Below are 72089 nucleotides of genomic sequence, written 5' to 3'. Positions count from 1 at the left end.
CTGGAGCGAGGACCCTAACTAGGCCATTCCGTCCGCTGGACCATTCCCTTCTTTGAGAATGTGGCTGCACAAGAAGGACCCAGCAACCTTCAGCCTATTGATCCTTTTGATCAGTGAATCCACATCTAAGTAGGCTCCAACGAGCCATTAAGAAGGGCCACCACTAGCCTTGAGTCGGATTCAATCTAGACCATGTTAAAACCCGACTCCATGCATAGCAAAATGCCGTTGTAAACAGCCCTGAGCTCAGCTCTAGAGTTAGACCCGATACCATACCCCATCAAGAAAGTGAAACAGAACACCCTATGTTCTCGCCTGCAAATGCCCTCTCTGCCCGATTTACCCAGGTTGCCCAAGGTGGAACCATTAACATTCAGCTTGATGAAGCCACTTGCAGGCCTAGACCACTTGACAATTTGGGGCATGAAGGAGGGCGACGAAGGAACCTTAAAAATGAGCCTTCTAACCCAAGGAAGGAGCTGGTGGGATAAGCCGCTAACCGAGCAGACCTGCACCCACAGCCACCACTTAACCTTGGTAATCACCGAGGCAGCAGCTGGCTGCACACCCTCAAATCTGGCCCCATTCCTGGCCAGCCACAATTCCCATAAGATCAGACATGGAGCTAGGCCGCGAAGGCAGTGGACGTGCAAGGAGGGGGACAGGAGCCACCATTTCAGCACGTGCCCAAGAATAGACGAGGATGGAAAAATCTGCAATCCGAAGATAGACGAGAAGGCACTCCACACTCTGGACGCTAGCTCGTTGGACAGGAAAACATGCTGCAAGGATTCTATCGCTGGCCTGGAGTTTTGGACGAAGTGGCAGCAAGAGCAGCTTGAGGCGAGCTGAATACCTTTACTTATGATCTGCTCGTCCACCGACACCATGCCCCGGAGCTACCTCCAGACGAACAAGGAAATCTTGGGGGCAGAGTACAATGCCAGAACCATTTGGCCCACCCAACAAAGGACCCATGATCTCTGGCTATGGGCCACACTAATTTTATCGAGAACTTTCCAGATGGCTCCAACGGCCAGAAAGCAATGGCTAGAACATTTGCAATACTGAATCTACCCAGAAAAATCTGATCAATGACCCATTGAGGCAAGAAGTTAAAGACGGTGGGAGAGGACCGTCCGGCCGAGGAAGCTGCTGATTCGTAATTCCACAAGATCCGGGGGAATAGGCATCATGGTTAGGTTGACGAGTGGGCCGAGGCCCGTCCGGTTATCAAACCATAAGCTGCCTGTCCCTTGGCCCACTGAAGATTGAGCTGTTTAGGCCAGGAGGGGAAAGAGGCCCTAGATCGACTTCCACAAGGGGGAACAGGCAGACGCGGTGGGCGCTGCAGGGACGTTGGAAAGACTTGAGCCATACTTGGCTCTCATAGTTGAACACCACAGACTGGTCGCGGGCCCAAACTTGACTGCCCAAGCCATCTTAAGGCGCAGGGCCTTCACCACTTCTTTCAATTTCTGGAAGCCGATCCTTCCTTCTTCCTTAGGCCTGGAGAGAACATCCCAGCGCTTCTAGTGAAACTTACGCTTCCCATCAGCTTAGCCCCAGAAGAACTCGGCAAACTTCTTATCTAGCGCTTTAGGATCGACTTAGGAACCATAGAAGCCGCCATGGTGTGGATGGGAATGCTTACCAAGATGTGCTGAACTAGGATTTGCCTCCCAGCTAGGGAGAGGCATCTCGCTTTCCAGCCAGTGATGCAGCCCTCAACCTTCTCCACCATAGGCCTAAAAGGAGCACATTTGACTCTCCTGGTGATTAACAGGATACCCAAATACATAGGACATGACACTGAATGCGATATACCCAACAACCGCTCAATGGCCCTGGCCCTGGCGGTTGGGACTTTCACCGAGCAGAAGGAAGGCCAATTTACCCTTATTTAATTTTCGTACTTGCTTCACTATAAATGCCTTTGGTTAAAAGAACTATAGATCCTTCTAAGTTGCAAACATAGATTGTTGGTTTCTTTCTTTCTGACCAATCTTACAACATGCACTCAACATGGCTTTCTTAACTTTCTAAACTGGCTCTAGATATTGATTGTCTACTGTCTACTTCACCGGAACAGAATTAGTTTTCTCCCTACACCAACCCATCTAGACAAACCTATGTATTGGACCACATGAGTCACCCTCGAACGTGCATGGAACATCAGAGCCCTGAATCAGGTGGGCTCCACAATTCAGATGACCTGGCCTAAATCACAGGCTAGTCCACTCATAGGCAGGCCACATGTATGCAACTGGAGCATAAACTTCCTTAGATCATCCTTTGTTTCGTACTTGATTTGTACACATTGCACAACTGCTAGGTTGATTGGGTTGATTATTAAACTAAGTAATCTACAAATAGATAGAGTAGGTCTAGGTTTATATATATATATATATATATATATATATATATAGGAAAGTGGACACTTGCCACAAAATTCATTAAACAGGAGAATGTACAGCCAATTCAGGCGGGACCCAACAACAAAAAGAAATAGGGCCCACCTATCATAAACCCAAAAGCTATACACATTCGGAAGAGCCCCCAAAGGAAGGCGGACCTCCTATCATGAGGAAAGGAAAAAAACCGACAAAAAAAATGACAAAAAAATCTAAGAAATGCGCACCGAAGGTAAACCAGTCCTGTCAAGAACCAACTCCCTGCGGGAGAGAAAGGGGAGGGAAGAAACATCGTCGAAAATTCTGGAGAGCTGGTTGGCGCTAGCCCAACGGGCTAGGCTGTCGGCTACCTTGTTTGCCTCCCTCGAGCAATGCTTGATGGAGATGCAGGTTGAGGACCAGAGGGAGAGTAGGTCTAGGTCATTTACTTGAGTTGTAAAGGGCATTTGTTGCCTTTTCTTTATTTGTAGGCCTGCCTCTCCTTTTTTGCTAGTAGGCTCACCCATATAGTGTACAGCCCCGTTTTTGCAGATATATATGATATGATGGTTCGCTTTAAAAAAAAATTTAAAAAAAATTAATATTTATAATAATTATAATAATAACAATATTATTATTATTTTTTTTAAAAAAGGTAATCCACAAACAAACACTCTTCTAATGCACAACTCACGTCCCACACACAAGTGACCCATGTAGAGAGGTACATGTGGGCCCAAAAGAGCTGAATCAGGACATTTATATTCCTAGTCGCCTTTTCTTAAGAATGAGCCTAAATGTGTACGGAAGTTTTAGGTCCTCTAGTAGGATTCATAAGCAAACAACTTGAAGAGTATGCCCAAAGTGTAATGTGGGTAGATGCTTCAATGTAGTATCATAATTCCTAGAATCACTTGGAGATTTTAGCATCTATATATTAAATGATAAGAAAAGAAAATGAAAATAAAAAAAAAGAAGAAGAAGAAGAAGAAGGAAACTTCACCTCGTATCTTGCTAAGAACATTGGAGATCTCCTTTCAGTGCACACTAGTCCTTTCCAACTTTCAAGAGCTCAGTAATCCTCTTCTCATAGGGAGCAAACCCAGCTACTTCCCTAATGATGCTCCGAACGAAATGTGCTCTTTTGCTGGTTTTCTGAGTGGAAGAAAAAAGCATGGAGTTCATAACGCATATATACGGCAGAGTATGAAGGCAAGGTTTAAAGTACCATCAGAAACTAGTACATTTGCCCAACACGCACCAGGATCACTATTGTAAAGAAGAAAAAATATAGTAAATAAGAAAATACACACAAATTTACATGCTTCGGCTGCCAATGTAGCAATCCTACGTTCATAGGAGAAGAGAATGAGAGATATTATTATTCATGGTCACAATGAAGATTACAACAACAATATATAGTTACAATGGACGATTGATGCAAATTAGGGGTGCACATCGAACTGGTAGAACTGTGGAACCAGACCAGAACCAACCAAACGGTCCAGTTTGGTCCAGTTCTAGAGTGCACCGGTCCTGGTTCCAAAAATTAAAGAACCGTTTAGTTCGGTTCGGTTCCAGTTTGGAGTATATAGAACCGAACCGAACCGTGAATCCAAACCGTGGACCGAACTTGGAACCGAACTGTGGAACCGAACTTGGAACCGTGAGTTTACAATATATTTTAGTTGTATATTTGACTCATGATTTATGGTTTACAATGCATCATTTAATTGTTTTCCGGTTTCACCTAGAACCAGACCGAATTGAACCGTGTGCAACCCTAATGCAAATAATGGAGCAACCTATTTTAGCACCTACTGGTTAGGAAGGTCCCAAAGAAGGAAAAACTATAACAGTAGAGAATCAAACCAATCCCTAAATAGAAACAAATTCACCATAAATGTCTCTTCTCCACCAACAATCACTTACAAAATATCTTGGTGTATCGGCCCGGCATGAGACCAAAATAGCCCAACATGGGACAATATGTAACAGTATCAGTGGTGAATGATACTATTACGTAACATAACGATTTTCAAACCTCGACTAGGGGTGTAATACACAACCAATAAGATAACAATACTTGAAAAAAAAAAAAAATTTGATAATCAATCTCGCAGTTAAATACAAGAAAGAAAAAGTTAGAACAAAGGGAAAGAATTCCCAAAACAAATCAACCTATCGTCATACACCTGTTTTGTTCCGACAATTAATTGGGCCTAAGGAAAAGTAAAAGTGCTCTCTAATGCATCCCAAGTCACACGAAAGCATACAGTTAATTGGCCACAGCACCAAAATTTGTTGAAATCAATCAACCCTAACTATCAATTGACTGTTGAAAATCTGGCAAATTTGCTGCGTGCAACAGGCAGAAGTCTAATTTGGGTAATTTCGGAGCTAAGGCCAATCTACATGAGGTTGGATGTAGGGGTGTACATCGAGTCAAACCGAGTCGAGCTGGCCTTAGCTTGACTCCGCTCGAACATTGGCTGACCTCAGCTTGAACTCAGCTTGGTTCGGTCCTCGAGCCTGACTGGCCAGCTCGGCTCAATTCGGTCAACAGCTCGGGCCAAGTTCGAGCTAAGATCGAGCCGAGTTCGTCATTAAGGCATTTCCACAAACACCTAAACTGCAACTTCACAATCCCACAGTTTGTAAAACAGAGGCAAACATGAAAACAAAAAAATATAAAGAGAAAAAAGGTATTTGTTTGATGTACATACCTTGCTTGCCACTGGCCAAACCTTCCTTGCCACCAGCCACATTTGGTTGAGTCATTTTATCAAACAGTTGGTGAGCAACATCAATGGCAAAGTAACCGAGTCACCAAACTAGTTCGATCTGAGTCGAGTCGAGCTAGGGCCTGCCTGAACTCGGCTCGAACTCAGCTTTGAACCGAGCCTTTTTGAGTCGAGTCGAGCCAGCTAACTGAGCTAGCTCGGTTCGTGTACACCCCTTGTTGGATGCATGATTGGCTAAGATCACTTCCATGAAGTACTTCTAATGGATGGATCCATAAAAGCTTCTCACAGTACCAATGGTATGTATGCAAACACATGCCTCTCTGCGCATAAACCTACACATTGGAACACATGTAGACAACCAGGCCCAAAGACAGGACCCTCCACTCCAGGCAAGGCCCCATCTATGAAAAATGGGCTTAAAAAGGGAAGGACGAGTGATCCATGAACACATGGGACCACCTCATCAGGGGAATGGACTGATTTTTAAAGCCAGGTCAACAACATAATTCGATCACCAGATGAGCAACTTGGAGATCCCCACATATTCATGTACAGGTTCTAGCAGAGCAGTGTGCGTGGGATTAGCAAACTTCATGGAACCAAAACATCCCCAGCTAACCAACAAGAGCAAAACAAACTCAATCAGCCAAAATGATCCCAGATAGAAACAACTAAGCCTCCAAAGCAAATTTATTTAAAGCCAGCAAAATGTGAATTTTCACCCCATGGTCAGTATGGTTATTGGTTTCTCAATTGGTGTCCAACACAACATCATTATCCAGAAAAGAATACCTCAGATATAAAAGATTTTGTTTCCATTTCTAGAAAACTCAATAAACTCTCAGCAAGGAATTGCTGCCAATCTGCCACTAAAATATTGAATGCTAAGATGTTCAATCATCATTAGACATTCAAAATTCAAAAATCTGATGAAGCAAGAATTAAAGAAAACCAACATGAACAAACTTACACATAAAATGTACATCGCTTTTACGTTATGTACCCCTTCTCTGGCAGAAGGGCGAGGAGCCAATTCCCTTTTTGTGACGACACACCCTTTATTCGACCCAACAAACAGCCCACTGTTAGGCTGCGACGGAGCCATTGCCAGCTACCAACAGAGATATGCCTAATAGCTCAATTAACAACAGAAGATTTTAGTGGCAATCCAAGCAACACAACAGCTCCTTTTCCATCACATGTTACCATCAAAGCAGAATAAAATTATATGCACACACAAATACAAATAGGCATTATAAGATGATCAATAGAAGAAACATCATGTCATGCTCTGCCCACCAATGGTACAAGTGTGGCCTGCCTTTTAGTAACCTAAACCATTAATCAGATAGGACTCTGTCATGGGATAGACCATCTCCCTTATCAGATGATGCTAGCAAATGTGGTGGATTCCAAATGGACGATTACAACCAACGGTCCACATTAAATGGGGCTTAGTGGCACAGCTTGGGTAAACCGATAGTGGAAGTTTTTGATAAAAGACTTCAAATCCCCCACACGTCTAACACATGTGGAGGAGGTCACTTGAGTGTTGTGAGAGTCTCTCCTGAGACTCTTTCTCTTACTCTCCTGCTTCTCTACTTCTTCTCATTACTGTCCTCCTATTTCTCCGTTACTTTTTCTAATTACTCATCTCTTCTCCTGCTTATTCTTGAACTCTATTTCTTCTTATTGTAAAATTCTATAAATGAATTTATTGAGCAAGAGGATCACAAGATTTATGTGAACACTTCCATAAGAATGTGTGAACAGCTCTCTAAATTTCTTCAGTTTTTTGGGTTATTTATCGAGTGATTCAAACTGTTCGACTGGCGGCCCCAAGAAGGACATGCAATGAACCAAAAGCTCCTCCACTAAAGCATCTCCCATTTCATTAAGAGCTTTGGATAATAATCTAAGGGATCTTTTGGCAGCATGGATTGGGGGGATTGGAGGGTATACGGAATCTAGGGGTCGTTTGGTAATGTGGATTGGGGTAATTGGAATTCAGGGAATTGACAGTCCTCACTTTTCCTAAGTTTTGCAATCTCACCCTTTTGCTGAGATAACTAATTCTCACCTGTATTTTGCTCATTTTTAAAGGAAGAAGAATTGCACATGTAAAATAGATGTCATTAGGCTAGTCATCCATTTTAGACGCAGCCTGCTGCAAGCCCTTTTTAATTCAGGTCCATTTGTTGTCCTGAGGGCTTTTGGCACACCTACAATGTGACGCATGAAAAAAAAAAAAAACCAACTGATCATCCCGCGGGCACCTAGAACAACAGTAAAAGGTCCACCTATCTGATGCCTAGGACTGCACCATGAATGAAAAGACAGAAATGCACGTATGGCATTACGTGAACAGCACCCATTTTTTGTTTTGATAGGATTTTGTTTAGAAAGCTCAGAAACCTTATTTGGAAGCCCACTCAATGCGGAAGCTCATCAAACCAGGCTTAAAAGCACGAGCAAAGTGAAGCCTATGGCCAAATTTTGAACTGGCAGTTTGGGCATTGGCCATTTCCAGGTCTGGCAATGGGTTGGGTTCAGTCCAGGTCGGGGTCAGCCCAAGCCTGACCTATTTAATAAACTAGCCAAGAAATCTGGCCCTAATCCATTACCTTGTGACCCGATCTGACCCATTTAAAATTTGTTGAGCCTGAGCTAGACTCGACCCACTTAACTATAATCCGGTAGGGCTCATCTGACTCACCCCACCCAACTCAGGATACAGAGTACCTCACCTACTGTTTATTGCCACTTATGTCAAAAGGAGTGTGGTTCTTGATTACCTCTGCTACTGTCTATTTCAACTTGTGTCTAAGCAGCGTGGTTCTGGGTCCTCCTTTGGTTCTCATTGATCTTGCCTTGTTTGCATGCATTGGCTTTTAGATTCTCTCTTCATTTAGAATGGACTAAAACTATAGCATGGGTATTTTTGTTTTGAGTTATGGGTTGACACAGGAAGGGACGTGATGAGGTCAATCACAATCTTCCTTAGGGAATAACTACTTTGAATTCATGGAGCTCTTTGGACTCCTCATAGAGCTTCCTCGTATCCACGTGGGATAAAAATACAAATAATTTTTGATAAATTCAAAATAAATTGATTGATGATTAAAAAAAACGAAATTACAATCCTTTAAATAATGAGCTCAAACCTATACCGAGTTTTAGACTCAAACTCCAAATCAAACTCCCTAAAAATGTGACTTACTATAAATACTAAACTTACTAGTCACCATTCCTACTAGACTTCATGGTTTTTGGCTAAAAATAGTAAGTGTCCAATTTAGCATGACCATGTTGTTCTCCTAACTTTTCTAAGCCCTTTTTCATGTTGGGCACAAATCCTACAACTCAAAGAATCAAAAGTTATACGCCAACTAAATTAAAACTTATTATTTATAGTAAAAATGAAAATAAAATGGGCTTTTGATCGTCGATCTGATGGAATCTTGCAAATCCGGTGTGGGCAGTCCGACCTAGTGGGGTTGGTTGGGTAAAGTAGCTTCTCCTACCCTAAAATCATTTATGATATTTCCAAAAACTCATCCCAATTTGCAAGATACGACTGTTTTAAGGTTCTGACAATCCAAATCATTTTCACCTCCAAGCCTTCTGAGGTCCATCTTTGCGATGAAAGTGTCTATGACCCGCTCTAGATAATGGGTCGAGTTCGGTTGGGTCATTTGCCCCTGCCTATTGATGCACTGCATGGGCAGGTTGGGCTAAACCTGAGCCCAATCCATTTATTCAAATGGGCTAACTTTTTGGCCTGAGCCCAGCAACAACCCAATCCGACTTGGCCAAACCCAGCTTAGCAGGTTGGGCTAATTGAGCCATGGGTGGGCCCAACCTATTGCCAGCCCTAGCCATTTCTCTTAGTGCGAAAAAAAAAAAAAAAACAAACAAACAAACTCAGCCTTAATAGTGTTGTTGCTGATTTGGGAGAAAGCCCATAAAACGGGCTTAGACGGGCAAGTGAGCAAAATGCAGTTTAGGGCCAGGCCAGATTTTGCACGGGCAGTTTTGGGCACTGGCCAATTTGCTGAGTACAAATAAAAGCGCACCCTTAGATAGGGTTGGCAGTGGCTGGGTTGGGCTGGGGCCAATGGGCTGGCCCAAAATAATAAAAATCTAGGCAGTCAACCCTACCTTCAATACTCGGAGCAAAAGAAAAGACGCTGGACATAAAATATAGAATGATTTTGTCCGAGCTCATTGATTGCTTTCTGTCAAATGTTATATGCATGAGAAATGGATAACATGTTTGAAAAATAGTTTCTGAAATTTTATAAGTGCAGAAAAAGAAGGGAGCAACTGCCTTTTATTATTTTTGTTGTTGTTGTTGTTGTTATTTGTTCGAATGTTATTAGTTATTGTCCTGCAGGTAGGAGTGTCAATGGGCTGGGCTCGGGCATAAAAAAATAGAATTTTAAATAGTGGTGACCTAACTAGGCCCGGCCCATTGACAGCCTAGTCCAGAGGCTAGTTAGGGTTGGGCCGAGCACCATCCAAGCCCAGTCTGCATTATCCAACGTAGGGCCAAGCCCAGAGAGGGCTTCCATGGGCCAAAAAAGTCCAACTCACATGTTTTAGCTAAGCCCAAGCCCAAGCCTGAATCAGATAGAGAGATTGAAAAGCCAAACCCTAATTTAGTTTCCTCTTGATTTTGGTCTGGTTGGAGGAAACAAAATCCTAAAAAATGAAGAAATGAAAATTTCGGATTAGAAGGATTCGACATCAACAGGCCAGTTCCCATGACCATGATTATGAATGCAGGCCATGGGCCTCATATCCTCTGCTAGCATCAACAGCATGTAGCTCTCTCTCTCTCTCTCTCTCTCTCTCTCTCTCTCTCACACACACACACACACACACACACACACACACACATATTTAAAAAATAAAAATTACAAACCTGGGCTTTCGGACATCATTGTCCAAGCCTGGCCAGATTTTGGAACGGGCGCACAAAATTCTTACGACGGAGCCCTATCCTTGGGCCTGATACTCCAGCCCAAGCCTAGCCTAAGGCAGGCTAGGACCAAAACCCCAACAGGCCAACCTAGCCAATTGACACCCCGACCTACAATTGTTATCGAAATGCTAAAGAAATGAATAAGTGGAACCACATAACGTGTGTCATATGCAATCCACCTGCGTCGAGAAAAGGGTGTGCACTACATGCACATGCAGAGAGAGGGTGGGCTATCCTTGCATAAAGAAGAAAAAGATCCAATGCTACTCAAAATAAAATTAAAAAACAAGAAGCAGAAATACTATAGAAAACTTTTTTTTTTTTTTAAAGTTCATGGAAATCATGTTGCAAGATAATTGTAACTATACTGTATATACAAGTGCTTGACGTCATTTTCCTTTCAAATACCTTTGACATGGGGATTATGCAACATCACATCTGATAGACTTTAAGAACATTGTGTTGGAGGCCTTGCACAAAACCTTAGGATGTAACCTCCCGAAACAAACCAGAATTATGGAATAATAAAGCAATGAAATAAATCAAAGCATAAATCACACGACACCACCAGGGAATTATACGTGGAAAACCCTTAAAGAGGTAAAAACCACGGGACCTCGTCCAGATCAACAATCCACTATGAAGTAGAACGTTACAACCTTCTTCACTCACGCAGGAATAGATAAATAATAAGAGAAACAAAGAAAACGGAGAAATCTCACCGATTACGAGGACGTGGAAGCGCTGAGATATGGTAGATCACCTCTACGAGCATAGTCTCCCTTTTACAAGCTTTCTCTCTCTCTTTCTATCTCTCTTTCACACCTTTGATAGCCCTAAGTCCTCCTAGAAAACCTTTAGGAAACCTTAGAAAACCCTATAATGCCCTGGAATACACCCAATCCTGCATACACCCCTTTATATAAGAATAAGAAGAGGTATAATCAAAATAGGAAACAAAATCCACAGAATCTGCGTTTCGGCAATCGCATCTGCGTAACTCTTCGCTAATATCGAAGGGTCTCTCAATGACAGCCTTCGATATCATATAAGATCCTTCGATGATATCGAAACAGGACCAAAACTGTCCAGCGACCAGGGGTGAAAAATTCCTACAATTATCGATGTCATCGAAGCTCTCTCGATGATAACTTTCGATATCATTTAAAGTCCTTCAATGATATCGAAAGAGGACAAAAAATATCCAGCAACTAGCGGTGAAAAATCTGACAATTATCGATGATATCGAAACTGGTTCAATTTCATCGAACCGAGCAATGAGGAGAAAATCCCCATCAAATCTCTCCCTTTTCGACTCAGAAGGAATTCACCTTCTTCAAACCAGCCTGGTTTCTACAAACCTCAAGCTTACCCCTGAGTAAAGCCTTGGTTATCATGTTTGACCCATTATCATCCATGTGGACCTTCTCAAGTTATAACACCTTCTATTCCAAAGTATCCCTGATCCAATGATACCGAATCTCTATGTGCTTTAACTTAGAGTGTTGACTTAGATTCTTGCTCAAGTGTATAGCACTTTGACTATCGCAATAGACCACATGCTGCTCCTGCTTCAGGCTAAGTTCCTGTAGGAACCTCTTCATCTAAAGCATCTCTTTACATGCCTCTGTGACTGTAATGTACTCGGCCTCTATCGTCGACAATGTTACGACCTTCTGTAGCTTGCTCTGCCAAGAAACCGCTCCCCCTGCAAACGTGAACATGAACCTCGATGTAAACTTCCTGGAGTCTATGTCACCTGCCATATCTGCATCTGTGTAGCCCTCTAACATAGGTTTTCCGTCACCATAGCATAGGCTCAACCTGGATGAGCCTCTTAGATACCGCAGTATCCATTTCACCATGTCATAGGTGTGGTTCTTATGCAAGGATTTCATCTCCTCTTGCATAGCTTTCAACCACTCCTTATGCTCGTCGGCTAGGGCCTCAGAATAATCTTCTGGCTCTCCCCCATCAGTGAGCATAATGTACTCATGTGGCAAGTACCTCTTGGACGACTATCTGTCCTTAGATGACCTCCTCACCTGTGGCTCAACAGGTGGATCAAGTGGGGGCTACTCCCCTGGTCCATCTTCTAAAGGAACTCCCTCGTCCTTTACACCTTGTTGTACTCCCCCGTTATTAGGCACCACGGAAGGAATAATTGGATTCATGTCCTCTAGCTCACCTGAACTAGGCTGGTTCTTCTCTGGCTTACCAATGTCTTCTATACATTGAACTTCAAAGAAAACCACATCTCTGCACCTGACGAGCTTCTTCTTAATCGGATCCCACAATCTGTAACCGAATTTTTTATTACCATGCACACACAGTCTGATCTTCATATCGAGCTTGGACCTCTCGTCCTTTGGTACATGAACGGATGCCCTGCATCCAAACACCCTGAGATGACTATACGATGGATCTTGTCCAGTCCACACCTTCTCAAGTACTTCTCCATTCAACGGGGCTGATGGAGACCTGTTTATCAAATACACCGCTGTGTGCATTGCTTCTCCCCAGAACATCTTAGGCAATTTCACATGGGATAACATATATCTGATCCTATCTACAATGGTGTGATTCATTCGCTCAGCTACACCATTATGCTGGGGGGTCTTGGGAACCGTCTGTTCATGCCGTATACCCAGGGACTTGCAATACTCATGAAAGTCATCAATGTATTCACCACCATTGTCAGTGCGGATGCACTTCAATGATCTACCTGTCTCTCTCTCGACCATAGCATGAAACAATTTAAACACACCAAAGACCTCGTCCTTGGATTTCAAAGCATAAACCCAAACCCTCCTAGATGCATCATCTATAAAAGTGACAAAATACAATGCCCCACCCAAGGTTTTTGTCCATATAGGACTACAAACATCAGAATAAACCAAATCTAATGCATGCACTTTATTAATATGAGAAGTAGATTTAATAAATGAAACTCTATGTTGTTTTCTTGATAAACAATCAATACAGGTTTTGAGAGATGTACCTGTCACGTCTGGAAGGAGTCGCTTCTTTGCTAGTACTTGAAGCCCTTTTTCACTCATGTGGCCTAGACGCCTATGCCATGTGTCAATAGCTAAATCTTTCGCTACGTTCAACCCACCCTTGCACACACTGACACTTACCTTGTAAAGGGTGCAACACTTCTTTCCTTTGGTTACGATCAATGAGCCCTTGATGAGTTTCCATCACCCACCAGCAAACCGGCTTTCATAACCATCATAATCTAACTTTCCCGTCGACATCAAGTTGAAGCGAAGGTCTGGGATATGCCTCACATCCCTGAGAACCAATGTGCACATCGGTCTTCACACAAATATCACTGACTCCTACGATCTTCGATACGCCAGAATTTCCCATCTTCACGATCCCATAGTCACCTGACTTGTAGCTTGTGAAGAGTCCCTGCGTGGAGTCGCATGAAACGAGGCTCTTGAGTCTATCACCCAGTCGGTGTCCTGACTCGTAGCCATGAGACATATATCGTGATCTACTGAAAGAATAACTAAAACGTCGCCATTTGAAGCGACCGCAGTGGAATTTGATTCATCTTCCTTCTCCTTACCTTTTCCTTTCTTGTTGTCCTTCTTACCACAACATTCATGCTTGTAGTGGCCCTTCTTGGTACAATTTCAGCAATCAACATCTTTTCTATTACTCAACTTGCCTCTTGATTTATCTTGGGCCTTCCCGCCCTTCCTGTTCCTTCCTCTCCCCCGTTCCTGTGTCACAAGGGCCTCTTGATGAGTAGACCCCTGAGACTTCCTGATTGTCTCCTCATTGAAGAGGCAGCTAGTAACTTATTCCATGAATATCTTTTCGTCTAGCACACACCACCAATGTCTCCCAATTGTCAGTTAATGAACTAAGTAATAGCAAAGCATGCAATTCATTATCCAGGACCATCTTCATAGTGGAGAGCTGGTTCACTATATTGCTAACCTCATTCATGTGCTCGGCCATAGAACCACCATCTTTGAACTTGAGATTCACAAGTCATCTTATCAGAAAGATTTTATTACCGGTTGTCTTCCTCTCATACAGCCCTTCCAATTTCAACCATAGGCCAGCGGCTGAGGTTTCCATAGACACATGGTGGAATATGGAATCGTCCAACCATTGTTTAATAAACCCCACCGCCTTTCGGTCCATCTTCTTCAAATCATCATCAGACATATCCTTGGATTTTGCTGATATGCCTAAAATTGAAGAATATAAGTCTTTGCAATAAAGCAAGTCTTCCATCTTAGCCTTCCATATGGTCCAGTTAAAACCATTGAGGCTGATCATCCTTGATGAGCGATCTTCCATAATTCAAAACTGATCCTACCCGTTCAATGAACTTAGCTTTGATACCACTTTGTTGGGGGCCTTGCACAAAACCTTGGGATTTAACCTCCTGAAACAAACCAGAATTATGGAATAATAAAGCAATGAAATAAATTAAAGCATAAATCACATGACACTAGGAAATTTTACGTGAAAAACCCTCAAAGACGTAAAAACCATGGGACCTTCTCCAGATCAACAATCTACTATGAAGTAGAACGTTACAACCTTCTTCACTCACGTATGAGTGGATAAACAATAAGAGAAATAAAGAAAACGGAGAAATCTCACCGATTACGAGGACTTGGAAGCGCTGAGATATGGTAGATCACCTCTACGAGTATAGCCTCCCTTCCACAAGCTTCCTCTCTCTCTTTCTATCTGTCTCTCACACCTTTGATAGCCCTAAGCCCTCCTAGAAAACCTTTAGGAAACCTTAGAAAACCCTAGAATGCCGTGGAATACACCCCAATCCTACATACACCCTTTTATATAAGAATAGAAAGAGGTATAATCAAAATAGGAAACAAAATCCGCAGAATCTGTGTTTCCGCAATCGCATCTGTGTAACTCTTCGATGATATCGAAGGGTCTCTCGATGACAGCCTTCGATATTATCTAACTTCCTTCGATGATATCAAAACAGGACCAAAACTGTTTAGCAACCAGGGCTGAAAAATTCCTACAATTATCGATGTCATCGAAGGTCTCTCGATGACAGCCTTCGATATCATCTAAAGTCCTTTGATGATATCGAAACAGGACAAAAACTGTCCAGCGACCAGCGGTGAAAAATCCAACAATTATCAATGATATCGAAACTGGTCCGATTTCATCGAACCCAGTAATGAGTAAAAAATCCCCATCACATTAGTCGTCAACACCTAATGTCTCCTTCACATTAGATCGGAAAGACTTGAGACATTGATAACACTTGGATGTTTCCTTCTCATTTTCTTGTTTATTTCGATCCAATGTCCGGACTCCCTATAATGATGGCCTATACCTTTTGTTTAGACGAAGGAAAAATCCCTCCACTGAAATCTCACTGTTCACAGGCCAGTCACTACATGGACGCTTGGTAGTCACATTAGAAAGACATAAGACCTTGGTAGTCAACACTTGTCATCTCCTTCACATTAGGTCGGAAAGACTTGAGAAGTTGATGATCAACACTTGGAAGCCTCCTTTTCATTTCCTAATTTTTTTCAATCAAACCTTAGGGAAATGCAATGATCGATGGCCTATACCTTGTGTTTGGACAGAGAAATACCTCTATTGAAATCTCACCCTTTATAGGCCAATCACTATGTTGAGACGAATGCCTTTGAAAGCAAAAATTTGAACTTTCTTAGATAGGAAGCTAGGTGGGGCTACCACAATGTTTGTGAGAATTCACCACATGTTCATTCATTTTACCATATCATGTTAGTATATGGGCCTAAAAATAAGGCAAATCTAAAACTCAAGTGGGCCTCACAACAGAAAAAGTCTACCATGATGTTTATTAAGGTTAGTCCTATCACAATGTATTGAAAACACAAAAATATTAGCCTAATCCAAAACTTCTACAGCCTCACAAATGTTTCCATGGCGAACGTTCAATCCTTACTATTTCGAGTCATGCGGCCTTCTTGAGTTTAGAATCTAAACTCACTTTTTGGACCCATGTTTCCATGTTTTCACTACCTAATGAGCCATCCTTGGGAAATTACAAACCAATCCAAATACCTAATCCATTTGGGAGTTTGATTTCCGGCTCAGGCAGGGCAGCTCCTGGCCCATTTCAGGTTCGGGCAGCTTGCTCTTATTAGCACAACTCAGACCCAGCGAGACAAGGAGACGTTGGAGGGTCGACAAAATAAGGAAGGTGGTGTTTGAAATTTGAAATCAGACAAGATGGGAAGGTGGTGTTTGAAATTTGAAATCAGACAAGATGCAGCGCCCTAATTTCATGCAATCCCTAGATTTCATGCAGATTTGATGCAATCCCCAGACTGATTTCATGCAATCCCCATATTTCATGCAATTTTTTTTTTTTTTTGAAAAATCCTAGCCATTAAATCTATGGTCTTTCTTTGTTTTTTTTTTTTTAAAAAAAAAAAACAAAAAGAGGATTCATTCATATATTCAATGGGAACATATACAGCTCATTCGGGCCTAAGCCAGGCAAACAAAAAGATACCCCGACGAAGGCCTATCGTAAAACGGAAAATAAAAGAACTATCAACAAGGGGCTATATCCAGAGCCAGGGGGTTACCTCAACTGAAGATTTCCCAAACCAACTTTATCAAGAAAAATGGAACCACTCACCTGATGAGGCAGCTCTGAAGGCCGATCGAACTATGCACCAGATTGAGAATCGCTCCCTAATTGAGCCAAAAAATCCGCCGGCGAGTTCCCTTCCCTTAGAACATGCACAAACCTGATTCGGCCATTACGCTGCAACTGATAAATCCTATGCAACCACATCCTCCATTTCCATCCCGGCGTTGCCACTCCATTGCACAAACCTGATTCGGCCATATTTCATGCAATTTCCCCCTGATTTTATGCAATTTGCTACTCTGTTTTTGTATGTTTAAATACCAGTCCACTATATTAGTTAAAATTAATCACCATTGCTTGAATACAATCACCATTGCCGAGTGTTCACGTTTTTCAAACATCTCTATTGTTTTTCAATTTTTTCTTCTTAGTATTAAAGCACTGTGTGACTACACGGCACAACCCAGCAGTTCCTTGCAACCATGACTTCACTATCTCTCAATGTTGATAACTTTATTACCCTTAAACTCAGTCCTACAAATTATCCCTTGTGGCGTGAATAAGCCTTGGCTCTTGCAGAAAGCCAAGAACTGGTCAGCCACCTTACTAATGAAGATCCTACCCCACCAAATACACCATACCAGATTCAAATAACATCACAGATACAGAAAGTTCTGCACCAAGATTAACCAAAGCATACATTGTCTGGCGAAAGGCGGATCGTCTTCTTCATGGGTGGATAATTGGAATACTCTCTGAAGAAACTCTCGGCCTCGTTGTTAGCTTAGACATAGCCCATGCTATCTGGGATGCACTCAAGAATGCATATGCAGAAGATTCACAAGAACATAAATTCACACTTAGACAACAGGTAATATATCTTCGCAAAGAAGATGACAAACCCATTGAAAAACATATTCGCACCTTCAAGGGTTTATGCGATAGTCTTGCAGCTATCGGGAAACCTGTCCTAGACAAAAAAAAAAAAAGTTTTCTCCCTTCTCACTAACCTTGGCCCTTAACATGAAACTTTCACCACTACCGTATTGTTAAAGCCACCAAGGCTTTCATATGCTGAGCTGGTCTCACAACTCCAAAGTCTTGATCAGCGACGCAGTTGGTTCTCTAATCATACAAATGTCCCAAACTCGTTCACTCCTCAAATGGCGTTTTATGGGCAACAACAACAGCGCTTCCAGCAATCCTCCTCAGGATATCATAGCAACAAACAAAAATTCATATCAACTGGGAGAGGATTTCAGGCACGACACCCAAAAGAACGAAACCATGCTTATTCTGCTAGGCCCACTTTGGGTTCTCAACAAAGACGTCCTCCACCACTTGGAAAACGCCGTATGCAGAACGAGAGCTTTACCGTGAAGAAAAATGCCAGTACTATGGCATGGTGGAACATATTGCAAAATTATGTTGGTGGGTGCCCAAAAAACCAACTCAACATGATGACATACCACAAGCTCTTGCAGCTCTCACCTTGGAAAACACCATCACTGAAACAGAGTAGACCTCAGATATAGGAGCTTCTAACCACATGACAGGTAAGCTAGGTATGTTAACCAATATTCACAACTACTTTGGTGCATATTCAATTCTTATTAGTGATGGATCTTCTTTATGAATTCTTGGTATTGTAGATTCTAGCATTAAGCAAAAAAATAATACCTTACCTCTTCACGATGTCCTACTAGTTCCTGACTTAAAACAAAATTTGCTCTCTGTAAGTCAGCTAACAACTCAGTTTCCTATTAATTGTGAATTTACTAATATTGACTTTTGTGTTAAGGATCGACAAACTGGACAACCGGTGATCATAGGGAGGCGCAAGGGTGATCTTTATGTTCTTCCCACTTCACCAGAGCTCTATTTTTCTCATCGATTCAAATCCGGCTCAACTGACGTTTGGCATCAACGCTTAGGACATCCTCAGTTTTCTGTTTTACAGTTATTAAACAATAAAGGATTGATTGATGTTATAGGCGTTGTAAAACCTGAACACATTTGTGATAGTTGTCAATTAGAAAAGCTTAGTAGATTACCGTTTTCCTGTTCTGAACATTCTAGTTCTGGTATTTTTGAAAAAATTCATTATGACTTGTGGGGACCTGCTCCTATTTTATCAATTGGAAAATTCAGATATTATGCAAGTTTGGTAGATGACTTTTCTAAGTATACTTGGATCATTCCCTTACAACATAAATCTGATTTTGCAAATGCTTATTTATCTTTGAACAATATGTTACTAGACAATTCAACAAACAAATCAAGATTTTTCACTCTGATGGAAGAGGAGAATTCATAAACTCCAAGCTATCATCTCATTTTCTTTCCACAAGTATCATTCATCAAGTATCATGCCCATATACTCCAGAGCAAACAGGTATGGTTGAAAGGCGATATAGGATAATACGGGAACTAGGTATGACTACGTTATTTCACAGTGGTGCCCCTTTATTTTTATGGGTCGAAGCTTTCACTACCGTTGTTTACCTTATTACTAGGTTGCCTTTGTCTGCTCTTAATTTTGAAACTCCATACTTTGCACTGCATGGCACTCATCTTGATTATTCTTCACTTCGTGTCTTTGGGTCTAAATGTTTTCCTTACACCTAAGATACACGACGACACAAGTTTGATCTAAAAACCGTACTTTGCATCTTTGTAGGCTATAGTGATAAACATAAAGGATACAAGTGTTTTCATCCCTCTAGCAAAATTTTTTTTATCTCCCACCATGTGGTTTTTGATGAGTTATTTTTTCCTTATAAACGTACTCAAAATCAAAGCATTACTCCTCCTACATCATATGTCATTAGCATCTTTGATTCATGGTTACCTCCTACTGACTCCAATCCCGTTGTAAAGACTCAGTTGCCAACCCTTACACCACCATGTTTGAGTCCTTTATCAGCAGTGTCAATATCCCCTCCAAATTCAAAAACTTCGGCACGTTCTCTCTCCCCAACTGAAAATACAAGTTGACATGAGACCCAGCAGCTCAGGTCTGAACCTGAGTCTGAGATGGAGTTAGCACCCCTTGAGCACGAGTCACTCCAACTCGAGTCTGAGATGCATGAGCAACCCGCACATTCTTCACAACCTAAGACCGAGCCCTCTCATATAGTCTCACAGCCCCAAATTGAAATAATTCAACCTCCACAAGTACAAGCACCCCTCTCACATTCCATGGTTACTCGCTCACATGGAAGAATTGTTAAAGTCAATCCAAAATATGCCTTGACTTCCTCCACATCCTCAGCCAATATCCTCGTGAACCTCATAATATTCGATCTACCTTAGCTCACCCTGGCTGGAAGGCTGCAATGGATGAGGAACTTGAGGCTCTTCATAAAAATCAGACTTGGCAACTTGTTCCTCGCACTTCTAACATGCATGTTATTGGTTCTAAATGGGTGCTCAAGCCAAAACTCAAACCAGATGGCTCACTAGATCGTCTCAAAGCTCGAGTTGTAGTAAAGGGGTATCATCAAGTTGATGGGTTGGACTACACCGAGACCTTTTCTCCAGTAATCAAACCTGAAACTATCTGTAAAGTCGTCACTATAGCACTTGTTCAGAAATGGTCCATACGTCAACTTGACGTAAAAAATGCTTTCCTGCATGGTTTAATTTCGGAAGATATTTACATAAAACAACTTCCAGGAATGGTTGACCCTTAATATCTAACACATGTTTGCAAGCTTCAAAAGGCTCTTTATGGTCTCAAACAAGCACCTTGTGCTTGGTTTGATCGGTTTAGTGCTTTTCTTCTTAAATATGGTTTCTTTTGCAGTCTAGCAGACCCATCCTTATTTATTTTTCATTCTGATTTTGGTACACTAATCCTTCTTTATGTAGATGATATACTTCTCACAGGATCCTCTACTGCTCTTGTTACAACCTTCATTCAGCTTCTGAGTTTTGAATTTGCGATGAAGGACTTAGGACCAGTTCATCACTTTCTTGGGATCGAGATCCCTCAAACACCTGCTGGCCTCCACCTGTCCCAGTGACACTATACTCTTACCATCCTTGAACGAGCCAGCATGGGCAACTGTAAGCCCATGAGCACACCACTTGAAGCAAAGACCAAGACCTCATCTAATGATATCTTGTTGGACGATCCAAGTTACTTTCGAGGACTTGTCGGTGCTTTACAGTATCTAACACTCACACGTCCAAATCTTTCCTACAGTGTTAACTATGTATCTCAATTCATACATTCTCTTACTATCGTGCATTTAAAATTGGTTCGTCGTATCTTAAGATACGTCAAAGGGACTATTGACATAGGCTTACACTTTACTTCCAATACTACACTTGATCTATGTGCTTTCTCAGATGCAGATTGGGCAGGCTGTCCCACCACAAGGCACTCCACCACTGGATATTGCACGTTTCTTGGAGGAAATCTCATCTCCTGGTGTGCAAAGAAACAGCATACCATCTCTCGATCCAACACCGAAGCGGAGTATCGCGCCATGGCCAACACTACAGCCGAACTCACTTGGATGACATTTATTCTAAAAGATCTTCACATTCCACTTGCCTCTCCTCCGATTCTCTACTGCGACAACCTTAGTGCTCTTCATATGACAGTTAATCCAGTGTTTCATGCTCGTAGTAAACATATTGAGTTGGATTATCATTTTGTGCGCGAACGTGTTGCACTTGGCTTTCTCATCACTCACCACATCTCCACTAATGATCAAGTAGCAGACCTCTTCACTAAACCAATGTCCAAGGGACGTCTCAGTTACTTTCGAACCAAACTCTACCTCCAACCCCGGCACCGTTTGAGGGAGAGTATTAGCACAACTCAGACCCACAACTCAGACCCAGCAAGACAAGGAGACGTTGGAGGATCAACAAGATAAGGAAGGTGGTGTTTGAAATCTGAAATCAGACAAGATGGGAAGGTGGTGTTTGAAATTTGAAATCAGAAAAGATGTAGCGCCCTGATTTCATGCAATCCCCAGATTTCATGCAATTTGCTACTCTCTTTTTGTATGTTTAAATACCAGTTTGTTGTATTAGTTAAAATTAATCACCATTGCTTGAATACAATCATCATTGCCAAGTGTTCACATTTTTCAAACATCTCCATTGTTTTTCAATTTTTTCTTCTACTTTGTTCGGGGGTTTCAAGCAGCTGTGGGAAAGATAGGGCAATCTTTTTCTGTTCTGTTTTTCTTATTTTTCTGTTTTCTGTTTTAGCTGCAATGATAGGTGTGGCCCAATATTTTTGTTGTGGTTCCCACCTGAAATCAATCATGTACATCGTTTGTTCCTCTTATCAATGATAGGTGTGGCCCTTCTTTTGAAAAAAAAAAGCCCAATCCATTTAGTCAACTCACCCCAAAGCTTATACTAAACAGTTAAACAAACAGATCCTTGTGGACTAATTTTCACAAAGCTCTAAGGACTAACTGCGGTAAAAAAATTGGCTGTGGCTACTTAGATTACATGCAATTGAGATAAGGTGTTGTTTTAAGAAGAACAGGTCATGAAAATTATGTCTCAGGATAACAGTAACTATATTGCAAATATAACTGTATAACTGGCATTTTTTGTTGAATTAATTTAAGTTTGATATGATGATGATGCACCTCACATTAAAATGACTTGATTCCTTTGCGTAATGTTAGAAAGACTTGAGAAACTGATAGTGAACAGTTTGGCGTTTCCTTAGAAAGACTTGAGAAACTGATAGTGAACACTTTGGCGCGTTTCCTTCTCATTTCTCCTCCACATGCCTGGAGAGAGATTATATAGACCATTCGTAGCACGAATTGCCCACAGCACCCAGCTTCAAATCATGCTGTTATATCTCATGTGTATATGTCTCTTTGCAATCAGATCCTATAAAATAGAATCCTAGCAGGTCTTTTAATCCAGGGAGTTACTCTGCTGCATCAACCATAGCACATCTATGAACGGGGCTAGTCCTAATGACAATGACTTGGGCATGCTCGGCCCATGATCATCTAAGCAATAGAATTTCATTATATATATATATATATATCTTCAGCAGTAGAATGTAAGATTAAACACTCCTAAAATATTTCTATACAATAAATGTTTATGGCATTGTTTTATTTGTTTAGATTAAACCTCTTCAGAATGATAAAGAAAATCAAATGAGAAACATGATTGATATCACAAGAACTTAAAATTTACACTGATTTTCATGAAAGACAACACCTTTAGATAAAAATACCAACGCATTTAAAGGAAGCATACATATCAAGATATGTTCATGGATGAAATCGGAGATGGGGGAATGGGAATGTCCACATTCCCTTCCATCATCAAAATCACATTCTTCATGGAAGGACGAAGAGCTGGTTCATCTTGAATACACCACAACCCCACCTTTACCATCCTATCCAAAATCCTCCCTTCCACTTCTTCTCCGCCCAAAAGCTTATGCAACTCTCCGGCCATGAACCAGCTATAAACCCATTCAGTGAGAACAATCTCATTATCTGGAACCTCTAACTCAATATACCTCCTGCAACATATAATTTCCAATAACACAATCCCATAGCTATAAACATCTGTCTTCACTGATATCGGTATGTTCCTGTACCATTCAGGTGCCAGGTACCCTCTTGTCCCTCTCACCCCAGTAAAGGTTCTTGTTTGATCTGGCAAAAGCAGCTTTGCCAAACCGAAATCGGATATCTTTGCAGTCCAAAAGCCATCCATGAGTATGTTTTGAGGCTTTATATCACAGTGGATAATATGGGGCTCGCAGTCTTCATGTAGATAGAAGATTCCTCTGGCGACATCTAGTGCAATTCTCACCCTTTCTTTCCAATCAGGTCGGCTTTGGGACCTGAATAGAAGGTTTGCAAGAGATCCATTGCTCATGTATTCATAAACCAGAAGCCTTGAAGAACCCTCATCACAAAAGCCAAGCAATCGTACTAAGTTCCTGTGATGAGTTCTCCCTATTGCCCTAGTTTCAGCACGAAACTCCCTTTCTCCTTCTTCAACCAATTTCTCAAGTCGCTTTACAGCAATCGTTCTGTTGCTGTTGTATAAGGTCCCTTTGTAAACTGTTCCAAAAGCACCCTTTCCCAACTCTTCCTTGAAATTGTCAGTTGCTTTTACGAGCTCATTGTAAGAAAATGATCGGAGAACAATCTCCTCAGACAAGCTCAAATTGTTATCTTCTGTCATCTTTTTAGAGCTTTGTGCTCGATTCCTGTAGATGAGAAAACAGGAAAAAGCAATGCTGGCAAGTAAACACGTGGTAATTAGAACTATACCTGCAGTTAAAACCTTCACACGTGGTTCTTTCTTGATTTCGACAGCTGGCATCTTTGTTGCAGTTGGAGAGGAATTGGTGTTTGCATCCACAGGACTTTCATTACCCATCTTGATGAAACTGGTAGAGTCCGATCCGTCTGATCTCCCATACTTCAATGGAAGCATAAGTTTCTTGCACTTGCCATCTTGAAACATTGTGGCCTCACATTTACAGTCGTTCAAACAAGCATTTCCGCATTCGTCTTTAGTGATCGATAAAGCGGCATACCAATCGTCTCGAAACACCACATCCTCCACTGTAGAAATGAAATATTTAAAATGTTCTTTCTTGACGATGCAACCTTCCATAGTGAAGTTTCTGCTGCAGCCCTCCAACTTGTGATCAGGATCGATGAAATTGTAACCAGGAAGACAAAGGCAATTGGGTTGGTCATTCACCAACCTACAGTAGCTGTTAAATCCGCAGACACCTTTCACTTGACATTTATTTGACAAGACAGATACTTCAATCATCGTTGTTGAGATACTGTTCCGTGTGAATCTATGGGAATACAAGCGGAAAATACCATCAACGTCTATGGTCGCACGGTAGATGACAGTTCCGTTGTTAGCAACGGCGCCTCTTTTCAGGAAATTTTTATTATATCCAGTATCATTGACTAGGTACATGAAGCCATCTGGGTAGAGATGTAGGCTGATGCTCTCTTCTTGATTAGTCGCTGCTGCCCAATATGCATCAATAGAAGTAGAAGTAGTGTGATTTTTCGGGTACAAGACAAGGTTTCCGTCTGATTGCATGCTCAGCTGAAAGCGTCCAATCGAATGGTCAGTTTCTGATGCGCTTGAAAACAGTTGATTCCCTGTCCGAAGGGATTGGCCCCCTAAGATGGTGTCAGTTGGATGATCGAAGCTTTCCCAAACGATTTCGTAATCGGAATTGTAGAGAACCAAGTTTCCTGAATCAAGCATCGAAACTGAGGACAAGAAATATCGGGATGAGAATTCACTTGGAAAGAACTTATCTTGGGCTCCTGCCGTTCGTAGAGAGAAACCTTTCTTCATTAAGACCAATGTACTGTTTCCGGAAACAGGCGGGTCATCCTGGTTCGCGGTCCATACGATTGTCTTGTTTGGACTTGTCTCCAACCATATTCCGACTCTGAAGCCGGCGCCTTCACGGTAGAAACCGAAAGAGAATAGACCAGAAGGTGAGCTCCATGAAGTGGAGTGGGTTGTGGCAGAGATATAAGAATCTATGGTTATGTTTAAATGTTTTGGTTGAGCTGTTGCAGTAGAAAATGTGGAGAGAAAGAGGAGAAAGGCAAGGATGGTAGCCATTAGAGATTATGAAAGAGAGAGGAAGTTTGTATTGTTTACTTTTGTGCTGCCTTCGCTACAAGTAAGGTGGGATTTAAACAACCAGTTAACCCATGTTACACGGGTGGTAGACTCTCAGGAGTTTCAACTCCCGGACTGCCTTCGCTACAGGTAAGGTGGGATTTAAACAACCAGTTAACCCATGTCACACGGGTGGTAGACTCTCGGGAGTTTCAACTCCAGTCAAAGGTTCGAGTACCAAAATTCCACCAGCGTGAGTGTGTGGGGTGTGCGTGTGCGTGTGTTAAAAATAAAAAAAATAAAAAAAAAAAACCATGTTACACGGGAGATTTGATACTCTGGTAGATTACGACGATTCAAACATCTATTAAGTAGAGGAAGGTCAAGAGTACAGGTCTCGTGATTTTTTCTTTTAAAAAAAAATTTAAAAAAAATATCTTTTCATAGTTTACAAATATACAAAAATGCCTTGTAATACTTTGAACTTATTTTATTATTATTATTTTTTTATTTTCACACACGCACGCACCCCCACACTCCCACCGTAGTGTCCATCATGATGTGTGTGTCTTATCAATGTCCGTCCATCCGTCTTTGCAGCTCATTTCAGGTCATGTGCCCAAAAATGATGCAGATCCAATGCTCAAGTAGACCACACCACAGAAAACTGTGGGATTGAACACCCACTGTTGAAACCTTTCTAGGGCTCATCGTCATGTTTCATTTTCCATCCGACCTATTCATAATATTACACAAACCTGGATGAAGGGAAAGTACAAATATAAGCTTGATCCAAAACATTTGCTGTCCCTAAGAATTTTCAATGGTAACTGCTCAATCCCCACTATTTATGTGGTGTGGTCCATTAAAGCTTTGGATTTCCATAATCTCCGGTTTTGTGTCCTAAAATGAACTGACAAAATAGATGGACAGTGTGGATAAATAACACATATCATGATAGGCCCCATGAAACGGGTCATGTGGTGACATTGGGATGGATATCTTGCGGCGGGTGCTGCAGGCAATGAACTTTCAAGATTTTCAATGTATGTAAAAAAATAATAATAATAAATAAAATAAAATAAAATTACTCTTAAAAAAAAAAAGACTGATAGGACGCACACTCGAGCTCACCTATGAAGTGTATGTGAATCCACTCCAACCATTAAATGTGTAATCCTGCGTTGGGCCCAAGTCCAAAAAATCAAATTAACATGTGATTCAAGAAAACGGTTGGAAAAAAGACATCCACAGTTGAATTTTTACAGAGCCTATGTGATGATTACGTAAAATCTAATTATACCTTAGATGACAAAAAAAAAAAAAAAAAAAACATTTAAGCCTAAGGCCTAAATCAAGACAATCCTTGACTCAAGTGAGCCACATCGAGGGAAATAGTTTGGAGGGTGGGCGTCGCCCTATGCACTGTTTCCAATTGTATGGTCCAACTAAATAACGGATGGGGGTGACTAAAAATAGGTCATGAACTTGATGGTTAGAGTTGATTTTATAATGGGTCTCATTCTATGCTGCCAACCCCTTCATAACACAGAAACTTAATAAAAGTTAGAGGTGGGCATCGAGCCGAGTCGAGTCAAGGTGGGCCAAGCTTGGCTCGGCTTGTCCATGATGTACTCGAGTTCGAGCTTGAGGTCAAGCTCGGCCTCGAGCTTAACATTGAAGTTTGGCTTGTTTGCCAAAGCTGTCGAGTCGAGTTTGAGTCGAGCTAGTGGTTCGAGGCGAGTTAAGTTTACCTCGAGTTTAGCTCGAGCTTGTTGGGTGAGAGAGTAATAGATTCTGTTCTTGATTCTCCTCCATTGATGAAAAATTCAAAAATCTTAGGAGAATCAAAGCAAAACCCGATAAAAAAACTAAACAAAGCTTCGAATCGAATGAGAAAACATGTAAGAACCGATCTGTTCTTGATCTTCTTCCACCAGCAGAAATCTAAGTACTAGAAAAGAAACAGAGTAGAACACATATCAGAAATTCAAGTAAAGAGCTCTAGCCAATCAGATCATTGGATTTCCTTGAAGCTCTAACAAATCTGAGAAGAACCCATCTCAGATTTCTTGGGTTTCTCGCCCAAGAAGTAGATCTCAGATATTGAAATTATACTATTATAGAGCTGAAATGAAAACTGGTGGTGGTGGTTCGGGCAGGCATGCGGCTGGTAGTAGGTAGAGAAAGAAAAGAAAGGAAAAGGCAAAGGGGGTGTGTGCGGTCAAGTAGAGACTTTAGGGTATTTTTTTTTTATTATTATTATTATTTTTTTTAAGTTAAAACTTAAAACTTATATTAATAATATATATATATATATATATATATATATATATATATATATATATATATATATATATATATTATAATATATTTAATATTTAATATTTAATATATTTATTAATCGAGCCGAGTCGAGCTGGAGTTCAAGCTTCGAGTCAAGTCGAGTTCGAGTCGAGTCCAGTTAAAATGCCCCTTGGTCTAACTCGGCTTGAACTCAACTCGAGCTTCAAATAATTCGGTTGTGACCGGGTCAAAGGATGTGGATGAGAATAGATGGGTAAAAATGTCTTTTTACCCTTATTTATAAAGTAGCAAGCATGATTTAATAAATATAGAATTTAATAGTATTTTATAGTAAAATTAATATTTAAAAGAAAATTTCTAGTAAAAATCCTTTTTTTTTTTTTTTTTTCCATGTATGTGGCCTTAAAAGTCCACAAGAAAACAAATGGGCAAGTACTAACAAGGGCCACCGGCGGCGGACTGGTAGACTTTGATAGTAAACAGTTTCCTTCTCCTTCTTCCACACGCGATAAAACACGGAAAAAGATCCATACAACTCTAGAAAAAAGGGTTCCTAGAGAGAATGACCATCATACAAGCGTGTTTGCGTGTATGACACGCACACCAACCTCTCACGACCTGGGCCCACTGCAGAGAGAGAATTACTTTGAAAACAGATTGAGTCTCGCTCCTAATCATGTATCCAAAAAGCATGGCCCAGACCACCAATTGCCCTATTTAAGGTTGAGTTGTATACTTGCACCAAGAGAGATGATAAGGGTTGGGAATGGGTCATGTCACCAAAAACTTAGCCTATTTAAATAATTGGGTGAGGTAAAGGTTTAGCCTAACCTGACCTGACATGCCCATAGGCTGACCCCAACCTAGACCAATGACCCATTGCCAGGCCTAGAAAAGGCCAATGCCCAAACTGCCAGTTCAAAATCTGGAGATAGGTTGCACTTTTCTCGCCCTTCCAAGCTTGGTTTGATGGGCTTTCTCATTGAGTGGTTTCCAAATATGGTTTCTGTACTTTCTAAACAAAACACTAATAAGCCACAAATGGGCACCTTTTTTTTTTTTCTTATCTTTTTTCAAAAAAAAAAAAAAAAAAAAAGGGCCAACCAACGGCCCTGGATGTATAATGGGCACCTTTCAAGTAATGACATACATGCATTTTCCATCTTTCCATTCATCTTGCGGTCGTAGCCATCAAATAGTTGGACCTTTTCCCATAAAATGTATATTGTTGTTAGCCGGTTGGCACCTTTATCAGCCTGTAACAGACAATATGGACAATATCGGTCCTGACATGAGCCATATCAGTTTCAATATGCCCACCCAAATGATATTGGCATCTGTGACTGACAGAAATGAAGGCATTAGAGGGATTATAGGAGTAACACCGATGGGTATAAGAAGTAGACAGATGGTTTGGTCATGTACAACAGATACCAACAACTGCTCCAATTAGGAGTGAGTTGTTGCAAGTTGAAGGCTTTAAAAGGACAAGAGGAAGGCTCATAAAGACATGGGTGGAGCTTGTAAAAAAATACTTGATGACCTATGTCTAAGAAGTTATGGCCTTTGTAAAGTTGGAATGGCAGAACAAAATTCGTCTAGCTAACACCAAGTAATTGGTATAAGGCTTAGATGAGGATGATGATGACGACAATGTTCCCTGTGTCATGTGACGAGGCCAAGACCAGTATGAGAGGCATTTTCATCTTTTCACTTTTTTTCTCACATTGTCCACATATTTCCTTCATTTAAATCATATAGATGAGATGAAGGTTAGGGATTTAATTTTCAACTTGAGTTGGGCCCTTTCTTGGAAATTATAACACAAGACTTCAGCAGCACAATTTGATGAACCATAGTGAATAGGAATTATCTGATAGTCATGTTTATAAAATGATAGTTTCTCAACTAGGATTTGAGCATATTAATCAGAAAAATTGCAATATCGTACACAGCTAAATAGCATATATTATATGCTTTGGGGGTGTTGATCTTGAAAAACCCAGCCAGGGGAGGTTCCAATTGCCGCCCACTGGACCCCTCACAGCGAAACATGCAGGGGAGGACCAAACCCTCCCGACGATCTTGGAACTGTAATCACAGATGTTTTAACTCTAATCTGCAGTGATTCCCAAAACCCATAACAGTAAGATTGACAATCCACCGAAGACTTTTCTAAGTCCAGCGTGCTTCTAACGCCAAATTAGTTTTTAAAGACCAAAAGTTAGTTTCAACAAGTCAATCCAAGAGAGGTCATTCTTACCAAAGAATAGTTTGATACACCATTGAATTCATGAAAAAGACAAATAAATGTTAGATTCTATTTTATTTTATTTTTTTTCACTTATTCCTAATTTCTTCTGCATTTTTTTCTTGAAAAGAAAAAAATTACACTACCAATACTTGTGACCTTCCTCTACTAAACAGACATTTATCGAACTTTGACCGTTGAGCCTTTCTTTTCATTTTAACTGTTCCTTCTATAACCACCAATTGACAAATAAAATCAACCATCCAATGTGACTATTGGGTATGTCATGTCAAAGACAGCCACATTCATTTGGATGGTTTGGATTAAGATCCATATATGCCATGGGCCTAGTTTGCTGGTGTTTGGATCATCTTGCTCTACCGGTGTATCAAATCTCCTGTGCAATTTGGGTTCTTTAAATCCGACTTTCCTTCCCATGAAGGCAGTACAAGAGTATACAATACAAACTCCCTTTCTCTCTCTTCCATAATCTCTAATGGCTGCCATCCTTCTCTTTCTCCTCTTTCTCTCAACATTTTCTACTGCAACAGCTCAACCAAAACATACAAACATAACCCTAGGTTCTTCTCTCTCTGCCACCAACAACTCCACTTCATGGTTCTCACCTTCTCGCCTATTCGCTTTCGGTTTCTACCAAGAAGGTGCCGGCTTTAGAGTCGGAATATGGTTGGAGACGAACCCAAACAAGACGATCGTGTGGACCGCGAACCGGGATGACCTGCCTGTTTCTAGCAACAGTAAAGTGATCTTACTGAATAGTGGTCTCTTTCTACGAACCGCTGGAGCCTAAGATAAGATCATTTCAGTTGGAATCTCATCCACTTCCTGCGCCTCAGCTTCGATCCTTGATTCAGGCAACTTGGTTCTCTACAATTCTGATTACAAAAGCATCTGGGAGAGCTTCGGTTCCCCAACTGACACCATCTTAAGGAGCCAATCCCTTCTGTCGAATAATCAACTGTTGTCAAGCGTGTCATGTTGAGGGTCAAATATTGCATATCAGGCCCCAGTTATTACCTGGATTTACGAACATGATACTGTTTAACGCCTTATTTTAATCGTATTTGTGTTGCATGGTGGATTTATAAGCGTGGACTGAAAAGGGTACTAAAAGCATGAATTTAACGCTCAGAATTCACCAAGGCAAGGTACGGACTCCATGGGATCAAGATCGATGGAATTACACGCCAGGGATCCGCGAAAATCGAGAAAATTGAAGCTCAAGTGGCTCAAAAATTAATCATCCAGAATGCAAGATCATGGGGTTCTCACAATCTGTTCGGTTCGAAACTTCATACATGGTCTGAGGGCCATAAATTAACCGTACACATCAAATTTTAGCCATTGGATCATTGTGAAAGTGGCCTGACGGACAGATTAGCCCCTAAAATCTTAATTTGGGGCCCGCCTGATATCTGGATATACTTAAATTTCATTGTCAATGCCTTAAAGTGGATGGGGAAAAGGATGGACAGAACGGATTTCTCACAAACATCACAGTGGACCCCACATGAGGGTGTGCATGCATACAGTGCACGCACACGCGAGCCGCACTGGATGGTCAGCCCGGTCAAAGACGGGCTGACCCGTCTCTCCTTCTCCTTCTCTGTTTCAAACAGCAGACGCACCCGGTCCGCCGGTTTCACATAGTGGGGCCCACCCCTCATCCAAATATTCCATCTGGCCCGTTCATTATGTACAGATGGGGGGTATTAACCACACCTAGGTTCCCTTTTGGTCCTATGTATGCACTCAGGCAATCTCCATCAACAAACGCCGGATGGACGACAGAATAGAAGATCATGTGGGCCAGACCAAATCCAATTCAAAAACATTCTTTCCTGACTGATTTTTCGAGGGGAGTTCAATGAGCGGCTTGGATTTGTCAAAATAGCACTAAAGTGGGCCCCACCAACGTCACAGCGGAAGCTTCCGCGTCCCTATTTTGCATCCGGCGAGAGTCCATTTTGTGGAAGTTTGTGGGCCCCACCCATGGCCTGTCCGACCAATCTGATCCGTTCATCGTGTAGAAGGCCTTGAATACTATAAAACCTTGCTGAAAGTTTATACCCATTCATGCACATGTGCACGATACAGAGGCCACAAACAGGCGGTCCTGCGACGTTCAAAATGATTTTTGGCTTGATTTCTTTTCTGGGCCGCGTCAATGGACGTTCAAAACCACCCATTCTTGACTGAAATTTCGTCCTGAATCTAATGGACGGGGTGGATTTCCCTGAAAATACCTCTGTGGGGCCCACCGATCACGACAGTGAAGAGGTGCGAAAGCTTTCGCACATTCGCAAAAATCTGAATTTTCAGGTGGTTGTGGCTCACTATCTTTCATCATATGGTAAATCTGAACCGTCCATCATGTAGAGCACTCAAAAACGTCCTAAGGGATGGTGTTTCTTTGAAAATTGAGCGAGGAAAGTGGTGAGTTTTGAGACACTGAAACTTGGCTGCGAAAAGTTGCACTCCGTTTCCTGCTGCGACTCTGCCACCGACTCCAGCCTTCCAGCAGCTATAAAAGGAGGTTGTAAACATGAGAGAGGGGGGGAGATGATCTAGGGCAGCCGTGGAGGCACCTTTCGAGCTTGGACGTGGGAAGAAATAGAGAGAGAGAGGGTGGACGGCCATCAGCGTGGAGTTTCCCTTTTCCTTTTCCTCTTTAATTTCTTTCTTTCTTTTGATCTTTCAAGAGACTTTAGTTGATCATGTCTATGGTTGGTTGAACCACTTAACTAGGGCTAAGAGGTGAAGTTTGTAGCGTGATTAAGATGGTTATTTTGCTTTAATTCATGTTTTATGGATTCTCTTGGATTTTAGTTTGATTATGAAGGTATACTTTTAGTTTTTAATGGTTTGTTGTGACTTAAATTACAATGGATCTGCGATAGCTTTAAGTATGTTTTTCATTATTGAGATTGTGAAATTAGTAAGACCCGTTGTTCACCATTGTCCCATGGGCATGGTAGGGTGATGGAACCCTTCCTAACTTTCACAATTCTCTTATGATTGGCCGTGAGATTAGTAAATCGCTGTTATTTGCCATCATCTCCTGGGCATGGTTAGGTGACGGGATCACTTCCAAATCTTCACCAATCTTATCTATTGATGATTAGATCCATAAGAAGTTTAGAGATCTGACAAATCTCTTCTTACCAGCTGGATAAGATAGGACTCTGATTCCAGCTGTGTCCTTGAATTATACAAGGTAGCTTCTCAATTGCTACAAGTGGATCATTGGCAACCTAGCTCTCACCTTTATTTTTATTAGTTTTTAATTAATTTATTTCACAATTATTCATCAAATTACACTCGATTTAGATTTCATCTCATTCTAGTTCTAGCTCTAGTTAGTTTCAAATTACGTACAGGTATCAGTCCCTTGGAATTCGACCTCGGTCTCACTAAGTTTATTACTACATCACAACCCTACACTTAGGGAGTGAACAAGTTTTTGGCGCCGTTGCCAGGGACTGACGGTTACGTTTTCTGAAATTAATTGTTTGTAGAATTAGGTTAAGATTAGGATTTTACTAACTTTAGGTTAAAGTTTTTTTTATTTTTAGAAACTAACATGTTTTCCTGTCTTGTAGGATCCTGACATAAACTTCTAATTTGGTAATCCCTTTCTAAATTCTCTACTTTTTCTATTTTTAGAATTAGGGTTTTATTTTTTAGAAAATTTCTAATTCTAGGCTTTCTTTTTTAAAAATTTTCTATTTTCTAACTTTAGATTTAGATTCTTCTTTTAAGTAACTTTCCATTTTCTAGTTTTAGAAATTTTTTTATTCTAGGATTTTTATTTTTTATTTTTTCTGTTTTTAGAAACTAATTTCTTTTATTTCATTTTGCAGGATTTTAACATATGATCTTCAATCTGGTAACTTCTTTCTAACTTCTCCTCTACTTACTTTCTATATTGCTGTAGGATTTTTCCTTTAGGATTAGACTTAGAGTTAGGGTTCTACCATGGAAGCGTGGGTACGTGCATATGCTGAGATGGATAGGAGATATTGGGGAATGCCTGAGGGTTATGGAATTCAACGTATACCTCAAGATTTCTCTCCATCGAGAACCGATATTGAGAATCGACTAGAACGTTATGTTCCATCGGTTAATATAGGGCCGTATACGATCGTAATTATGGGAATGAGGATTATTATCAACTATCATATTTTCCCATGTATGATCAGTATAACTATAACCAGTGGAAACATCAAAATTGGAAAAATGAACCAATAACATGTTATAATGAGTATTCTCTTGGATACCCTACCTTTGAGACCCAACCAGAAACAATCCAAGAGGATTCATTTCAGCGTAACATGGCCTGTCTTGCGGAAATTAGAAATCATTAGAAGCGCTTAATTCGTGCCTTAATAAGGCAGAGGAGGCTCATTCATTCCAGCCACAATTCATTTCAGAAATACAATGCGAGGAAAGTGATCCTAACTCGCTTTTAAAGAACTCTGGAATTACAAATGAGTTGGAGTCCATTAATGAACATATGGTTCAATTTCCCGATGAGGCGATCTCGATGACGGTTCAAAGGAATGGTCAAGAGATGTGGTTATCTTTTAAATACAATGATGATAACACACCTTCCTTACATGACACACAGGATCTCAGTGATAAGGTAAATGTTAGTTTATTCGAACCTCAACCCATTCTAGGTATAGAATGTGAGAAAAGTGATCTCATCCCAAATGTGCACTACACTGAACTAGAATATGATGAGTATTGGGATGACGATCCTGAATGTGCAGCCACAATTCCCCTAGAATTAATCTCAAGTTTGGTCCAGGTCAATGATCGAGAAGTACACGAAGAGAACGGTCATAATGAGATACTCCATTCACCTGACATGTCTGATCTAAAAGTGGATGAGCTCCTTACAACCGACCCTTCTATCTCTCGTGAGATATATTTGGACTACGCCCCTGAATTGAATGATGATATGATTTGGAAGATGGACGAGTTACTTGATATGACTCTAGAATTTAAAACCACCCAGTCGAGGCCACCATCTAAACTGTTAAATGTTGATAATTCAATGCCTTTTCTGAGTAGTATCAATGAACATAATCCGCATATCGATGTTTCTTCTACTGACCCTTAATTTGTCTGTGCAGGGCTGGAGCAAGAGAGTGTACCTCCATTTACTTTTAAGGACGATAGATTCCTTGGGCAGATCATCACGAGCTCTAATGTGGAACATAAGTCAAGCTCAACTAAATTTTCCAACTCTTTGGATGATTGCTTGGCACACTTTGCAGATTCAAATGATCCTATGATAAGAGACATAGTGAATGCCTTGCAAGACAACATCTCGGTAGTCATCACTGACCGAGAGAACCGTTACTCTGAAGCCCCTTCTTCCATAGATCCTGAATGTTTACCATTAGGGAAGGAGGAGCTGAAAATTGAACCGAAGTCTACTACTTCGGAATGTGTTGAGACTACACGACTTCCTGAAAATTTTTCTCAATTTGATCTACTTGTAGTCTCTAATTCACCATGGGATACTAACTTTGAAACTTTTTCTAACACAGGTGAATCATATATATTTTGGATACCTCTGACGAATCAACGGCAAATTTTGAATGAGGTACATAAGTTTCTCTGTAAAGTCAAGCTCCAGAGCATCCAAACTGATTGCAAAAATGGCTTTTGGATGATCCTGTTGAGGAACTTATCAAGATATTAGCCGGAAGAAGAACCTTATGGCATGATCGAGTAGTTTTTTTCCTACTTTCATATGACTAGGGTGTTTGCTTTATGCTATTCTAGGATAGACGGTTTTACACCATTAGGTTAGTTTGCTTTCTGCATTGTTTTTAGGATAGTTTGTTTTCGTGTCTTCACTCTCGTGCTGACCGGCTTTCATGCTGTGATCTCTATGGAAAAGTCTCTCTCGATTCATTATCCAGGTACTATCTTTATATCACTTTTCATTTACTTTCGATGTCCCATGTGCATTGCATGTTCATATCTTTTACATTGAGGACAATGTAGATTTTAGGTTGGGGGTGGGAGATCAGGTTACCTAATCAGTATTTTCTTAGTCTTTAGCAAAAATTGTGAAAATTTTTAAATTTTTCTGGACTTTCTTGTGAATTCGAAGTAATTTTGACGGCTATCTTGGATTTAGAATTACAAGATAAGTGATGTTGGTAATTTTATGACTCTTGGATTCAGTTATTTGTTAGATTTCACAGTTAAGTTCAAACTGTTAATCCATGATTAGAAAAACATTGATTGAGTCATGATTTCACAAGACACATCTCGCTTGCACATTAAGGTTTCAGTTTGATACTGAATTGTAACTTAGTAGTCACTAAGCATGCAAGGAACCAACCTAGAAAATTTGCCCATCATGATCAATTGAAGAAAAAGAAATACCTAAAAAAAAAAAAACAAATACCTTTGGAAAGTGTTGGGCGAATAATCTTCACCATAGGTTTGCTCCCTATAGGTGTAGATTTAATTCCCCATGGATGATATGTGAAAAGGGTTGGGTGTACGATCTTTACCATAGGTTTGCTCCCGATAGGTGCAGATTCGATTCTCCTCTCCCTCGATGGAAAAATCAAAAGCGGGAAGAATGAAAAAGAAGAATTGTAAGGCAAGTTCTAGTTTAGGTTTTGAGTGTCCTGAATGCTCTTTTGATTATCAATGTTATCATAGAAATTATCTATTGGATTTCTCAATGATGATAAGCCGAGATTTCATTATACACTCATGGTACTCATTGTTTAGAATTGTTCTAATTAATGCATAAATACTTTAAACTTGATTATGAAATTTATTATGCGCTTTATTCCAGGAGGAAGTAATGCCCAACATTCATGCATCCTAGAATTTTCGTATCTAGATTGTTTTTCAAAAATCATTTGAGTTCATAGAGATTGTCCTATAATTCTCAACTTATTTTTCGCATACTTTGCTCGGGACTAGCAAAATGCTGGTTGGGGATTGTGTTGAGGGTCAAATATTGCATATCAGACCCCAGTTATTACCTTAATTTACGAACATGATACTGTTTAACGCCTTATTTTAATCGTATTTGTGTTGCAAGGTGGATTTATAAGCGTAGACTGAAAAGGGTACTAAAAGCATAAATTTAACGCTCAGAATTCACCAAGGCAAGGTACGGACTCCATGGGACCAAGATCGATGGAATTACACGCCAGGGATCCGCGAAAATCGAGAAAATTGAAGCTCAAGTGGCTCAAAAATTAATCATCCAGAATGCAAGATCATGGGGTTCTCACAATCCGTTCAGCTCGAAACTTCATACATAGTCTGAGGGCCATAAATTAATCGTACACATCAAATTTTAGCCATTGGATCATTGTGAAAGTGGCCTGACGGACAGATTAGCCCCTAAAATCTTAATTTGGGGCCCGCCTGATATCTGGATATACTTAAATTTCATTGTCAATGCCTTAAAGTGGATGGGGAAAAGGATGGACGGAACGGATTTCTCACAAACATCACAGTGGACCCCACATGAGGGTGTGCATGCATACAATGCATGCACATGCGAGCCGCACTGGACGGTCAGCCCGGTCAAAGACGGGCTGACTCATCTCTCCTTCTCCTTCTCTGTTTCAAACAGCGGACGCACCCGGTCCGCCGGTTTCACATAGTGGGGCCCACCCCTCATCCAAATATTTCATCTAGCCCGTTCATTATGTACAGATGGAGGGTATTAACCACACCTAGGTTCCCTTTTGGTTCTATGCATGCACTGAGGCAATCTCTATCGTCAAACGCCAGATGGACAACGGAATAGAAGATCATGTGGGCCAGACCAAATCCAATTCAAAAACATTCTTTCATGACTGGTTTTTCGAGGGGAGTTCAATGAGCGGTTTGGATTTGTCAAAATAACACTAAAGTGGGCCCCACCAACTTCACAGCGGAAGCTTCCGCGTCCCTATTTCGCACCCGATGAGAGTCCATTTTGTGGAAGTTTGTGGGCCCCACCCATGGCCTGTCCGACCAATCTGATCCGTTCATCGTGTAGAAGGCCTCGAATACTATAAAACCTTGTTGAAAGTTTACACCCATTCATGCACATGTGCGAGATACAGAGGCCACAAATAGGCGGTCCTGCGACATTCAAAACGATTTTTGGCGTAATTTCTTCTCTAAGCCGCGTCAATGGACATTCAAAACCACCCATTCTTGACTGAAATTTCGTCCTGAATCTAATGGACGGGGTGGATTCCCTGAAAATACCTCTGTGGGGCCCACCGATCACGACAGTGAAGAGGTGCGAAAGCTTTCGCACATTCGCAAAAATCTGAATTTTCAGGTGGTTGTGGCCCACTATCTTTCATCATATGGTAAATCTGAACCGTCCATCATGTAGAGCACTCAAAAACGTCCTAAGGGATGGTGTTTCTTTGAAAATTGAGCGAGGAAAGTGGTGAGTTTTGAGACACTGAAACTTGGCTGCGAAAAGTTACACTCCGTTTCCTGCTGCGACTCTGCCACCGACTCCAGCCTTCCAACAGCTATAAAAGGAGGTTGTAAACATGAGAGAGGGGGGGAGATGATCTAGGGCAGCCGTGGAGGCACCTTTCGAGCTTGGACATGGGAAGAAATAGAGAGAGAGAGGGTGGACGGCCATCAGCGTGGAGTTTCCCTTTTCCTTTTCCTCTTTAATTTCTTTCCTTCTTTTGATGTTTTAAGAGACTTTAGTTGATCATGTCTATGGTTGGCTGAACCACTTAGCTAGGGCTAAGAGGTGAAGTTTGTAGCGTGATTAAGATGGTTGTTTTGCTTTAATTCATGTTTTATGGATTCTCTTGGATTTTAGTTTGATCATGAAGGTATACTTTTAGTTTTTAATGGTTTGTTGTGACTTAAATTACAATGGATCTGCGATAGCTTTAAGTATGTTTTTCATTATTGAGATTGTGAAATTAGTAAGATCCGTTGTTCACCATTGTCCCATGGGCATGGTAGGGTGACGGAACTCTTCCTAACTTTCACAATTCTCTTATGATTGGCCATGAGATTAGTAAATCGCTGTTGTTTGCCATCATCTCCTGGGCATGGTTAGGTGACGGGATCACTTCCAAATCTTCACCAATCTTATCTGTTGATGATTAGATCCATAAGAAGTTCAGAGATCTGACAAATCTCTTCTTACCAGCTGGATAAGATAGGACTCTGATTCCAGCTGTGTCCTTGAATTATGCAAGGTAGCTTCCCAATTGCTACAAGTGGATCCTTAGCACCCTAGCTCTCACCTTTATTTTTATTAGTTTTTAATTAATTTATTTCACAATTATTCATCAAATTACACTCAATTTAGATTTCATCTCATTCTAGTTCTAGCTCTAGTTAGTTTCAAATTACGTACAGGTATCAGTCCCTTGGGATTCGACCTCGGTCTCACCGAGTTTATTACTACATCACAACCCTGCACTTGGGGAGTGAACATGTCAGACATTGATCACTCGATCGGGCGCTTTCGGCTGTACATGCAACTGGACTCAAGCCTTGTGTTGTACCCAAAAGACACTGGTGACAAAGTTGCGGATTCATATTGGTCAACAGGGACTTTGAACACAGGAAACATCTTGAGACTACATCTCTACCAAGATGGCATCATGTACCTAGTGAATGGCAGTGTCTACAATATAAGTTTTGTGGCAAGACGCACCGTTGCTAACAATGGAAAAGCCGTCTACCGTGCGACCATCGACATTGGTGGGATTTTTCGCCTGTATTCGCATAGCTTCGCAACGAACGGTACCTCAACAATGACGACTGATTGGGCTGCCTTGTCAAATAAATGTCTGGTGAAAAATTTCTGCGGATATTACAGCTACTGCACTTTGGTGGATAACCAACCTGATTGCCTTTGTCTGCCTGGTTACAATTTTATCGATCCTGAACAACCGTTCAAGGGCTGCAGCAGAAACTTCAGTGGGGAAGGTTGCCTGAGCAAGAAAGAAACTTTCACATATTCCATTTTTACAATGGAGAATATGTATTTCGAAGATTTTTTTTTATGCTATTTCATCGATGCAGAAAGAAGACTGCAGAAAAGCTTGTTTTAGCGATAGTAGTTGCGAGGCCACAAATTTTCAAAATGGGTAGTGCAAGAAACTTATGCTTCCGTTGAGGTATGGGAGAGCAAGCGGATCAGACTCAACTACGACTTTCATCAAGGTGGGTATCAAAAGTCCTGTGGATCCAAACACTAATTTCTCTCCAAATGCAACGAGTACGGTAGATGGTGAAAGCAAGAAAGAGTTACGTGTGAAGATTTTAATCGCAGGTATAATTCTTGCCACGTTTTCAGTTTCCAGCTTTGCTTTTTCCGGTTTTCTTATCTACAGGAATCGAGCACAAATATATAGAAAGATGACAGAAAATAACAATTTGGGCTTGTCTGAGGAGATTGTTCTGCGATCATTTTCTTACAACGAGCTCGTAAAAGCAACAGACAATTTCAAGGAAGCGTTGGGAAAGGGTGCATTTGGAACAGTTTATAAAGGGACCTTATACAACAGCAACAGAACGGTTGCTGTTAAGCGACTTGATAAAGTGATTGAAGAAGGAGAAAGGGAGTTCCGTAATGAAATGAGGGCAATAGGGTGAACTCACCACAGGAATTTGGTGCGATTGCTTGGGTTTTGTGATGAGGGTTCTGCAAGGCTTCTGGTTTATGAATACATGAGCAACGGATCACTTGCAAACCATTTATTCAAGGCCGAAAGCCAACCCGATTGGAAAGAAAGAGTGAAAATTGCATTAGCTGTTGCTAGAGGGATCTTCTATCTACATGAAGACTGCGAGCCCCATATCATCCATTGTGATATAAAGCCTCAAAATATACTTATGGATGGTTTTTGGAATGCAAAGACATCTGATTTCGGGTTGGCAAAGCTAATAATGCCAGATCAAACAAGAACCTTTACTGGTGTGAGAGGGACGAGAGGGTACTTGGCACCTGAATGGTACAAGAACACGCCGATATCAGTGAAGACAGATGTTTATAGCTATGGGATTGAGTTATTGGAAATTATATGTTGCAGGAGGTATATTGAGTTAGAGGTTCCAGATGATGAGATTGTTCTCACTGACTGGGTTCATAGCTGCTTTGTGTCTGGAGAGTTGCATAAGCTTTTGGGAGGAGAAGAAGTGGAAGGGAAGATTTTGGATAGGATGGTAAAGGTGGGGTTGTGGTGTATACAAGATGAACCGGCCCTTCGTCCTTCCATGAAGAATGTGATTTTGATGATGGAAGGGAACATGGATATACCTATTCCCCCATCTCCGATTTCATCCACGAACATTTCTTAATATGTATGCTTCCTTTAAAAATGCGTTGGTGTTTTTATCAAAAAGATGCTGTCTTTCATTAAAATCAATGTAAGTTCTAATTATACTTGCAGTTTCAATGTTGTTTCTCATGTGATTTTCTTTATCCTCCTGAAGAGGGTTTTGTTTTTTAGACGCACGCACCCACACCCCACACACACCACATGGGCACTTGATCCTGGTCTCTGTGTTAAAACTCTTGCGACTCTACCACTGAGTCATGAATGGAGACCTCCTCCAGACGAGTTGTTTGGGTTTAAATAGAACCAATGTTCTTTAGTTGTAAAACCCAAGTTAATACGACCATTCAAATTCTTTCAATATATATATATATATTGAAAAAGGATACAGCATGGATTAAGGGAGGAGAAATTTACGACTGGGGACCCACCTTTTATCCAGCGGTTTTTTTTTCGAGCAATACAAACTTAAAATACGCACTTGGACCTCTTCGTACGGCCACCGAATTTGAGGACGAAAATACCCCTGCCTTCCTCTGGCTGGCGTGCAGAGACGAGCGCTGACGGACGGTCTGGGCGATGGGAACTCAGGTGGGGCACACTGTGATGTTTGTGAGAAATCCTCCCCGTCTAAGTTCATTCATAGGGTCACAAAGACCTGGATGAAGAGGAAAAACAAATTTCTTAATGATCCAAAACTTCTGTAACCCCTAAATGGGTTTCAATAGTAGACGTTCAATTACCCACTGCCATTTACAATGTGGTCCACCTGATAGCTAGATTTGTCTTATTTTTCATCTCAAGCATTAATACGAGTTCTCCAAATAGATGGACGGTTTGGATATAACACATACCTCATAATGGGACCCACAAAAATCGGTGGGAATTAAAACTGGGAAGAAAGAAAAAATGAGGAACCAGTGAGTTGGGGTCGACCGGGTTGGGACCTGGCTATGGCTACTAATTATAACCGTAGCTATAACCGTAATGCTATGCACCTTTTTCTCTTTTTTATTTTTATTTTTATTTTTTTTATTTTTTACATGAAGAACTTTTTCTCCCTTACATTTTTCTCTAATACATAATTATGTAAATATGTATATATAAGTATATAAAAATATTTTTCTATCTTTTAATTCATTTCTTTGTCTATTTATTTTACAAGCATATTTCCTAAACTAGAATGTTTTTTGTTCTTTTTTTTTTTTTACACATGCACACACACCTCTATGCACTCACATTAGTGGAATTTCACCACGTATGGATACTCGAATGCTTGACCGGGTGTTGAAACTCATAAGAGTCTACCACTCGAGCAAGAGTAAGAATCCTAAACTAGAACGATTTACTTACAGGGAAAATTTTGGGAAAAATTTAGTTCATGGTGCGACCCATTAGACGACTGGCCTGGATCACCAAACCATGCGTCACAGTTGAATAAACTCAAGACCCGAGAGTACTATTCATATTATCTTGTCAACGATCATATTATTCCTCTCCAAGTTTTACTATTGGCTTTGCTTTTCATGTTTAATTGAATAGGTAGGAAACCATTAGGAACTCACAATCATACGGTTAATTAAAAATGTGAAAGCAATGAAGAAAATTAAAGAACACAATTATTTATGTAGTTTGTCATGAAAGTGATTATGAGATTATCAAGTAGAGTTAACCATATGAAGATTACGAGTAAATGCTGTGAACGCGTCATTTTTTGTGTTCTCAAACCCTATTTCAATTGGGAGCAGAAAGAAAGATTCAGACCCCAAAAACTCCAAAACAAAAGTTTCATCCAAACAAAGAAACTATGTGGTTTATACATAACGAAATCACCCATGAAAATTAGCGGGGCAAGCATGAAAATGAGCGGGGCAAACTGAAATATGAGCGGGGCAAACTAAAAAAACAGCGGGACAAACTAGAAAAACAGCGGAGCAAACTGAAGAATGAGCGGGGCAAACTAAAAAAACAGTGGGGCAAACTGAAGTATGAGCAGGGCAAACTAGAAAAACAGCAGGGCAAACTGAAATATGAGCGGGGCAAACTAGAAAAACAGTGGGGCAAACTGAAATATGAGCTGGGCAAACTAGAAAATTAGCGAGGGAAACAAGAAAATCAGCGGGGGAAAATGAAAATGAGCGAGGGAAACTAGAAAATCAGTGGGGAAAACATAAAAATGAGTGGGGCAAGCATGAAAATGAGCGGGGCAAACTAGAAAATCAACGGGGCAAACTAAAATATGAGCGGGGCAAACTAGAAAATCAGCGGGGCAAACATGAAAATCAGCGGGGCAAGCGTGAAAATGAGTTGGTCAAGCATGAAAATGAGCGGGTCAAGCATATGAATCGTCATTTTTACAAACACAATTTTGCTATTTGCCTGTGTCATATATAATTGCTACACCTACATATGAATCGTCATGCTAACAGTGTGTAACAATAAAGCCCATTTTCTCTTCTTTTTTAGTGCAATACTGACTAAAATATGGAAATCTCACGATTTGTTACTGGACACTTTTGGTGTCCTACTCAAAGCTATTAAAAGAGGTTCAATGCCATTGGCGAACCGTCGATGACATCAAAGTCCCATGGAGAAAATCTGAAAAATACATGTTTAGTTGCTAGAACATTTTGGTTAGTTCGATAACATCAAAGATGTTCGATGCCATCGAAGTGTCATCGAATGTTTCATCGAACGATCGTATGAGATTTATTTCCTATTTCGATTGTGATTCACCTAGATGCCATGCATATAATATATATATATATATATATATATATATATATGGGTGTAATCAAGAATGTGGGGTATCAAGAGCTTTCTAATTCGTTCGTAGGGTTTCAAGCTTATAGCTTAGGTGATTCAAGACTTGTTTGAATCGGGTAATCTCTATCTCCTGTAATTTTATTATTTTGTAGTGAATATATGTCGCTTTGTGCCTTGATACATCCTCAGTGGAAGTCAACCGACCAATGAATTGTTCTGCATCACCCAAAAATGTCTCCTACTTGTGAAAATTAAAAACTATACATTCTGTACAAAGATGTGGACCACTGTAATCAAACCATTGTACAAGGACACCAACAAAGTGGATAGTCAAACACTATAGTTTGTACTCTTTTCACTACGGTACAACTCATACACATGATAAGGACACTACCTATTTCACGTGTATACCAAAATCTAATATATAAGAAGGACTACATATCAAACACATGCATCATGAATTTCTCCATCTTCTCTTGTTCTAAGGCCATCCATACATTATCACCTCCACCTCTCCTCACCCCAATACCATCAGAGAGCAACAGCACAAACTCATCCATTCCACTCACAACTGGGCCACCATAGGTGAGCCTCCCATACCCAAAATTCAACTCATGGAAGGGCAGCTTCCACCAAGCTGACACATAAAAATTCTCATCTAAAATGGAAGGGACTCCTCTATAAACCTCTAACCAATCCATTACTGATTTCACATACTCATCTGTCACCATCTCTATTGCTTCTTTCACCTTCTCAACACAAAATCTCAAAGACTCCTTGTAAGACCCGTGTCCTAATCCGTACTGTTCCGTTAGCTTCCGCGATCCTTCCGGTCAAACTCCGGCAACCTTCGCACTGTATTCGGTGTTTGCGCATGATCCTAAGACAGGTCCCGCGCACCGACGTCGGCTTGGTCTGAAAGTTATATCATAGCGACCGCGTCGTCGCCGCGGTTCCAACGCCGTGACTTGCGCACCGAACCGATACCCAGGTAAGAAGATGTCGATCAGCGTTTATTCCGAAGAAACACCGCGCGTTGCGGATTTCGAGAGAATCTCTACAATTAGTCCCATCAATCAACCATTAAAGCACCCCATACCTCAAGTACAACAACCCATCTCCACCTTTTTCAAAAGTCCACCATTCTTTCCACCTCACCACTCCTCTTTTCCAAATTTCAACAACAACCATACACCCTTTCACAATTTTCAACCCAAACCATCCCCCATCACTCCATCACCCATCTCTTTCTCTCTCTCTCTCTCCCTTTACAACTATCTCTCTTATTCATTTTTTTCAAAAATCCAAATCCAAGAGAGAGCACCATACGTATGAGTCCCCCATGGTGAGAAAACTTCATTTGTGAGGTCCACCTTTCCCACCCCTTCATCTCTCATCTCAACCATCCATTTTTCATCTTCCTCCATCAAAGGGTAGCACAAGGAGCTAAGGAAGCCAAGGGAGCAAGAAGATCTAGCGGTGGGTGTTGGATAGGATAGTTTTTGATGTTTTTAAGATGGGCCAAGTGAGGCCAACCGATCAATGGTTTGGATCTCGCTTTGGACCCTATGATGTGGCCAATGGCCCACTTGGATCATCATGATCATTCCATTATGGGGCCATTCTCCATGGACCCCATCATGATGTTTACTTTCTTGCATATTTAAGGTCATCTAGACCATTTATTTTAGTGGAGAAAGGATCTCTACCGTTGGATTTCAATTCCATGGACCCCACATGTAATGGGATCCACTTGATGTATGATTTAGTGCAAGGGAGGGCCCATAGTGCCGGGGGTCCCTCCATCACGCGGTTTCACTCTCTATCTCTCTCCCTTTTTATTTTATTTTTATTTTATTTTATTTTATTTTATTTTGTTGTATGATGAAGAGGTTGTGTGGCCCACTTGAATGGACCCCACCATAGGGTATGTATTCCATCCAACTCACCTACGAGTGGGGCCCACTTTGTGTGTAGTATACACGCCATCCTCCATGAGGTGGCCCACATAAGCAAGGCCCACCTCTAGTATATTTGCAGAGTCCAGCGTCCAGGGACGCTGGACGTTTCATGGGAAATGTAAAAGAAAAGAAAAATTAGCTTGGTTTGGAGATGGCCCACTTGTGCAGGCTCCACCTTGATGTATGTATTAAATCCACACCATCCATTCCTTCCCTAAGCCCTTTTTAGGCGTTGACCTAAAAGATGGGATCCATCAGACCTTCAGGCGGGCCATACCGTGGCAAATGGAGGTTTGCACCATTGAAACCTTTCCTAACCCTTTTATACGCTGAAACAGGCCCAATATTGGGCTTGTTTTGACTGTCGCGAGGCATGGGAAGCCATTGGACGGAGCAGATCTGCAAGAGGTGGATCCCACCTGCAAAATCCATGGAAAAACGAAAATCAAAAAAAAAAAAAAACAAAACAGCAGCAGCTGCTGCTGCTGCTGCCTACGCACAGCGTCCAGCGGACGGACGGTCGGGTAGCCACCCACGGCTGTAGCCGTGGGCCCCACCTTGATGTTTATATGCTGTCTAAACCGTTCATCGGGTGGGCCACTATCTGACGTGGGCCCACCCCAAAAATCAGTCTGATCCAAGATTCGGGCGGCCCACATCAAAGGAAACAGTGTGAATTGGATTATACCGTTGGAACCCTTTTTGGGCCCACAGAAGTTTTGGATCAGGGTGAAATTTATTTTCACCCTTCATCTAGGTCTGCTGGACCTTATCAACGGTCCGGATGGGATATAAACATTATGGTGGGCCCCACATGGAGCCCACATTGATGTATGTGTTTCATTCCCACCGTCCGCCTGGACGGTGGGCGTAGAGCCACTGTGATGAGTGGTGGGCCCACTGTGATGAGTGTGTGGGCTCACTGTGATGTGTGCGTGTGTGTGTGTGTGTGTATATATATATATATAATATTATATTTTATATAATATTATATGTATTATGTATATATATATTATATACTATATATATATTATATACTATATTATATGTATATTTTTTTTTGAGGCCCGTGATTGAGGCCCACCTTGATATATAGGTAAGGCCCACCTCAGTACTTGTGACCCATGGTTGAGGCCCACTTTGATATATATATGAGGCCCATGGGTCGAGGCCCATTTAATATATTAGGGGCCCATGGGTCGAGGCCCATTTGATGTAATGGGGCCAATGAGTTGAGGCCCATTTGATGTGCACATGGGGCCCAATTGGTGAGGCCCATTTGATACATATAAAGCCCAGGTGAGTAGACCCATTTGATGTACATATGGAGCCCAACTGTCGAGGCCCATTTGACACGTGTAAGGCCCATAAGCTTAGGCCTATTTGATATGTTCTAAAGTCCTCGGGTTATAGCCCATTGCAATGTACATAAGGCCCATTGGTGCGGCCCACTTAATGAATATAAGGCCCATATGACTTGGCTAATTTGATGTATTTAAAGGCCCAATGGATGTACCTAAGGTCCATTGCAATGTGTGATCCCAAAATAACTTATGAAATGATATTTGTGGCAGTCGTGCCTTGGGAGCAATGTTGGTTTGACGTCCACATTGTAAGTGTAGTGTGGTTAAATGTCCGCATTATGACTTTCCCTTGGGCCCACTGTTAGGCCCATAGGTGTAATGTGTAGGCCGTCTAGGCCCATCTTCATTATAAACATCATCCACCCCATATAACATATTTAATTCATGATTCATGATCATATGCATCATACGTATGCTTGATATGAAAAATGACTGATCATAGCATAGCCTTCGGGCAGATTGTTTAGGGGCTCCCGTACAGGGGGTGTTGCCCTACATGAGCGCACGATATGCGCAGGATTTGCTGTATGACTGAATAGTGTGATTCATGCATTCGCATTGTGTGGTATAGTTACTGTACGCCCTAGCGACATCAGGGCCGTAGCCTCCACAGACGTATTGTGGTTGGCAGGTGTAACGCCCTGAAATTCGGGGGTCGAGCATAACTCAGCTCCCGAGTTCCAAAACATCACTTATGCAACATAATTAATGAATGATGTATGTTGACTGTATTAGCACATAAACATGGGATAGATTAAGCCAAAACACAGATATGATTCAGGGATAAGTGAATAAAGCAAGCGGAAGACTTATAGTAAAATATGTGTACAAGTGTAAGTCCCTGAATTACATATACAACCAGATCGTGTAAAAGTGTTATTTATCAAAATTATAAGTACAAGTTACATCATTTCAGTTCCCAAAATAGTAATCCCATAGATCCCGCGCAACAGACCGAGGCTCGCTAGAACCCGTCTGAAAACCGCATATAGGAGAAGGCGGCCTCGTCGTCATCCAGCTCCCGCTCTGCCTCGACGTCGCATCCACATCTGCAACATCGGGGCCTAAGACAGTCCGGTGGGTGTGCAACACCGCCCCATAAACGTGGGAGTGAGTGATCAACTCGGTGGAACAATAAGGCAATCTGGTTAACATGTTATCGCTTCAATCAAACAAGAATGATAAAGCAGACAATTAAATAAATCCTAAGTACTCTTATTAATGCGGTATGAATGCAATATGATGCGTGCCCTCACGCGTACACCCTCGGCGTCTTCATCTTACGTTACGCATGACATCGCCTCAAAGTGCGCCACATCTACAAAGCACATGCAAATGCGGTGCATGGATATGATTACCAAGTTGTTATTAGTCCATTTCACACAGCAGGATTGGGAAGCTAAGATACCTTCCTCATATCATCATCCAAACAGTGATCCATACTAGGGTCGTCAATCCTAGACATCTCATACGATCATATAGTTGAGGTCGTAGCAAAGGGCTCGTCACCAATCAATGCACGCCTTTCATGCCCTTACTACCACAGATCGGCTCGTCACCTCCTTGCGGTATCCAGGTATGCTCGAGGTCACTACAAAGGGCTCGTCACCAATCAATGTAGGCCGACAGCACGAATATAGTGTCCCATACCACCATAATCGGCTCACGAGTTTAGTTGCTCACTGGTCACTACGGGGAGGCTCGTCACCCCAGCGTAGGCCGACAGCTCGACCACGGTGTCCCATACCACCATGTCCGGCTCATGAGTCTTAGCGGATCAGGTACCATGGTTATTAGGATTTCACTGGTAAGTTCGGTACCCTAGATTCAAGCAGTGTGGCGTCCATACATGGTTAACATACACTGGACAATCGGGTTAGTTGACGAACTCGACTAGCACGAGCGCACGTTGAATTGAACGACATAGAGTGCGCAAACACTCCGCGTGGCCAAACCACTGCCGCCAACTCTAATACGACTCGGGTTCGTCTAATGCGTCTCACGTGGCGAAAGCAATCTCAACCACGACCAAAGGGTCAATTACCGATTTCCTGGACTAAGGCATAGTCCCAAACATCCTACACTACGACAGATATTCATATGGAATGTAAAACAGTAATGGAACAACCACTCAAATCATGGTGCATACACATCTGAAGAATATCAACTTAACATAAATGTAAGCATAGGAATGCTTGAATTTAAATAACTTGGAATGTAAATGCATAAGGGAAATCATGCGCATCCATAGAAGTATTGAGAATCACTTCTCAACGCCTGCATTTAGTGTAATCAGTTACACGTAGATCATGCATTTCTACAAACACTTAGCATTCATGGAACAACATACATGACGTATGTTGAAACACATGCACTTAGACATTTCCTTTTCCCAAGGAGTTGTCATACATGCATCTAGCATACATACATGACCAATAATCATGGCAAGCACAAGTGCGTATTTTATACGTATACGGTACTTTATAAATACACTTAGAATACACAAATCTCAATATAGCACATGCATATCAGGAAAGCAATGCAAACATAACATTTGACATGTGAAATCTCATCCATAACAAGAATAAATCACTAACTGGGATTGAAAGCCTTGAAAACCATAACCTATACACTTAAAGTCCGCACCTTAAGCGAAGAAAGAACCGCCGAACTGATTTAGACGAGTTGTCTTCGTCAACGGCGCAAGAATACCCTAAAATAAGGATAGAAATGAGATACAACAACACCAAGTCTAATCTAAGCTCTAACACAGGTTAGGGTTAGGTTAACTTACCCCAAAAGATCTCAGAATCGTCAGAGGAACGATTCAAAGTGAAGGTTCAAAGGTGAAGAAGAACAAGGAAGAATCAAGATGATTCACCAATCAATCTCTCTCACTAACTCTCTCCTTTCCACTCTCTTTCCAAGCTAGGGTTAGAGAAAATTCGTATGGAAATGAGAGCTAGGGTTTAAGGACTATATATAGGCCTTAAAATGATGGAAATAACCCGTGGTCAAGGTATACTTAGGTTATAACCAAAGTACGCCTTTCTCGATCCAACGAAGCACTTCGGTGGGCCTATAACCACGAAAGGTCGGACTTAAGCTCACCGACCATGGATCTAGGTCGGTGAGTTTTCGTACCGACCGGCTCTTCGAGATCGGCCGTGGCGGACCACACTCAATTCAACGGTCACGGAATCTCGATCAGTCCACAAGCACTAGGATATGCCTGGGCCAACCATCCCGATCGGAGGGTGAAATTGGGTCGAAATCCAACGGATTGAGAATGCTTAAAATCGTCGCGCAAGCGACACGACTCGAATTTCATAAAAGCTTATTAAATTCCAACCGTTCTCACACTCTTCACTCCGAACTCAACCAAATCGACCTGAACATCAAATCGACTTGATTTTCGAGGTGAAGACCAAGCCCAACTCGGTGACCGCAATTAAGATCATCGCCATCGGACTTTCGGCGCGCGGCAGGTCCGATCCGGATCTTCCAAAAATTCCCGAACAACTGGATTTAGCGATGGATCCCGGATTCCGAGTAACGTAGCGCTCACTAATCTGCACGTTTAGAGCCATGCAGATACAATTTAAAGTGATTGATGCGAATTTCACAAGCAATCAAGTAAAGCGCTAATTACCCCAAAAACAACTACTTAAGGAAAGATTAGCACAAAAATTTCCAAGGTCGTTACAATCTACCCCCCTTAAAGAAAATTTCGTCCTCGAAATTCATACCTTCATATAAGCCTCGAGGATCAGAGGGTAGGTCTTCTTGACCTCCAGATTCCCAAGTAGCCTCTTCTACGCCATGATGCGACCATAACACCTTCACGAGAGGGATAACCTTGCTACGCAGTACCTGCTCCTTTCTATCCAGAATACGTGTCGGTTGCAGTACATAAGTGGCATCCTCACTTAACTGCACTTGCTCCCAACTGATAATATGCGAAGGATCAGGAACGTACTTCTTCAGCATAGAGATATGAAATACGTTATGCACGCCCGCAAGAGGTGTGGGCAAAGCAAGGCGGTAAGCTACCGCTCCCACTCGATCCAGAACTTGAAATGGACCAATAAATCTCGGCGTCAGCTTCCCCTTCTTACCGAACCGCAAAACTCCCTTCATAGGAGAGACCTTCAGAAAAACATGATCTCCCACTACGAACTCAAGCGGTCGACGCCTCGTATCCGCATAACTCTTCTGCCTGCTATCTGAAGTCGACGTCGAATGATGTCAACCTTCTCTCAAGTCACCTGCACCAACTCGGGGCCAAGCAAACTACGCTCACCAATTTACGCCCAACAATGTGGTGCTCGCACGGCGACCATACAACGCCTCGTAGGGAGCCATGCCGATACTAGCCTTGAAACTATTATTATACGCGAACTCGGCATGAAGACAATCATCCCAACCGTCTTTGAAATCCAAAACACAAGCTCGCAACATATCCTCCAGGACTTGATTCACGCGCTCCGTCTCGCCCATCTGTTTGCGGATGAAACGCAGTGCCTGAACTTCGATTTCACACCCATTGCTTCTGGATACGAGTCCATAAGATAGATGTAAAACGCGTGTCTCTATCGACACAATCTCCAGGGGAATCCATGTCGACGCACTATCTCCTTGATATACAACCTAGCCAACTCGTCTGCAGAGTAAGTGACTCGATCGGTAAGAAATGCGCCGACTTCGTTAATCGATCGACGATCACCCAAATAGAGTCAAATCCCTTTCTCGTCCTCGGCAACCCGGAAATAAAATCCATAGAGATGAAGTCCCACTTCCATTCTGCTATGGGCATGGGTTGCAGCAACCCAGAGGTCGGCGATGCTCTGCCTTGACCTGCTGGCACGTGAGACAACGAGAAACAAATTCAGCAATCTGGACCTTCATATTATCCCACCAATATGATCTCCTCATATCCTGATACATCTTCGTGCTACTGGATGCATCGCAAGCTTAGAACTATGGGCTAACTCGAGAACCTCACGCCTCAAGTCAGGGATGTTAGGAACACATAACCGCCACGAAAACGTAGGCCCCCATCGTAACTAACACTCCAGTCGGAGTTCCCATCTGTACCAACCCGCCGCCTCATCTTCACCAAGAGCTCATCATCTGCCGAGCCGCAACGATCCTCTCGTCGATAACGGGTACACGAATGTGTGCGATAACCTCATACGGCTCAACCACCGTAAGCTTCGCTCAAAATCGCGCACGAACTCCAACATCTCCCACTCTGCTATCATCACGGAGCCGCAAACTCCAAAGCCTTCTTGCGACTCAACGCATCCGCCACAAGGTTCGCCTTACCAGGATGGTAAGAAACATCGAACTTGAAGTCCTTCAATGTTTCCATCCATCTGCGCCTCATATTCAAATCACGCCGCGTGAAAATATACTTAAGGCTCTTGTGGTCGCAAAAGAGCTCGAACTCCTCACCATAGAGGTAATGTCTCCAAAGCTTTAATGCGAAGATGACATGTGTTATTCCATGTCGTGCGTAGGGTAATTCTCTTCGTGTTTCCTTAATCGACGCGAAGCATAAGCAATCACCCTTTCATTCTGCATAAGGACACAACCTAGACCAACGCGAGAGGCGTCGGTATATATAATATACTTAACCCCTTGCTCGCAATACTAGCACAGGGGCGGACGTCAACTTGTCCTTGAGCTCCTGAAACTAACTCCGCCTGCTCACTCCAAGCAAACTTCAAATCCTTCCGGGTCAGCTGCGACAACGGTCTGGCAATCTTCGAGAAGTCCTGAATAAAGCGTCGATAATATCCTGCAAGGCCAAGAAAACTCCTCACCTCAGTAACTGAACCAGGCTGCTTCCAGTCCTGCACTGCAGCTACCTTGGCAAGGTCGACGGCTATACCTTCCTTGGACACCACATGTCCCAGGAACTTGACTTCCTCTTTCCAGAAATCACACTTCTTGAACTGTGCGAAAAGCTGATGCTCCCTAAGAGTACCCAAAACCGCTCTTAAGTGCTCCTCGTGCTCTGCCCGGCTCGCCGAATAAATCAAGATGTCATCAATAAATACAATGACGAATCGAAACAGGAAAGGCCGAAATACCCTGTTCATCAGATCCATGAACACGGCCGGTGCGTTCGTCAGACCGAACGACATCACAAGGAACTCATAATGACCGAAGCTGGTCCTGAAAGCGGTCTTCTGCACGTCCCCATCCTTGACGCGCAACTGATGATACCCTGACTGCAGATCAACCTTCGAAAAGTACCGTGCCCCCTTCAACTGATCAAACAGATCATCAATCCTGGGCAAGGGGTACTTATTCTTCACAGTTACCAAATTCAACCTGCGATAATCAATACACAATCGCAAGGAACCATCCTTCTTCTTCACAAACAGAACAGGTGCTCCCCAAGGAGACACACTGGGCCGAATAAAACCCAATTCTAGCAAACCATCTATCTGCTTCCTCAACTCCTCCATTTCACTCGGAGGCATCCGATAGGTGGGTAAAGAAATGGGCGCCGCACCAGGCATAAGATCGATAGCAAAATCAATCTCACGCTGAGGAGGTAATCCAGGAATCGACTCAAACACATCTTCAAACTCCTGAACTACCGGCGTACTAACCAACGCCGACTCGGCCGAACTCTCCAACAGAGAAGAATAAAAATCAATACGAATAGGGTAACTGACCTGAACCGGGAAAGTAACAGTCTCGCCCTCAGGTCCATGGATCGTCACTGATCTCGCTTCACAATCAATCTCAACTCGCATCCTCGTGAGCCAATCCATACCCATAATAACATCGTAGTGATAAAGCGGTGCGACTAGCAAATCAACACGGATCGATCCACTTCCCAGATCGACCAAACAATCCATACAACGCTTGCCCAAGGCAGAGGACATCCCCGTAGCGGTAGTAAGCGTCACTCCATGCATAGGAACAGATCTCAAACCCAAACGCCTAACTGCCGCATAAGAAATAAGAGAAGTAGTGGACCCTGTATCCACTAGCACAGAAACGGGAATACCTTCTATATGCGCTGTCACCTCAAAGGACCTCGGCACCAAGTCAGACATAGGGCTTCAGCCGAAAGCGCATGAACACGAGCTGCTGCGATTCGCGGAGGAACCATGGGCCGCCGAGGTGGCCTGAAACCGAACTGCAGGTCTAAGGATGGATGAGCTGGCGCCGATCGAAGAGGAGGAGGAGAAATAACCGAGGCATCGGACGGCTAACCCTCTGCGGTGGAGTAAAACCACCGCTCGCATACGGGAAAAGCGAAACGGTCCAAGTGCCCAACCTTCCCACAATAAGAACATCTCAGATCAGCTCTCATGAGCGGGCGGCGCCGAACGCCTAGGAGGAGAATCAACACGCGGCCTCTTGCCAAGGAAAGGTGCACCATGGAAATCCGGTCTCGGCCTAGGAGGCATCGGTGCTCGCATGCGGGACGCTCTATCTCCGTCTGCTCTGCTCGCAAGGACATGCTCACTAGCTCCGCATATGAAGAAATGCGGCACAGGAAATCTTCGATCGGATCTCAGTTCGCAGACCCTCAGTAAAACGCCGCATCCTCATCGGTTGATCGCCCAGATCAAAGGAACATACCGCCCCAACTCGCAAACCGGTTCTCATACTCCGTAACCGACAACCCTCCTGGCGGAGGCGAAGGAACTCACTCTCCTTCTCATGTCGATACGTCACCGGAAAATACTTCTCGTGGAAGCGTGCCTCAAACGCCCGCCACGACCACACGAAGTCCTCCTCAACACAGTGCGAAGCACACTGTCCCACCACAAACCGGCCTCCTTCTCAAACATGAAGGTGGCAAGCTCAACCTGCTCGACCTCAGAGCAGTGCAACGGCCTCGGCATCTTAGAGATGCGGTCAATCCAATACTCGGCCTCCTCGGGTCTATGAGAACCCGCAAAGTAGGAGGTCGCAAGCGCTGGAATCGCTCGAATGTGCTGCTGACTCGCACTGGCGCTCCCGGATGGAGGCATAGGTGAAACAGTGGAGTCGCCCCTACCGACTGAGCAAAGATGCCAACCATGGAGGAGAGGAACTCCTGCTGCTGCTGCTGCTGCCGCTCCCACCGCCGTCGGATGTCGTCATCTGCTCAAACCTATCAACAGGAGAAGCGAGAAGAAGGTGCATGGCTCGGCTCAGAACCGAGGGTGTGATGGAGGAGCCATAGGTGTCGACCCAACACCGACGCAAGATGGACCTGTGTGGATCTGACTCGCTATCGCTCAAGGGAGGAACCCCGACAAGCGATCAATCAGAGAAAGACGGGCCGAAGTCTTCGAACCCTTAGGAGGCATCCCTACATTAAATCAAAGGATGCAACCTGTCAGATTCTAAGTCACATAATCCATCCACACAACAACAACACAGCACAACACCAAAAACAAACCACATGCATTCCATTAACCAAAATCGTCGCAATACAAGTAGTGCAGCAATACATGAATCACGACTAGGAAAGCATGAAAACAACAACATCTAACACCTCAACAACCACAACTACTACAACCACTAACAGCTACAACACTACAACAACACCAACTACAAGCCAACAACGGCCACACACAGAAAGAAACACCAAACAAAGCAAAGACGGCCACGACGATGCTACTCGTCGGAGTCAGGAGACGGAGGCGGAGCACCCTTATCCTGCAAGCAACACAGGATAGACTTCAAAGTCCGGGACATCTTCTTGAACTTGTGCTTAACCAAGCCTCGAAGATCCACCATCTCCTGGCGTAAAGCAGCTTGCCCTTCTTCAAGCCGTGTAAGACGGGCATCTCTGGCAACCGCCCTGCTCTTGCACCACAGGAGGAGAGCGATCACTCGAATCTCGTGCCTCAATCTCTTCCTCGTCTTGCTCGCTTCTTCCTCGAGACTCCGCACCACCTTCAAGATAACTCTCATCACCACTCTCGGACCCGGCCTCACCCTCGCAGGCAAGCCGACTCGAACCAACCTCCATCGCCTTAAGGGTCCTCAAGTTGATATGGCGAACAGGGACCGGCTTCTCAGCTCCAAGCCTATAGCCAAACTCATGTGCGATCTTGCAAATGAGGCGGCCAAAGGGAAGAGACTCGGTCCGTCTACTCGAACGAGCGATGAGAATAATCTGACGCAGGACGTACGTCGGCACACACAACTTCGCATCCTGCCCCACCTGATATAGAAAATCTACCATCAGGCGCGTACACTCGCTGCGATTGCTCCACCTGGGATACACATTGAACGTAAAGATGTGGTGAAGCAAACGGAAGTCGTCCGTCATGTGAGAAGCCAAAAGACTCTTATTCGGCTGCCATTCGACCAGACGACCACACAAGGATCGGGTGCGACGATCCCTCTCGCGCACTGTTCAAATTCTTCTCGCTGGCATGCACTTCCCCAAGTGGCACCTTCAAGAGTCGGGATATCAAAGCAACATTGACAATTCCAACTCGACCGCTACCACAGGGAATCTTGAACTGCAGAGGATCCAGCGAAGGCTCCAGAATGTTGGCATAGAAGGCCCGAACAGTGCTAGCATTCGCGCGATACTCGCCTTCGAACAAGGGACCCCAACCAGCCCCTTCTAGGCGCTCCAACAAGAAGAACTCACCAAAGAACCGCAGATCAACATGAGCCTCAAAAAGGACTCTACGCCCCTCATAGACTCCATGCGACAATTCCGCCAACAAGGTCCTACTGACAGGAGCTCGAGGATCGAGGTCCCGCTTCGTCTGGAACTCGCGCGTGGCGGACGTGCTAGAGTCGGCACCTCTCGGCCTCCGTGCACGGGTTGGGCGGCTCGGCCCGGCTTCATCCATCAAGGAAAGAAGGGAAGAAATGGAAAAGATGGCCGTCACAATCTCAAAGAGGGCCATGAGAAATGAGAGAAAGAGAGAAATAGGAAGATGGTGAAGCTTCCACACAACTATGAGCCAAAAAGGGAATGAAAGGGCTCAAATGAGAGGGAAAGATGGAGAAATCAGCAATGGAATGGAAGATTTGAGAATGGAGTGATGGGTTTGCACGAAAATGGGAGGAAGATGAAGATTTGGGAGAGATTTGAGAGAGTTTGGAGAGGTTTTGGGAGGAAAGGAAAGCTTGGAGGTGGGTGTTGTGAAGGAAATAGATGAAAGGAAGGGTTTTAAAATGAAAACCGTGGAGGGGTGGGCCACACAAGCCCCATGGACGATCGGCCCGCGTCGGCCAGCCGACCGGCGATCCCTCGCCGAACCGGCGATGGCATCGCCGGTCTCTGGACATATCGGCGATGCCTCGCCGATTTGGCGAGGTCCTCCTGGTCCTCCTTGGTCCAAATGATGTGGTCCCCCCCCTGGGTCCCACAGAAAATGCCCCGATTGGCCCCTTGTGTAGTTTGAAGCCTATCGGGTCATTCTGACAGAAATCTGGTTCAACCGGTGATTTCTGGAAGGTTTAAAGATGAATAATGGGAAGATAGACCATCTACACTCATTAATAGAGGGTCTAGGAAAGATTTCGGGTCGCTGTGTGTGATCAGGTAGGAGTACAGACTCGATCTCGGCAAAGGTTTTCAGGAAACTTTCGCCGATAGAAACTACGGAGCACAAACACAAAGCGATGATAGACCCGCACCCAATTACACTATAGTGGCGACAACGTGCGGTGTGTGACCATAACCCAGGTCCGGTTTAATCCAGATCATGCTTTGATACCAACTTGTAACGCCCTGAAATTCGGGGGTCGAGCATAACTCAGCTCCCGAGTTCCAAAACATCACTTATGCAACATAATTAATGAATGATGTATGTTGACTGTATTAGCACATAAACATGGGATAGATTAAGCCAAAACACAGATATGATTCAGGGATAAGTGAATAAAGCAAGCGGAAGACTTATAGTAAAATATGTGTACAAGTGTAAGTCCCTGAATTACATATACAACCAGATCGTGTAAAAGTGTTATTTATCAAAATTATAAGTACAAGTTACATCATTTCAGTTCCCAAAATAGTAATCCCATAGATCCCGCGCAACAGACCGAGGCTCGCTAGAACCCGTCTGAAAACTGCATATAGGAGAAGGCAGCCTCGTCGTCATCCAGCTCCCGCTCTGCCTCAGACGTCGCATCCACATCTGCAACATCAGGGCCTAAGACAGAGTCTGGTGGGTGTGCAACACCGCCCCAGAAACGTGGGAGTGAGTGATCAACTCAGTGGAACAATAAGGCACTGGTTAACATGTTATCAGTTCAATCAAACAGTAATGATAAAGCAGGACAATTAAATAAATCCTAAGTACTCTTATTAATGCAGGTATGAATGCAATATGATGCGTGCCCTCACGCGTACACCCTCAGCGTCTTCATCTTACGTTACGCATGACATCGCCTCAAAGTGCGCCACATCTACAAAGCACATGCAAATGCGGTGCATGGATATGATTACCAAGTTGTTATTAGTCCATTTCACACAGCAGGATTGGGAAGCTAAGATACCTTCCTCATATCACCATCCAAACAGTGATCCATACTAGGGTCGTCAATCCTAGACATCTCATACGATCATATAGTTGAGGTCGTAGCAAAGGGCTCGTCACCAATCAATGCACGCCTTTCATGCCCTTACTACCACAGATCGGCTCGTCACCTCCTTGCGGTATCCAGGTATGCTCGAGGTCACTACAAAGGGCTCGTCACCAATCAATGTAGGCCGACAGCACGAATATAGTGTCCCATACCACCATAATCGGCTCACGAGTTTAGTTGCTCACTGGTCACTACGGGGAGGCTCGTCACCCCAGCGTAGGCCGACAGCTCGACCACGGTGTCCCATACCACCATGTCCGGCTCATGAGTCTTAGCGGATCAGGTACCATGGTTATTAGGATTTCACTGGTAAGTTCGGTACCCTAGATTCAAGCAGTAGCGTCCATACATGGTTAACATACATCGGACAATCGGGTTACTTGACGAACTCGACTAGCACGAGCGCACGTTGAATTGAACGACATAGAGTGCGCAAACACTCCGCGTGGCCAAACCACGCGCCAACTCTAATACGACTCGGGTTCGTCTAATGCGTCTCACGTGGCGAAAGCAATCTCAACCACGACCAAAGGGTCAATTACCGATTTCCTGGACTAAGGCATAGTCCCAAACATCCTACACTACGACAGATATTCATATGGAATGTAAAACAGTAATGGAACAACCACTCAAATCATGGTGCATACACATCTGAAGAATATCAACTTAACATAAATGTAAGCATAGGAATGCTTGAATTTAAATAACTTGGAATGTAAATGCATAAGGAAATCATGCGCATCCATAGGAGTATTGAGAATCACTTCTCAACGCCCGCAATTAGTGTAATACGTTCCACTTAGGTCATTCATGCATTTCTACAAACACTTAGCATTCATGGAACAACATACATGACGTATGTTGAAACACATGCACTTAGACAATTCCTTTTCCCAAGGAGTTGTCATACATGCATCTAGCATACATACATGACCAATAATCATGGCAAGCACAAGTGCGTATTTTATACGTATACGGTACTTTATAAATACACTTAGAATACACAAATCTCAATATAGCACATGCAGATCTGGAACGCAATGCAAACATAACATTTGACATGTGAAATCTCATCCATAACAAGAATAAATCACTAACTGGGATTGAAAGCCTTGAAAACCATAACCTATACACTTAAAGTCCGCACCTTAAGCGAAGAAAGAACCGCCGAACTGATTTAGACGAGTTGTCTTCGTCAACGGCGCAAGAATACCCTAAAATAAGGATAGAAATGAGATACAACAACACCAAGTCTAATCTAAGCTCTAACACAGGTTAGGGTTAGGTTAACTTACCCCAAAAGATCTCAGAATCGTCAGAGGAACGATTCAAAGTGAAGGTTCAAAGGTGAAGAAGAACAAGGAAGAATCAAGATGATTCACCAATCAATCTCTCTCACTAACTCTCTCCTTTCCACTCTCTTTCCAAGCTAGGGTTAGAGAAAATTCGTATGGAAATGAGAGCTAGGGTTTAAGGACTATATATAGGCCTTAAAATGATGGAAATAACCCCAGGGTCAAGGTATACTTAGGTTATAACCAAAGTACGCCTTTCTCGATCCAACGAAGCACTTCTGGTGGGCCTATAACCACGAAAGGTCGGACTTAAGCTCACTGACCATGGACCATGGATCTAGGAGTTTTCGTACCGACCGGCTCTTCAGATCAGCCGTGGCGGACCACACTCAATTCAACGGTCACGGAAACTCGATCAGGTCCACAAGCACTAGGATATGCCTGGGCCAACCATCCTGATCAGAGGGTGAAATTGGGTCAGAATCCAACGGTCAGAATGCTTAAAATCGTCGCGCAAGCGACACAGATTTCATAAAAAGCTTATTAAATTCCAACCGTTCTCACACTCTTCACTCCGAACTCAACCAAATCGACCCAGAACATCAGATCGACTTGATTTTCGAGGTGAAGACCAAGCCCAACTCAGTGACCGCAACAGCCTAAGATCATCGCCATCGGACTTTCGACGCGCGGTCTAGGTCCGATCCAGATCTTCCAAAAATTCCCCAGAACAACTGGATTTAGCGATGGATCCCAGATTTCAGAGTAACGTAGCGCTCACTAATCTGCACGTTTAGAGCCATGCAGATACAATTTAAAGTGATTGATGCAAATTTCACAAGCAATCAAGTAAAGCGCTAATTACCCCAAAAACAACTACTTAAGGAAAGATTAGCACAAAAATTTCCAAGGTCGTTACAGCAGGATTGGATACCGGAAATACTGTTCTACATGGGGTGCGATAGATATCCCTGGGTGAAAGTCCCTAAACCCTTATGGTACCAGGAGGTTGCTCCAACGTCTAGACCGAGTGGGTGCATGAGCGCTGGGTGCCGATTACCAGACGGTTGCGCTTTCCACTGTGTCGTGGTCGGTTGGAAGGGGGTGCGGCCTTACCCGCCCGAGAGTAGGGGGCAATGCTAGGCTGAGTCTGACCAGCTCGAGGAATGGGTCCGCTATTGACGAGCCGAGCCCGGTATTGGCAGGCGGATAGTGAGGTCTTTTCCACTCACCTTATTGCGCGCGATGGGGCGGCAATCTGGCTTGGAGTGTACTAGACCCCGGTGATATCCCAGATTTGAGCCGTATTGACATGTGGACTTAGTTGAGGATTTGTATGCTTGACTTGCATTTTGCATTGCATGGCCTTGGTATGGCCGACATCAGTCTTTGCACCGCATGGCCTTGGTACGGCTAATGGGATTCTTAGCATTCATCAGCATGTTCCGCATTACTCTGATACTGCATAACTACATTATCACCTTGAGCATACACTTTCACCACCCTCTAAGCTTTCTATAAGCTTATGCACGACCGTTGCGTGCAGGTGACGTTGGATCGCAGCAGCGCTGAGGCTTGGACGCGTGGCTGATCTTCTTTTGGAGTTTTGGTCTATCTTCATTGTATTTCCCTTATGCTCATTGTACCTGTAAAGTTTTTGATTATAGTGGAAATGTGATGGAGTTTTTGGTTGTTGTTTGTGGGTTATGCCTTTGGTTATGCTTATTACGAATCAAACTGATGTAAAAAAAAATCCTCCTTGTAGCATCCCAGGATCGGAACCTGGCGAATGGGCGCTGGGAGCCGAGAATGGGGTTCTACGGAGGCTGTCGGCGCCAGATTCGGCGATCGGGAATTTTGTGAGCCCGGTTCCCGAGTTTGGGGCGTGACAGAAGTTGGTATCAGAGCATAACTCGGGAATAACCAAGAACAACATTACATGTCTGCTATGAATGATTTAAGTCCTAAGTTCGGATAACCTAGCGATCTTTTATTACCGACCTTTAACGAGTGTGCCTCCGAGAGTTTTCAAAGTTGATAGGCACCTTCGCTCTTTCCTGTAGGACATGGCGCGCAGGAGAGTGACCCGATCGACTCCCGCTCCACCACCTGCGGCTCCCGCACTACCACCTACGATTCCTGCCCCACCACCCGAGATCCCTATTGCCCCGCCTGAGGATGCCACCCATCTGCCAGGGATTCATGCTGCCCAGCCTATGGGTGCAGCTCCTCCACCAGAGACCAGTGCGGAGCCGACCGTATCTGTGAGTGCTTCCTTGCAGGCTGTGACGGCCGCACTTCAGGGGCAGGGCAGACCCCCAGTCGTTTCTCCAGCACAGGCAGAGCAGGAGCGCTCGAGTGCCCTCCTTCGAGAGTTCCGACGCCTCGATCCCCCGCATTTCCAGGGTGAGCCAGACCCGACCGTGGCCGAGAGATGGCGCGCTGACGTAGAGAAGATATTTGAGACGATGGGATGCGCGACCGAGCGGCGAGTCCGATTAGCCATATTTCTTCTCCATGGTGAGGCTGAGCACTGGTGGTGGACAGCAGTCTCCAGCGGGCACTGATTTTGTATGGACTTGGGAGGATTTTGTGGATCGGTTTGACCGACAGTATTTTCCCGATCACATCCGACGTCAGCGAGCGTTGGAGTTTGAGGCCTTGGTGCAGGGCGATATGACAGTGGCTCAGTATGCCGCTCGTTTTGTAGCACTGTCCAGATTTGCACCATATTTAGTGGATGATGAGGAGCGGAGAGCCCGCCGATTCGAGGCCGGCTTACGTTACGGTCTTCGAGGCCGTGTTATTGGGCATGAGCTCCCTACCTTCGAGGAAGTGGTGCGGAAGGCCCAGATTTTTGAGGCTGAGTGGGACAGCTCTCAGTCTGATCGCGGTCAGAGGAGGGACCGGAAGAGGCAGGCTCCTTCCAGTGATACCCAGCAGGGTCGACCACCGCAGAGGCGCACAGGTCGCCACCCGCCCAGCCACCAGAGCACCAGCAGCACCTCCGGCACCACCTCCGAGACAGTTCTCGGCACTTGTTTTAGGTGCGGTGCGGCAGGACACCGTATGTGGGAGTGTCCTCGTCCCCAGCAGCAGCAGAGGTATAAGAACGCCTCCACCACCGCGGCCAGCGAGACCCCCACGGCGGCGAGAGGCCCCCACGCGGCGGCAGCAGCCTCCACCACGAGACCAGCTCGGCGGCATCGGCCACCGGCCTCGAGGCCGCAGCAGCGGCGGTTTCGACCGCCTCGGCGACCTCGGCAGCGGCATGCTCGAGAGGGACAGGCACCTCCCGGCCGACTCGAGCTCGATTCTATGCGGCCCACCAGGATCCTAGTCCTACGGAGGAGTCGTTGAGGGTATACTTCTGTATCTGCATGCATTGCACGTGTGTTGTTTGATTACGGTGCATCGCATTCTTTCGTGGCGAGAGTTTTTGCCGATTGAGTTTACCGTTGGAGTCTCGCTCATGAGGGTTGTGATATCGACTCCCTTGGGAAGACTGCGATGTTGGGCGATTTTGCTTGTCTTGCCCGTTTTAGTTGGGGATATATTTTTGCTGCCGATCTGTTTGCTTTGCCTATGTCCGAGTTCGATGTCATCATAGGCATGGATTGGCTTGCGAGTATCACGCCATATTAGATTGCTCCGTGAGGACGATCACGTTTTGTATACCAGGCTTGCCGCAAGTTCATTGCTGAGCCAGAGGAGAGCCGTTGTCTTGTTTGATGTCTTGTGCCATAGAGGAGCCTTTAGCGGTGAGCGTCGACCGGTTACCTGTGGTTTGCGATTTTCCGATGTGTTTCGGGAGATTCCGGGATTACCGCCTCGTCGACTCACCGAGTTTCAATTGATCTCCCGGTATCGCGCCTATTTCAAAGGCCCCATATCGTATGGCACCGTTGGAGTTGCGGGAACTACAGACGATTGGACGAGTTGCGTGAGTTAGGCTTTATCCGTCCGAGCAGTTCGCCGTGGGGAGCGCCGGTACTCTTCGTGAAGAAGAAGGATGGCTCGTTGAGGCTCTGCGTAGATTACCGCGAGCTCAACAAGATCACGATCAAGAACAAGTATCCGCTCCCGAGGATTGATGATTTGTTCGATCAGCCCAGGGTGCACATTCTTTTCGAAGATTGACTTGCGTTACGGTTATCATCAGATTCGGTCCGAGAGGAGGACATTCCGAAGATTCGGGACGCGTTATGGTCATTTCGAGTTTGGTCATGTCCTTGATGACCAATGCGCCAGCAGTGTTCATGCAGTTGATGAACGAGGTCTTCCGTCCGTATCTCGATCAGTTTGTTGTAGTCTTCATCGACGACATTCTGATTTATTCGAGGACTCGTGAGGAGCATGAGCAGCATTTGGAGGTTACATTGCAGACCCTCCGCGCACACCAGTTGTATGCGAAGCTGGAGAAGTGCGAGTTTTGGCAGGAGGAGGTGAAGTTCCTCGGTCACGTGGTGACGAGGGAGGGTGTCGCAGTGGACCCCTCGAAGGTTGAGGCAGTGCGTCAGTGGGGCCAGCCCACGACTGCGTCCGAGATCCGTAGTTTCCTTGGTTTAGCGGGCTACTACCGGCGTTTTATTGAGGGCTTCTCTCGTATTGCAGCCCCGTTGACCAGGTTGACTCGGAAGGGCGCAGAGTTTATTTGGAGCGACGCCTGCGAGCGAGCATTTATGGAGTTAAAGGACCGTCTGACGTCCGCTCCTGTCCTCACTCTTCCCTCTGGGAGTGACGGATTTATTGTATTTACCGATGCCTCGCATATTGGTTTGGGTGCTGTCCTGATGCAGCACGGCAGGCCTGTAGCCTTCGCGTCTCGTCAGCTCAAGGTTCATGAGCTGAATTACCCCACGCATGATTTAGAGTTGGCTGCAGTTGTCTTCGCACTGAAGGTGTGGAGACACTATCTCTATGGGGTTAGGTTCGAGCTCTTTTCTGATCATAAGAGCTTGAAGTACCTCTTCTCACAGTCTGAGTTGAATATGAGGCAGAGGCGTTGGATGGAACTCCTGAAGGACTATGATTTCGATCTCCAGTACCACCCGGGCAAGGCGAACGTGGTGGCGGATGCCCTCAGCCGTCAGCCACGAGGCCTGGTGGCGCACATGATGATTCAGGAGTGGCGGATGCTCGAGGATATAGCAGAGTACGACTTTGAGTTTGGCTTGCAGTCTTCTATTGTGCAGTTATCGAGCCTGTCGATTCAACCCTCTCTTGTCGCAAGGGTGATCGAGGCTCAGCAGGCAGACGAGTCGTTACAGGATTACCGAGCAGAGGCAGCATCTGAGAGTCAGTCAGATTGGCAGATTGGTACGGATGGTGGACTTCGCTTCAGAGGCCGATTATGTGTCCCGGATATTCCTGAGCTACGCCGAGATCTTATGACCGAGGCACATCGATCGCGGTTTTCTATCCATCCTGGCTCGACGAAGATGTACCATGACATGAGGCGACAGTATTTTTGGGCGGGGATGAAGCGCCAGATCGCCAGCTTTGTGGCCGAGTGTGACACGTGCCAGCGTGTCAAGGCCGATCATCAGAGACCCCCTGGTCTATTGCAGCCGTTGAGTGTCCCGATGTGGAAGTGGGAGCACGTGTCGACAGATTTTATTATGGGCTTGCCGAGGACTCAGCGCGGTCATGACGCCATCTGGGTTGTCATTGATCGACTGACGAAGTCGGCACATTTTATTGCGATACGTGCGACTTGGCCTTTGGACCGGCTTGCGAGATTATTCATTGAGGATATTGTGAGACTGCATGGCGTTCCAGTCTCGATCGTTTCTGACCGAGACCCGAGGTTCACGTCTCGATTTTGGGGGAGCTTCAAGAGAGCGATGGGGATTGAATTGTAGCTCAGCACCGCGTACCATCCGCAGACCGATTGCCAAATTGAGAGGGTCAACTAGATCCTTGAGGATATGCTTCGGGCCTGCGCGATTGATTTCGGGGGTAGCTGGGATGAGCATCTGCGATTGGCTGAGTTTTCATACAATAACAGCTATCAGGCGACCATCGGCATGGCTCCTTTTGAGGCGCTATATGGCAGACCATGCAGATCACCGAGTTGTTGGACCGAGGTTGGAGAGCGTCGTCTCTTAGGTCCCGAGCTTGTGCAGGAGACATCAGAGGCTATTGATATCATCAGGCAGAGGATGCGCACAGCTCAGAGCCGGCAGAAGAGTTTTGCTGATCGTCGGCGTCGTCCCTTGGAGTTTGATGTAGGGGACCATGTGTATCTCAAGGTCTCGCCCATGAAGGGCGTAGTTCGATTTGGAGCAAAGGGCAAGCTTGCCCCGAGATTTATAAGACCTTTTGAGATCACTGGGCGCGTTGGCGCCGTGGCCTATCGGCTTGCCTTGCCATCTCAGTTATTCTAGCGTCCACAACATTTTCATGTCTCCATGTTGAGGAAGTGTGGGTCGGACATCGTTCTGTTATCGATTGGCGGCCGTTAGAGGTTCGTGAGGACGCTTCCTATATTGAGCGGCCGGCCGTATCCTTGATCGGAAGGAGCGAGTCCTCCCGGACCAAGGTCATTCCGTTGGTGAAGGTTCGGTGGGGTCACCATTACATTGAGGAGGCTTCTTGGGAGCGTGAGGTGAGATTCGAGAGCGTTATCCCCATCTTTTTGATGATTGATTGTGTTGCATGTTGTATGTTATCTCTGATTTTATATATTGATGTTATGTTTCTTCTCCCTCTTGAGTTCTACCTAGTTGCGGTGATTGTGTAAATTTCGAGGACGAAATTTCTATTAGGAGGAGAGCCGTAAGACCCGTGTCCTAATCCGTCCTGTCCGTTAGCTTCCGCGATCCTTCCGGTCAAACTCCGGCAACCTTCGCATTGTATTCGGTGTTTGCGCACGATCTTAAGCCAGTGCACCGACGTCGGCTTGATTCGAAAGTTATATCATAGCGACGGCGTCGCCGCGGTTCCAACGCCGTGACTTGCGCACCGAACCGATACCGAGCAAGAAGATGCCGATCGGCGTTTATTTGAAGAAACACCGCGTTGCGGATTTCGAGGGACTCTCTACAATTAGTCCCATCAATCAACCATTAAAGCACCCCATGCCTCAAGTACAACAACCCATCTCCACCTTTTTCAAAAGTCCACCATTCTTTCCACCTCACCACTCCTCTTTTCCAAATTTCAACAACAACCATACACCCTTTCACAATTTTCAACCCAAACCATCCCCCATCACTCCATCACCCATCTCTTTCTCTCTCTCTCTCTCCCTTTACAACTATCTCTCTTATTCATTTTTTTCAAAAATCCAAATCCAAGAGAGAGCACCATACGTATGAGTCCCCCATGGTGAGAAAACTTCATTTGTGAGGTCCACCTTTCCCACCCCTTCATCTCTCATCTCAACCATCCATTTTTCATCTTCCTCCATCAAAGGGTAGCACAAGGAGCTAAGGAAGCCAAGGGAGCAAGAAGATCTAGCGGTGGGTGTTGGATAGGATAGTTTTTGATGTTTTTAAGATGGGCCAAGTGAGGCCAACCGATCAATGGTTTGGATCTCGCTTTGGACCCTATGATGTGGCCAATGGCCCACTTGGATCATCATGATCATTCCATTATGGGGCCATTCTCCATGGACCCCATCATGATGTTTACTTTCTTGCATATTTAAGGTCATCTAGACCATTTATTTTAGTGGAGAAAGGATCTCTACCGTTGGATTTCAATTCCATGGACCCCACATGTAATGGGATCCACTTGATGTATGATTTAGTGCAAGGGAGGGCCCATAGTGCCGGGGGTCCCTCCATCACGCGGTTTCACTCTCTATCTCTCTCCCTTTTTATTTTATTTTTATTTTATTTTATTTTATTTTATTTTGTTGTATGATGAAGAGGTTGTGTGGCCCACTTGAATGGACCCCACCATAGGGTATGTATTCCATCCAACTCACCTACGAGTGGGGCCCACTTTGTGTGTAGTATACACGCCATCCTCCATGAGGTGGCCCACATAAGCAAGGCCCACCTCTAGTATATTTGCAGAGTCCAGCGTCCAGGGACGCTGGACGTTTCATGGGAAATGTAAAAGAAAAGAAAAATTAGCTTGGTTTGGAGATGGCCCACTTGTGCAGGCTCCACCTTGATGTATGTATTAAATCCACACCATCCATTCCTTCCCTAAGCCCTTTTTAGGCGTTGACCTAAAAGATGGGATCCATCAGACCTTCAGGCGGGCCATACCGTGGCAAATGGAGGTTTGCACCATTGAAACCTTTCCTAACCCTTTTATACATAAGCCCAATATTGGGCTTGTTTTGATCGCGAGGCATGGGAAGCCATTGGATGGAGCAGATCTGCAAGAGGTGGATCCCACTGCAAAATCCATGGAAAAATGAAAATCTCAGAAGCGCAGCAGGCGCTGCCTGCGCCAGCGTCCGGGCGGACGGGTCCGTGTACAGCCACCCACGGCTGTAGCCGTGGGCCCCACCTTGATGTTTATATGCTGTCTAAACCGTTCATCGGGTGGGCCACTATCTGACGTGGGCCCACCCCAAAAATCAGTCTGATCCAAGATTCGGGCGGCCCACATCAAAGGAAACAGTGTGAATTGGATTATACCGTTGGAACCCTTTTTGGGCCCACAGAAGTTTTGGATCAGGGTGAAATTTATTTTCACCCTTCATCTAGGTCTGCTGGACCTTATCAACGGTCCGGATGGGATATAAACATTATGGTGGGCCCCACATGGAGCCCACATTAATGTATGTGTTTCATTCCCACCGTCCGCCTGGACGGTGGGCGTAGAGCCACTGTGATGAGTGGTGGGCCCACTGTGATGAGTGTGTGGGCTCACTGTGATGTGTGCGTGTGTGTGTGTGTGTGTGTGTATATATATATATATATATAATATTATATTTTATATAATATTATATGTATTATGTATATATATATTATATACTATATATATATTATATACTATATTATATGTATATTTTTTTTGAGGCCCGTGATTGAGGCCCACCTTGATATATAGGTAAGGCCCACCTCAGTACTTGTGACCCATGGTTGAGGCCCACTTTGATATATATATGAGGCCCATGGGTCGAGGCCCATTTAATATATTAGGGGCCCATGGGTCGAGGCCCATTTGATGTAATGGGGCCAATGAGTTGAGGCCCATTTGATGTGCACATGGGGCCCAATTGGTGAGGCCCATTTGATACATATAAAGCCCAGGTGAGTAGACCCATTTGATGTACATATGGAGCCCAACTGTCGAGGCCCATTTGACACGTGTAAGGCCCATAAGCTTAGGCCTATTTGATATGTTCTAAAGTCCTCGGGTTATAGCCCATTGCAATGTACATAAGGCCCATTGGTGCGGCCCACTTAATGAATATAAGGCCCATATGACTTGGCTAATTTGATGTATTTAAAGGCCCAATGGATGTACCTAAGGTCCATTGCAATGTGTGATCCCAAAATAACTTATGAAATGATATTTGTGGCAGTCGTGCCTTGGGAGCAATGTTGGTTTGACGTCCACATTGTAAGTGTAGTGTGGTTAAATGTCCGCATTATGACTTTCCCTTGGGCCCACTGTTAGGCCCATAGGTGTAATGTGTAGGCCGTCTAGGCCCATCTTCATTATAAACATCATCCACCCCATATAACATATTTAATTCATGATTCATGATCATATGCATCATACGTATGCTTGATATGAAAAATGACTGATCATAGCATAGCCTTTGGGCAGATTGTTTAGGGGCTCCGTACGGGGTGTTGCCTACATGAGCGCACGATATGCGCAGGATTTCTGTAGTGAATAGTGTGATTCATGCATTCGCATTGTGTGGTATAGTTCTTGTACGCCCTAGCGACATCGGGCCGTAGCCTCCACGGGCGTATCGTGGTTGGCGGGATTGGATATAAATCTTGTTCTACATGGGGTGCGATAGATATCCTGGGTGAAAGTCCCTAAACCCTTATGGTACCGGAGGTTGCTCCAACGTCTGACCGAGTGGGTGCATGAGCGCCGGGTGCCGATTACCGACGGTTGCGCTTTCCACCGTGTCGTGGTCGGTTGGAAGGGGGTGCGGCCTTACACGAGAGTAGGGGGCAATGCTAGGTTGGTTCGACCGGCTCGAGGAATGGGTCCGCGATTGACGAGCCGAGCCCGGTATTGGCAGGCGGATAGTGAGGTCTTTTCCACTCACCTTATTGCGCGCGATGGGGCGGCAATCTGGCTTGGAGTGTACTAGACCCCGGTGATATCCCAGATTTGAGCCGTATTGACATGTGGACTTAGTTGAGGATTTGTATGCTTGACTTGCATTTTGCATTGCATGGCCTTGGTATGGCCGACATCAGTCTTTGCACCGCATGGCCTTGGTACGACTAATGGAATTCTTAGCATTCATCAGCATGTTCCGCATTACTCTGATACTGCATAACTACATTATCACCTTGAGCATACACTTTCACCACCCTCTAAGCTTTCTATAAGCTTATGCACGACCGTTGCGTGCAGGTGACGTTGGATCGCAGCAGCGCTGAGGCTTGGGCGCGTGGCTGATCTTCTTTTGGAGTTTTGGTCTATCTTCATTGTATTTCCCTTATGCTCATTGTACCTGTAAAGTTTTTGATTATAGTGGAAATGTGATGGAGTTTTTGGTTGTTGTTTGTGGGTTATGCCTTTGGTTATGCTTATTACGAATCAAACTGATGTAAAAAAAAAAATCCTCCTTATAGCATCCCAAGATCGGAACCTGGCGAATGGGCGCTGGGAGCCGAGAATGGGGTTCTACGGAGGCTGTCGGCGCCAGATTCGGCGATCGGGAATTTTGTGAGCCCGGTTCCCGAGTTTGGGGCGTGACACTCCTTATTCAAATCCACCACCTTTGCACTTGCACAAGCTGTTACAACAGCATTCCCAACAAATCCCGCTCATATTTCAGTTTGCCCCATTTTTTTTCTAGTTTGCCCCGCTGTTTTTCTAGTTTGCCCCGCTCATAATTCAGTTTGCCCCGTTGTTTCTCTAGTTTGCCCCGCTGTTTTTCTAGTTTGATGTATAGCATACTTTGTAATTTTGGTGGATAGCATACTTTGAAAATTGTTTGCATATTCATCGGAATTGTAAGTTATGATGTATAACATACTTTGTAATTTTTGTGGATGATGAAATGAACTTTATACTTTGTCCCACTATATTTTCTGTTTGCCTCGCTATGCTTGTCGATCAAATTCAATGTACATGGAACTCAATGCTTGAGATTGGCCTGCTGATTTTCTAGTTTGCCCCGCTGTTTTATATTTATACTTTTACAATTCAAACCGAGTATAGTGGTAGCCATCTCACAAACGAACCCCTCGATTTCTTGACACCCAGCACATGTCTCCATCAAAATCACTGCTCGTCATCTCATCTGCCAATGATTGCAGCCCTTTAGTTGGAAAGAAAATAAGATATTAAGAATTTCCAATGACATTATCTAGATATGTATGATTCATATCTAGTTACATGTCCCCATCAAAATCACTGTTTGCCTTGCTGATTTTCTAGTTTGCCCCGCTGATTTTCTAATTTGCCCCGATGATTTTCTAGTTTCCCCCGCTGATTTTGTAGTTTGCCCCGCTGATTTTCCAGTTTTTCCCGCTGATTTTCTAGTTTGCCCCTCTAATTTTCTAGAATCCCCCGCTGATTTTCTAGTTTGCCCCGCTGATTTTCATGTTTCCCCCGCTGATTTTCTAGTTTGCCCCGCTGATTTTCTAGTTTGCCCCGCTGATTTTCTAGTATCCCCCGCTGATATTCTAGTTTGTCCCGTTAATTTTCTAGTAACCCCCGCTGATATTCTAGTTTACCCC

At 43.7% G+C, this 72089-nt stretch overlaps 1 protein-coding gene and 1 pseudogene across 1 annotated transcript; one reads left to right on the top strand and one right to left on the bottom strand.

The window, feature by feature from the left end:
• Positions 1–22914: 22914 nt before the first annotated feature.
• On the bottom strand, positions 22915–25371 carry LOC131244263 (G-type lectin S-receptor-like serine/threonine-protein kinase LECRK3). Its single transcript, XM_058243897.1, has one exon. It carries the CDS (start codon positions 25369–25371, stop codon positions 23002–23004), a length of 2370 nt encoding a protein of 789 aa, XP_058099880.1. The 3' UTR covers positions 22915–23001.
• A 14314-nt stretch (positions 25372–39685) lies between these two features.
• On the top strand, positions 39686–41427 carry LOC131243690 (G-type lectin S-receptor-like serine/threonine-protein kinase LECRK1; annotated as a pseudogene).
• The last annotated feature ends 30662 nt before the right edge of the window (positions 41428–72089 follow it).

Source organism: Magnolia sinica, chromosome 4, assembly GCF_029962835.1.
Source record: "Magnolia sinica isolate HGM2019 chromosome 4, MsV1, whole genome shotgun sequence".
NCBI classification, from domain to species: Eukaryota; Viridiplantae; Streptophyta; class Magnoliopsida; order Magnoliales; family Magnoliaceae; genus Magnolia; species Magnolia sinica.
The sequence above is the reverse complement of the archived record's forward strand: the minus strand, read 5'-3'. Positions and strand labels throughout refer to the sequence as shown.

Bases quoted from the DNA above. Each gene is read 5' to 3' on its own strand.
- LOC131244263 (XM_058243897.1), bottom strand. From the start codon at position 25,371: ATGGCTACCATCCTTGCCTTTCTCCTCTTTCTCTCCACATTTTCTACT.